Consider the following 72,089-nt stretch of genomic DNA (forward strand, 5'->3'; position numbering starts at 1 on the left):
TTTTATGTTCTTGGCCCTCTTAAAGGCAAACATTGGACGCTCAAGATTAAGCGGGCCAGCATGTACCACCGGCCAGTGTTTGAAAACACTTTTTTTGATGGAATTAGATGCCTGAGTGAATGTGGTAACACATACAAGCCTGTCTTGTGGTTTTTTGGATTTGAGTTCAAGGAGGGTTTCTCTGGGGCAGTACCATGCTCGTTTCAAAGACCTACGTACAAGTATGCATGGGTACCCTTTATTTCTGAGTTTTTTGCTCAGAAATTTTGCCTCTGTGAAGTAATCTTCCTTAAAATAACAGTTTCTCCTGATGAGTAGAAATTGTGAGAACGGGAGAGAGTCACGTAAATCGCGAGGGTGTTTCTCTCTGTGGGTTTACGGTGTAGATTTGTTAAAAGGGCCCCCTCAATGTGTTTTATTTCTAGGTCTAGGAATGGTAGTGAGTCTTTGCTGGTGGCTAGTGTGTATTTCAGTCCTGCACTGTTGTTATTGAGCCAGTGGTTAAACTGTGTTAGGCTGTCTGGGGGTCCTGACCACAGTAGAAATATGTCATCAATGTGTATCGTTTCCACATGGCTATGCCACTGTGGAAAGGGTTTGATACATCCAAGATGCAGGATGTCTCAAGATGGTCCATATACAGAATGGCCAGATTGGGAGCAAAAATCGCTCCCATTGACTTTCCCCGTACCTGGCCGTAGAACTGACCCTCAAACAGAAAGAAGTTTTTTGTTAGGCAGATCTCTAACAATTGGAGGATAAATACTGATGGGACATTATGTGGTCGGGGGCGTGTCTCAAGACCTTTTTCGATGACACGTAATGGTTCATACCGAGGAATGTTTCTATAGAGTGATTCCACATCCAGCGTACACATGGTGCTAGATGTGGGATCAGACGGGAGGTCCTCAATGATGTTGATCATGTCCATTGTGTCTTTTATGTAGCATGTGGTTGTGGCTACACATGGTTTTATAAAGAAATCGATGTAATGCCCAAGAGGTTCAAGTACCGAGCCACACCCTGAGACAATGGGGCGACCCGGGGGAGATTCAGAGTTTTTATTTATTTTGGGTAGACAATAAATTACCGGTATACGTGGTGACTTTGTGTTCAGAAAATCAAATTTCTTTTTGGATAGAAAACCAGAATCCAACGCTTCTGTAGTTACTTGTACTATTAGTTTCTGGATTTTAGTGGTGGGGTTGCATGGTAATTAGCAATAATGTTCAGTATTGCCTAGTTGTCATAGTATCTCGCTTTTGTAATGGTCAAGTTCCTGAATGACTATCCCTCCCCTTTTATCAGCTGGTTTTATAACTAGGGATTGGTTGTTCTAGAGGGAGGAAATGGCCTTTCTCTCCTCAATCGTGATATTGTAGGGGTGAAACTCCTCTTGTTTTCTAATGCTGTAAGGTAATTTAAGACCAGTTTTTCAAAGGTCGGGATTTCAGGTGGTATCATCCCAGCAGATCATCCCAGCAGTAGGGGAGAATTTGGACGGTGGCTTGAATGGGGTATTGTAATGCTTAGGTGGACTGGGGTTTAACAAGAAAAAGCTGTATAGCCTTATTTTCCTGAAGAATCTTAATAGTTCCATTTGGGCATCTAGGAAATTAGGGCGTATAGTGGGGACGAATGATAACCCTTTACTGAGGAGAGACATTTCATTATCTGATAAGCTATGTTTGGTGAGGTTAAAGATGGGCAGAAGGTCTGTCTCTAATTCTGCCACATTCCCTGTATTTGTCTCTTTGGGTGAAATCACCAACCGTAGTGTTGGCGGCGGGTAAACAGTTCGCCTGGAGGGTTCAAGGGTTGGGCCATCTCTGTGGTTGTTTGCCCTTTCCTGGGCCCTGGGCCTCTGATTGGCCCCGGCCTCGGCCTTAAAAATTCCTGTTGGAGAGCCCGGACTTTCACCTTGATCTGACTGTTCTGATGAGCCAGCTGAGCTGTCAGTGTAGCCGACAAAATTTTTTCTTTGGTTGTATCTACCCCAGGGTCTCTGGTTATGTGGTCCACTATAGGGGCGATTGGTATGGTAATCTTTCACGAGATAGGGATATGCTCGTCCCTGACTGAAACTTTTAATATCTTTTTGTACCTTTATAGTCTTTTTGTTAAGCTTGAATTTGTGGAAATCCTCAATTGTTTTATTTATTTGGTAAAGAAGTTTTTTAGCCTCGGTATTGGTATTTTTGTCGTTGATCTGGTTTTCCAGATCGCTTACTTCTATCTTGAGTTTTGACAGTTCTTCGTTAGCGATTTCAATGCAAAGCACCATCCAGTGCCTGGAACAGGTGGTACTTATGTAGCTAAATCCGTTCCAATATATGGGATTGGTGGTAAAGACCCCTGGGATATTACGCACTTGAAGGCCAAGGGGAATTACATTTAATTTAAGGTAGTCTGTTAACAGCTTGATCCTTAGTATCAGCCTGATTTCTTTTTTCTTGAGTTTTCCAACTCATCAGTTAATGATGAGCTCTGTACAGTGGGTATCTCTGCAGAATCAGAGAGAAGTGAATGACCTCTTAAGAATTTATTAATGTACTCAAGGTTGTAAAGAGGGGGGTGTGGGTCAGTCATGCCTAGCAGGAAAAGTACATGAAGAGAACACAGTCTAAGGGAAGGGATACAAGACACAGGTGTGTACAGGGAGGACCAACTTGCGGAAGGGGTGAGGATTAGCACAACCCTTGCAATCCAGCGATTGCGCAATATACTATTATACAAAACAAGGGAAACCCAGAAGGTATGCCATAGGGACCTTGGGCAGTAACATGTTTTAGAGAACAGTGGTCCCTATTTTGGAAGGAAAAATGGACAACCACAAACCCTGTAAACTCATCTATGTAGGTCAAACAAGCCAGAAGATCAAACTAAGGATTGGTCAACACCGGAGTCGAATACGCTGCAAGACAGCCAACGCCCCGCTTGTGGATCACTATACTGAAAAAGGACACAATGAGAGAGATCTTACGTGGACTGTCATAACCATGATAAAACCCCACCTAGCGGAGCTGATGTCTCAATGTTACTAAATAAGGAGGAACTGCACTGGATTCTGAGTGATACATGTGACTCAATGTGTTGTACATAATCATGCTAGTAATATGCATAATCTATGTCACTTGTGCCGTTTAAACACCACCAGTTCACCATTTTTTGTCACAGGCCCTGGCAGCACCTTAGTTATTATCACTGTTTCCCACACCTCTGACGTTCTAAGATGGCCGCCACCATCGAAGGCTACACGAGCACAACAATTTGCCATTCTAAGATGGCCACCACCCCTGGACCTCGCGGCTCTTAGTCCCTTGCCAATTTCCATCACCCACCATGTTTGGCTCCAAAGTCATAAAGTAACTTAGAGACTCTGCTTCACCTCACACGCTATCAAACACCAGCAGGAGCCCCCGTGCCCTGACTTTCTGCCATTATTAAAGTTAGTAACCAAAACTCTGGCAGACCGTGCTCGCATATATTGATATCAGGAATTAAACCATACAATGAAGGCCCATAGCCTATTGACGGTGAATGACTTTTCACTGCGCCGATTTGAGCACCCCCCGTTTTTAAAACCACATCTGAATGCCGGTTTTAATATAGACTGTTTGTCACCGCAGATTTAGCGGATGTCATCCCCCGTTACGGATCTACTGGGCCGTATTACAAGTGTGTCATTACCATTGAACCTTGTTCATCCTTCAAACGTAAGGAATGTTTTAACAACACTGTCTTTCTTTGGGCAATCTGTACCGAACCGCTAAATAAATAATGGTCAACACCAGCAACGTAATACTAATGCTTGCTTCGAGAAATTAAAGCCACAATTTAAATTCAACGGCACTATCGTTTTTTTTAAATTCAACGCACGTGCATTGCGTCACCCGCCACCACCCCTTGTGATTCACATCCTTTGAACAACTATGATACGCCGTTATCCCAATGGTTCCTCCCCATTTTTGTAGTTTCATCCATCGAAGTTTTTTTACCTTAATCCACCGTGCCTTCAACCTTCACTGACATTGCCGTTTTAACACCTTAAACCTCTGCGCCTTCAACCTTCACTGACATCTCGGGTACAAGCCGCATGAGTACTGTGGGACTAGACTCTAGTCCTGAAGCGGATGTCCTCTTCTTTGTGTCCCACATCAATTCACCCTCACAGAAGTCACCAATCAGATGCCTAGCAGTTTAGTTTTACTTATCTCTATTTTTTGTATTTTTCTCCCCCCTTTTATTCCCTTGTTAATGTTAATACAGTAATGTGATATAGGCAAAATTTGTGAATAAGCTTAGGACAATAATGAACTATCCCTTGTCCTGAAGATGATGCTTTATATTGTTGTGAATAGCATTGAAACGTCGTCAACACTAAAAGCACCATATGCAATATGATTTTATAATATTGTAATGATCAATGGTATGAAAATGGATATTTAAGTCTGTCATAGTGATTACAAACAAACAGACACATCTTATACCCTGCCTTTGTCCATTCTGTTTTTTGTTGGTTTGTCTTGTGTTCTGTGGGTCACGGCTGTGCACACTTGTCATTTAATATTTTGAATCACAATCACCTGAACTTATATAAAAATAAATTCTTGTTCGGCTGGACGAAAGACATACGATCTATTTAAGCGTAACATTATTGTGGTTGTCCATTTTTCCTTCCAAAATAGGGACCACTGTTCTCTAAAACATGTTACTGCCCAAGGTCCCTATGGCATACCTTCCGGGTTTCCCTTGTTTTGTATAATTGTAACACAGACACAGGCACACATGAACACTGGAGACACATCTTCTGGCCCTTTACGCATGCAACAGTGTAGTAAAAGCACTATGGGGCAGATTTACAAGCCGCTTGCGCCTCTTTTGCGCTGCAATTGCGTCAATTTTGTGCAGCACAAAAGATGCGCCATGGTGCTGGGTATTAACAATGTGACGCATCTGAGAGATGTGTCACATTGTAAAGCCCTGCGCCATCAGGAGGCGTTCCGGCGCAGGGGAGGGCGTTCCTGCGCAGGACCGCCTCCTAAAAGTAGCTAAGTGAAATCTACAAGATTTCACTCATCACTTTTAGGCCAATGCTGCGTCAAAACCCTGCGCCTGCTTGAAGCAGGTGCAAGGCTTGACGCAGCATTGGGGAGATAGGGCCCCCCCAGAGCATTACTGGAGCTGCGTCGCGCTTGCACAAAGGCAAGTATTAAGTTTGATATCATGCTTACCTCATCAATAATAAAAAGTTTAATTTTCTTCAAGACTCTTGAAACTTCTCAACAAGCTTCTCCAGATAGCTTGTGGTATTCCAATTTGTGTTCATGCTCTACTGGTTGCATTAATAAATGATGTAAAGTAATTCCTTTAGTATTGTGTGCTGCCAACCCAGTTGGAGCAGTGACAACGCAAGACATATGCGACTCAGTTGTTTTCTGTAGATAACTTGTAATTACTTTAATTAAAAAAATTTGTTCCTGTTCCAGCTTGTCCACTCACCTATATTCGGATAGGTTAAAATGATGAGCAAGAGCACTCTTTCTTATCATGAAGTAATCCATGGTCAATCTGTACTCTCACTTGGTGATATATTTGTTTCTGCTCAAAATTTAGTTGTTCTTCTAAATTTCCTAAGTTTGTTACATCTTCTTGCACTTGATACATTTCTGTTTCCACCTCATCCATGGCAGTTGCTGCTTCATTTTGAACAATTGGTTCTCCTAGTGGATCCTGAATCAACGGAGCAGAAGTTTGACTGTCTTGAGAACTGTCTCTAGCAATCTCAGCTGTAATTGTAGCTGCTTGCTCAATTTCGTCGTTGAACATTTTCACATAATTAGCAAAAACAGGACATTCTATAGTATCTTTAGTTGCGCTGAACAAATCTTCATAGCTCTCAAAATCTCCAAGTAATTCCATTTCTGAAAGCCACGGCTTGAAGAGTTGCAATAGAGCTAAATAGTAAAATTCTCATTTCTCAGGAGTTTCGCAACTCAGTTTACGGTGATTAATCAAATGTCCTTTTTCTTTGTTTCACCGAACATCCTTCAGAACCAATCACAGCATATATACCATTATTGATGTTTTCTGTAATATTCTGTTTAAAAATATAGTTTTGCAGCACTTCATAGAGACAAATGTTCTCAAGATGATGACCTCTATTTGGATAATATGTATCCAACATATTTGGTTTGGCAATATCTGTACTTTCTGGCTCTTTTTCAGCTAAATATTCAATTTCTTGTACAGATTTAAGTACTTGATTTCCTGTTGCAGCAAGACCTAGACTCACCCTAAAGATTCTTCTAGATTTGCAGTAATGACTTGCAGATGATAAGCGATCCGAGCATTCAAACGCTCCAATTTCTCGATGAGATAACATCTTCAAACTGTAACTATATAATTTCTTACTAACACTCTTCTCGTGGGAAATCTCTTCCCACATTTCCTTAAATTCCGTCTTTTCTGATTTTGTTATGTAGGATGTTACATATCGAGCAACAGCAATGGAATTGTCCGCAACGTATTGAATATCCATGTTAGCATTCAACATGGACCAAATGACTGGGTTGTAATAATTTATGTATTTTGACTCTTCATTTATTCTTAAGTTGTAGGTATTTTTTGGAGTCTTTCTTGTGATAGTATGTCGCAAAGATGACATAAAACTGTTCACTCTTCCTTTCGATATTGCAGGACGTGGAAAATCGAAAACGACATTTGGTGTAGAATTTGTCCATAGATTTGTACTTTCGATAATAGGATTTCCCACAACAATGGCTTTTTAATCATAAGACTTGTTGTCTTAAGTCCTTTTCTTGTGTGTTTTTGGGTGTAGCACATGTTGCATATTCTTCAATAAAAGACAACACAGTATCATCTAAATCTGTTCCAAATTTTGGGGGCATCTTTGATCCACATTAGCATATGTATGTGAGGAGCACCTCTCACTTGATACTCCTTTCTCCCAAAAAAATCCAGAACCTCTCCAAGAGGAGGTTTTTTTCTTTTTGGTGATAAAAGACATAATCGCTTCTGATGTATGATTGAAATACCTGCATACATAAACTGAATCCAAAGATCACAATTCTCCAGGTGTCTTGTATTCAATATTTACTATATTTGGATTTGCCTCTCGAAGAAATTGAAGTAAATCATCCCAAGCATATTTAGCACAGCTTAGAGTAAGGAACCATGTAGGAGTTCCGATGTTCCTTAGAATACATTTAGGTTCTCCATGACGAAGGTACCTGTACTCATTAGTACCATGCTGACATGCCATGAGATTAATCAGCTGAGATTCTAAAACATTATCTTTCTGATGTACTTTATCCATAAATTCATTTCCTGAAACATTTTGCAAATGTACACCTGTTTTCAATATATGGTATATATATATATATATATATATATTCACTGAAAAAACCATAGGTTTTAGGCCATATATAGTTAGGGATTAGCATTTACAAAAACCTTAATTTACTCGCACAAAACCATTGAAATTCGCATATATAGTTAGATGCAATAACTATATATCGCGCACCCGCAACCCACTGCTGATGATGTCACATATTACATCATTCATGACATGGTCAGTGACATCACTGATGACATCACTGATGACATCTCAAATGACATCACTGATGACATCTCAAATGACATCACTGATGACATCACTGATGACATCTCAAATGACATCACTGATAAAATCACTGATAACATCTCATTTGACATAACTGATCACATCACTGATGATATCATTCATGTGATAATACGATCAACCTCTTCAGACTCTAATATAACCTTAGATACAATCAGTGTAAGCAGACACTCACAGACTGTCACTCATCCATGGAGTTACTCACACACCTAGTCAGTCATGCAAAGAATCAATCACACCTCCATTTCCTCAACTATACAGTTATACACACCTTACTTAATCAAACATATACTAACACATATTTACTCTCTTATACAAGCACTGATACAAGTTCACAATGATCCATACAGCCACTCACACATTCACTGGCTCTTATGCACAGTTATTTCTATTGTATTTACATGTACTGTGTTTTACATATGTACTTACTTTGACATGTAGCACTGAGAAATCCAATCACTCACCAATACACTCATACAGCTGTTTCCACATGCACTTTTGAACCCATACATCTAGTGAATCAACTGCTCACACATCTATGCACAGAGTCACACACCTCCCAGCCACCCCCACACACACACACACTCTCCCATACAAATATTTGGGCAACCAATCAATAACCCATATAAATACTCATATAGCTACTGATCAACACATGCAGCAGTTTACAGAACTACAGAAATAATGATGCACACATTAAGACAGTTTAGTCACTAACCCATGCACTCAGTGAGACACATTTAATCATTCCCTCATACAATCAGTCATGCACCTACTAAATCCTTCATCCAAACACTTATACATCCACTCATTCTTCAATATGTAATACATATTTTAACTTTACAGAAACATACAGTCACTGGATGTTGTCTTCAGTGATGTCATCAGTGATGTCATTTGAGATGTCATCAATGATGTCATCAGTGATGTCATCAGTGATGTCATTTGAGATGTCATCAGTGATGTCATCAGTGATGTCATCAGTGATGTCATTTGAGATGTCATCAGTGATGTCATCAGTGATGTCATTTGAGATGTCATCAGTGATGTCATCAGTGATGTCATTTGAGATGTCATCAGTGATGTCATTTGAGATGTCATCAGTGATGTCACTGACCATGTCATGAATGATGTAATATGTGACATCATCAGCAGTGGGTTGCGGGTGCGCGATATATAGTTATTGCATCTAACTATATATGCGAATTTCAATGGTTTTGTGCGAGTAAATTAAGGTTTTGTAAATGCTAATCCCTAACTATATATGGCCTAAAAACTATGGTTTTTTCAGTGAATTTCAATGGTTTTTTAATAGCAAATATCTATAGCTGTAACATATATTCTTATTCTAATTCACAAATATATTTTATATATTTTTTTTTTAAGCAAAGGACCCAGATACGTTTACAGTTTATCACTAACAATGTTCCAGGCTAAGGTATTTTCACGGGAAATTAACAACTGTTCTGCAAGTAAAATATTCATATTTCGTGAAAAAGGGCGTTTCTTCATCCCATGAGGGAGCCATTGAGCAAAAGAGACTCGACCTGCTGTCTTAGTCGCTGATAGGCCTGATTATCGGATTTTTATTGATCACTTTATGTTGCAACAGTGGAAAACAAAACAGCCCTTGCCCATTTATTTTTACAGCATTCCTGCGTATTATACCCTACCCCCACACAGTATTTTGCCTGTTACCATAGTAGTAGTTTATGGAACACTTACGTCAGCACATAGGTTACAAATTTCACCACAATATGTTGCTAATGAGTGAGCTTCAGCATTATACTTCAAATTATAAATATAATTTCGATTGATGACTGCTACCCCCACAAAAAAACAGACGTATGTACTTTTTTAATTAACTTTTATTAAAACAATAACTTGAACTATAACTAAAATATAACACTACAATAAATAACTAGAACTATAAGTAACAAAACAATATAATAAACAACATATGATATAGAGTCCAAAATAAGTATTGTAGTTAATCTGCAAAACAAAAAGAAAATTAGTGTTTAAATTTAGATTGAAGTGACTAAATGAGATCAAACATCACAAGTCAAAGTAAAACTTGACAATATTTATATTTTTTAAATCTTTGCAGTGTGCCTGAAACACTTCCACTGGCATTGTACATGCAGACTTTGGTCCACCCTCTTTATCAATTTTTGCAGTTTGAGATATAACGTCCTACATGTGTTATTCATCTCCTACTTTCTCCTTTCAAATTCTCTTGTAAAGACCTTAACAACAAAAAAAGGGAAAATTTTCTGCATATTTTTAATAAAGCATATGACACAATGCATAGTAACACCGTATTTATTGAATGTTTTGAAATTCATTTTCACAAGTCTTAAAAAAGGTGAATGCAAGAAAAGTTACTTGTCGCATATGCAAGACTGCTTTCAAGAGGAGACCCCAATAAAAAGGACTTGTGTGGAACTGCAAGTATGCTGAAGCAGTTGCAGACTAAGAATCCGGTCAACTTTGCAAGGGAAGAGTTAAGGAGATTGAGAGCGGCTCCTTCTGCTTCATGAGAAGGCCCGAGTACCAGTGGAGCAACACCGTCAACCTCTAGAGCACAGCCTAATATTTGTCCCCAATTTGAAACCCTTTAAGAGAAAAAGTAAAAAGGTTGGGAGCTTTGTATGCCATCCTAATATCTAACTATCCATAGTTATACAGAGATCCGCCCTGTATCAGACTCATATGTACAAGTGTATATTGTAGATTATCTGCCACCGAAAACCTCTCAAGTACCTATATCCGTTATTTTTTAACTTCGTTGAGTAGTTATATTGTGAGTATTTACCTTAAAGTTGTTAATTTTTTATTGAGTATTGCTCTTTAAGATATTCCCTGTCTACAAACAGAGAAGAATAGGAATATTCTGTCTCCCTTTGCAGATAGTGAAGGATAGGTAATGCAGACTTTTGTCCCCCGTTGTCCCCCGTTGTAATCCATCATACCTGTTTTTCTCCCCACTGATTGATTGATTGGCTGGACATTTATTGTTCAAGGAATAGTTCTGTCGAGGTATTCTTTGTTTGTAAATAACGTGGAATAGAAATATTCTGTCTAGTCTTTGCAAGTAGTGAAGGGTGGGTAATGCGGACCTTTGTCCCCCGTTGTCCCCCGTTGTAATCTGTCATACCCATCTACTCCCCACTGATTGACAAACTAGTTCCACCCGTACCATTTATTAGAGGTACATCATCTGGCTCAACCTGAGAGTACCCCTAATAAAGAAGCGAATGTAAAAAATGAAGTAATCACTGAATCCTGTTAAACAGAAACTTTAGCATGAAATACACTTGAAAAGAAAGGGAAAGAAATCAAACAAAATCAGTAGGCCACTGATGAGTTTTTGACTTCGCTAGAAATAAGAAACATGAAAGTAGTGAAAGAAGCCAAGCTTGACGTTACGGCAGCCACGAGGTAGCTAGGCTCCGCCACCCCCCCACTGCTCCAAGCATGTCTGTCCCACCGCCCGCCACGCCCATTAACGGTAACATGAAATAGATACAAATCAGCAGATACCTACCCCCATTCCGGAAACTCCCGAAGTGCAACAGGGCCACGGTTACGCCCATCCGGAAGATGAGGCCTCGACACGTGCAGGGCGGGGCCCAGCTAACCGCCATCAGCCATGGCGTGGATGGGCCGAAATATACTGGTCTCCCGATTCCCTTCTTCTTCCGCCTTGCAGGCCACGGGGGGGATGTCTTGCCTCTGCCTCCGACCCCCCACCCCCCTTCTTATCGCCTGGTCCGGACATCACGGATATCAACGCCAGGTGTCGGCATGGGGTGCGCTGGGAGGGAGAGGCGGCGCGAACAAGCCTCTCCCACCCCCCTCAGCTGCACCCTCAACGCTCCACTCACCCATCAAAAGGGTCGTCGCGTAAGGTGCACCAGGAGAGGAGCCGAGGCCGACGGTATCTTCTTTTTTTTTCAATAATGGCTGGGACAACACTGGGGGGGATGTCTTGCACATGCCACCGACCCCCCCGGGCCAGAAGAGGAGCCGACACCGACGGGATCCCTCTTCTTTATTTAATGGCTGCGACAATACTGGGGGGGGGATGTCTTGCACATGCCGGCGCCGGCCTCAGTCTTGAAATGACCAAAATCCAGCAAGACTACCAACTTGATCAGTTCCGGTGGGACACCAGTATGACCCGGTAGGAGAGATTGTTGCCTCCCACCCCACTTTGACTGATGGTTCATGTCGGCAGTCCCCTCTGCTACCCTTCAATGAAAACTTTTGGACTGCAAGTCCCGGTCCAACCACGAGTTGGTAGAGACATTTTGACTATACTTGGACCTTCCTGACCTCACCCAAAATGGCGCCGGTACAAATGAAACTCTCAACTCCTTGTTGTGCCCCGATTGCTCAGCCTTAATATCATGAGATATGTATGCAGTTTTTAGCACATGAATTGATATGGGATAAGACTGATTACACGTTCGAACAATGAATTGATATTAAGTTCTAATGCATCATTGACTGTATTTATTATTGAAGGTTGGGATTGTCGACACTAATGGTACTTGCTCACAATGAATTATCGATATGATTTTGTTGCACTTGTCGCACTTTTTGCTATGAAATCAACGACCACTGACTCTGTTATGTTTTCCACAAATAAATACCCCCCCCCCCCCCCATTTACAGTTCCAGCCTGCTCCGTGGCTGGCCACGGGGTTGTAGGCCCGTATTTGGGTACCAACATTTTTATTAAAGGTTTTTGAAAAAGCAAACGTAGTTGTACCGCGTAGATTGGTAAGTTTCGAAGAAATGGCCACTGTTTCCGATTTTTTTTAATTTTTTTTTTAAAAAATCAAGTGAAATCAAGCAGCTCAATTAGTTAAGGGTTAAAAAGTATAGTACGCAGAAACATTGAAAATATGAATGGTCCAGGTTTGTTGTATGTGTTTTTCATTTTTGTACAGCATAAAGCAATCGATAAAGATCCTGGTATTTACCCTCTACTTTATATGCTACCTGTATCAAGGAAGTTGTTTTAAATGCCCCTAAGCCACCCCGAAGGAATGTCACCTGGCCCCCCTAGTTCGAACGAAAATGACCCCGTACCACTAAAGGTTATCTCTCTTCCTCAAAAATGACAAAAATTACTTTCTAGGACGTTTTGGACATTGATGATTTTCATATGATCTATTTATTAAAGTAATACTCATCTCTCCGCATGAAATTAATTTTCAACATGCTACACAAGTCAATCTCATCTTCCCAAAGTTCTTTTGCAGATTTGGGACCGTTTCCATTGCCTCTGACTCACTTATTGCTAAGTCATTGATGGATGTTTTTGCCGAAAGGGGATTATCCACCAAATCTCGAAGTTGTGCTTTAGAATAATTAAGAGGGTGCCACCTCTCCATGTGCCGATGCATGGTATGATTACCATAGCTATATTTTTTTCCGGTCCCTCTCGAGAGTTTTTTTTTTGCAGATGAGGCGGGTAATGAACCTGGCATTAACTTTCTTTTCATGAGAAGGAAAAGAAAAAAATTGCCAGATAAAATTCACTTTCACATGGGACGTTCTTGGCATTTCTTTCAGAAACTTTTACATCACTGTGTCATTTCTTTGTCTATCCTGGTTAAAGCAATGTCATATAAATAGTTGTTTAAAAAGTTTTTTTTTAACGTGTTTACTTTGTTGGAGCGTTGTATATATTTATAAGTTATTAAAGTGTTATAATCCTACTACTTTGTTGGAGTGCTATATATTTTTAATGTGACACATAATTGTGAAGACTTTGATGTACAAAAAGGCATCCCTGGAATCTTCCGCTTCAGGCTAGGTCCCACACACCCTTACAGTGAGAATCCCCTCCCCAATCACAATACAGGATCGTTATCAGATAGTAGGAACGCGTGTGGTGTGACGGATATCATGAGGTGGCGACCTTGATCTACTTTAACTCCTTTGAACAGGGGTGATTCTTTACAGTTGGGGCCATAAACTACATCTGCAGGGCTAGGTGATAGCCTGGGACCGGCCTGGACAATCAGACACAGAGGAAGAGGAGTGTCAGAGGGTGCGGTAGTGAATAGGGTGAAAGGGAGGTGTCGGGCTGGCACAGGGTGTGATACTCAGGGAAGAGCAGCGCAGATGGGGGGAAGTTTATGGCCCATGCATGAGAGAGAGAGCAGGGGTGACCAGTGCGTGGGGGAGATGCTTGCGAGGGTGGGGAGCCATGCTGAGGATCTGCGGCGTACAGAGAGTGGGTCTGGTCAAGGCATCTAAAATGGCTGCCGTGCACGAGAAAAGTGTGGCATTGGAAAAAAAGCAAGATGGCGCACACAATGTTTATCAATTATGATTAATTTATAACAATTATTTTTAACAATATGTTTACTAGCAGTGTCAAAATGGCGATCAACACTTACTAATTTCCTTCGAATCGAACGTTAACAGAAGTCAAGCGGCAAAAAAAAAAAAAAAAAAACGCTCACGCGCAACCGCTGGAAGACAAGTATCAACATATATGAGCCTCCTCAACCACCCTCAGAAAACATAGGGGGTCAGGATATGTCTCCCATACCCCCTTATACCCAATGCTCACATTGCTTTTCCTCCATCTAGTAATTTAATTAAATCGAAACACAAAATGGCGAATTCACGTTTCGCTACCAGTTTGCGACCCGGTTCACGAACCGAGAAGCGCTTCTACCGCAAAAAATCTAATTTTTTTTATTTGCCCCACGGGACCCTTTAATAACCCCAACATCATTCCTAGGGGGTCAAGAGGGGTCTACCTTGCCCCCTTTCATTAAATTCCCCCTTCATTTTTCTCCTCCTCTTGTCTCTCGATCCTACCGAGAGACAAGATGGCGGCCGCACCGGACTGTTTAGAATGTTGACAGACACCGGACAGCCAATCAGCTTCGCTTTGCAAAGCTCCGTTACGCGAAAAGTACGCGATCTGGAGCGCTATCTGGGACGCTGTCACCGATATATCTGTTTTTTAAAATGTTAATTTCTCAAAATCCACTGGAGCACATATATTGAGACCCAGAAAAGGCACATCGGGCTAACAGTCCTTAAAATTTTGCCAAGTTTCGTGCAAATCCATTCAGCCGTTCGAGCTAAAAGTGAGGCCAAACGCCCTATAGAAAAATGAATGGGAAAAATGCATTTTAGGACCCCCCTTTTTTCTCGGCCCCCCCTTGACGAACCCCCCCCCACATTTTCAGGGGCTGATCAGAAACAAAATGTGCCATTTTCCTGAAAATTTCAGCCGATTCCGTCCACAAACGCCAAAGTTATTAGACATAGAATTTTCAAAAGTTCCATAGAGAAAAAATCCTAACTATATATACCTACTGGCGACGGACAGTAGGTAATATATATATATATATATATATATATATATATATATATATATATATATATATATATATATATATATATATATATATATATACCTACTGGCGGTCGCCAGTAGGTAGTTATAGTTAGGACCTAGTTTCCATAGGAAATCCTCAACATTCTATTTGGAATAACTTTGGCCCTGGTTGAAGAATCTTAGCGAATTTCCCAAAGAAGATGGCTCGGTCCGCTGCGCTCCTTCCCTAAAAGGTTGGGGGGGATTGGTCAAGTGGGGGCTGAGATAAAAGGGGGGTCCCAAAACGTGTTTTCTCCATGTTATTTTCCATAGGACCTTTAGACTCGGCTACAGGTCGAACGGGTGAATGAATTTATAAGAAATTTGGCAAAACTGTACAGTCCGGCTCGCAGATTACGCTTTTTTTGGAATGGTGTAAATCCGTTCAGTAGTTGCTGAGGAAATTAAAGTTAAAGTCAATTATATATCTATACGCGCGCACATGTGCGCGCACCCAAACGGCTGCGCGCGCGAGCGGAATTTTGTTGCGTGACGTCTGTTAACGTTCGATTTGAAGGAAATCAGGAAGTGTTGACCGCCATTTTGTCATTGCGAGTAAATATATTGTTGATTTCAAAGCGTTGGAATATGGAAAGGGGAGAAGGTAGAGATTGTTTTGCTGCGTAGGTTTCTGCATATTTTTCACTCCAGTGAATATAACTGTGTCCTATTAGCCAGACCTTCATTTTCAAGGGATTTGTAGTCGTCCTCCGATCGGTTCTGGAAGTGGAATGGTAGTTAGAAGTTGAAATTCTAAATAAAGAAAAAGGAAGAGGCTGGGTGTGGTTTAAAAAATAAAAATGATTGGTTGATTGTAAGAAGTGGAGATTGAACAGTACGTTGCATGTTAATGTTTATGTTAAACGAAAAGTACTATTGGGTGTGAAAAAAAAGACATGTAACAGAGCTGTGGATTGGCAGGTGTTTCTGGAGGGAAAACAGTGTTGTTACTTTGCTGTAGAACGTTGAGATATGAACTTTTGACCTGTGCCTTCAGCCAGGTGCAGAATGAGGTGTTACCATGGAAACAGCCAGAGATGGCAGTGGGTGATGGGTGACTTTTATGTGACATTGAAAATATTGTGAGGGAGAACCAACTGAAATGTAATTGCTTACGTTACGCGCTCCGCATTGCTTCCGGGAAGCTGCGCTTCGCGCCTCGCTCACCGGAGCACTTCCGGGTGCGCTAACGCGGCGCGTCATATGACGGATTACGCAAGAACGCGATATGTCGTTGGGGCTCCACTGGAACTGATCGAATTGGTAGTCTACAGTGTTTCTGGATGTTTCAGACGGAAACTGGCGTCAGCATGAGAGCACGCCGTGGCTACGTCGTGGCCATTCCGCAAGCAATCATGGCAGTCGCTCCCCACCGGAAGTCTGCAGGAGTCGGGGGCCTCGGTGACTCTTGTAGAATCTTCAAGGCTGACGGGACGCTTTTGGGAATGGGCTCATGCCCTAGCAGTCAAGCGTCCGAGTTCCAGGGTTGCCCAGAGCCATCCTTGCAGGCCAGGCCCAAGTCTGTGGAGCCGACCGCCATTTCCTGAGCTCCGTGGCAGCCGCTTGTCGCTGTATCGGAAGAGTGGGTGCAATTCAGCCGGATGGCGGGTGAGACAGTGTAAATGTGATGGTTGGACCAGGGCACCGCAGGACGTGTCTTCAGGTCAAACGGATTGTGGGACAAGGTCCAGAATGGAAGAGGCATCAAAAGGCAAGAAGTTCCGCCTGACCCCGGGAGCCGGCCGCCTATGTCGTGGGCGATCTCAGGCCATACCAGGGGAACAAGACTTGGGGAGGGGGCAGGAGCCAAGCGCCCCCTCCGAGTCCGCGTTTCTTGGACCCTGAAGTATGGCACTCAACATGCAGAACTTATGACATTTGTGCCAGGCAGGGACATCGAAGCCTCTCAGGGACCAAGTATATCGAGAGTCCTTCCTACAGAAGGTGGTGTGGGTGGCGGCATTAGCAAGGCATCCCCCCACACAACTTGTCGGACCCTGAAGTATGGCTCTCAACATCCAGAACTTATGACATTTGTGCAAGGCAGGGACATCGAAGCCTCTCAGGGACCAAGGATATCCAGAGTCCTTCCTACAGAAGGTGGTGGGGGTGGCGGCATTAGCAAGGCATCCCCCCACACAACTTGTCGGACATGACCTCTGGATGTACTGGGTGTTCAATTTCAGAATTGAAACTACTAAGAAGCAATTAGAAGTGTTGTTTTCATGTTGCAGTAGGTTCCATGTAAATAGTTATTTAATAAAACGTTTTATCCTGTTACTTTGCTGGTGTGTTGTATATTTTTATAATATTTGCATAGTGTTTGTCGTTATTTTGGGCGGGGTGGGTGGCGGAGCCGAGCTGTCTTGCAGCCATCATGGCGTCGAGCTCGGTTCCTCTCTCTAGTTTCATGTTTTTTCTAACGATTTATATGTTATAGTTTGCTAGCACGATACAGCGGATAGTCCGCATTTTATATATATGTCCTTTTTATTAGGGGGGTCCTCCGGTGGAGTCGGACGATCTACCTCTAATAAACGGTCCGGGTTAAACCAACTACCAACAAACGAGGCAGAGATAGGCATGACGGGTTACAAAGGGGACAAAAGTGTGCACTACCTATCCTTCACTATCTGCAAAAACTTAATAGAGTATTGCGACTTTATGCTTATTTGTGAACAGAGAATGACCCAAAGAGAACCAATTTCGAACAATCATAGGCTATTGGCAGTGGGCAGAGAGGCCATGACACAGAAAATGGCTGTTACTTACGTGCATGATGGGGCCTAAAAGGGACTAGATGGCTTGGCCACTGTTTCGCGACTTTCACTTTACTTTTAACAATGGCTGTGGTGAACATAAATGAACGCCGCTTATGTATACCTAATTTTAGTCATTTTCCACAAAAAAGCTTTTGATATTCGCTATTAAAAAACCAAAGAAAATCACTGAAAAAACCATAGGTTATAGACCATATATAGTTAAATATCTGAAGTCCATCTCTGCACTCCATGGAGATACAGGTCGTCGATCAGAAGATGTGCTGGCCACCTCTAATGGTAATAGCGTGGCCAGGGCTCTTGTCGTTGCCTCTGCAAATTGCAGAGGGTGCACTTGTTTGACATGCCGCACCATGGTATGTATGGAAAAGAAATATTTTTTTGCTGGATTTCTTCTTGAGAGAACCAAGTCACATATCGTGCAGGTTACTTTTGGTGCATTCACTTTCTTTTGATCTTCAGGATAAGTGAAAAATTGCCAGATGAAAGATTTATTTTTTCTTATTAAAGGTAGTCGATCATTTTGGTCAGATTCGGAAGATGAATGAGATACGGTAGCCATTTCACCAAAGTCTTCCGAAAGATGTAGGAAGTTGTTGTCTCTTGAGAGTAGAAAAGATAGTGAGGGAAGTGGGTGGAGTGCTGCGTGTAAATTCCAGAATTGAAACTATTAAGAACCAATTGAAAGTGTTGTTTTCATGTTGCAGTAGGCTGCCATGTAAATAGTTATTTAATAAAACGTTTTACCCTGTTACTTTGCTGGTGTGTTGTGTATCTTTATAATATTTGTCGTTATTTTGGGTGGGGTGGGCGGCGGAGCAGAGCTGTCTTGCAGCTATCATGGCGTCGAGCTCGGTTTCTCTCACTAGTTTCATATTTCTCATGAGGGGTTGTTCCTAATTTTTCTATTTTTGCGAGGTCAAAAAAATCTCATCAGTGGCCTACTGATTTTGCTCGATTCCTTTTGTTTTTTCTAACGATTTATATGTTATAGTTTGCTAGCACGATACAGCGGCTAGTCCGCATTTTACATATATGTCTTTTTTATTAGGGGTGTCTTCCGGTGGAGTCGGACGATCTACCTCTAATAAACGGTCCGGGTTGAACCAACTACCATCCTGATTTTGTATATCTTCTGAGCTGGATTTAAGCACACAATTGTTAAAGTATGAAACGTTTTATATTTCTAAAAAAAATACCAAGGTGTGTACATCCGGTAACGCACGAAAGTTTAAAAAGACATTCGGCTCCATTTACTGAAAAGTTTCATAAGAATAAAAAAGAAGTCTAGGTACAGTCTCTTTGACGTACTATAAGTTCTTTGAGGGGTGTATGAAGAAATTCAATAAGTTCAAATCGCAAGGTTTTCACGAAATATATAGGCCTGTGCGCGCACTCGGTCGCGCACGAAAGCCTGGAAATGCGATATCCATTTTATTGACAACTGTTGCCGAGAGTGCGCACACTGGGTCGCGCACGAAAGTTTAGTAAGGCTATGTTTATTTACAGACAAATTTTAATGTGTTTAAAAAAAGGCAAGGTACAGACTTTCGAATTCTGTATTGCTTTACAAGGAGTCTCTATGCAACTTGAACAGTGAAGAAAACGGCTTGTTTTCAAAAAAAATATTGCCAGAACTTTTTCGCCAAAAGTATAGGTTGCATACACGACATTTTTCTGAATTAGCATTTTAAAAACCAATGAAATTCACAGAAAAAACAATAGGTTTTACACACGTTATAGTTAGGAAGTAGCATTTAAAAAACCTATGAAATTCACTGAAAAAATCATAGGTTTGACACATGTTATAGTTAGCTGGAAATTTTACTGACATAAAACCAATGAAATTCCACGTTATAGTTAGTTGGACTCACTATAACTTGCGCGTGCAATGCACTGCTGATGACGTCACATATTACATCACTCATGACATGGTCAGTGACATCACTGATGACACCATCCTTGTGACATAGTGACAGACCTCCTTTCACTGTAATGTAACCCTTGAAACACATATTCAAAAATAGAAACTGAAATTTAAAAAAAAATGCAGATACCCATATCAGTTACAACAAGTAATTCAGTAATTCCACCATCTATATACACATCCACTCATACATATACTCACTCATCATATGAAATGATACACCTATACATCCTGTTACACACCGACAATCATCGAAAAGTTACTCACAGACATACTCACACGTGCAAATAAACTATTGAACATCCATTTATTTGAATATAGAGTTATACACACACTTCCACCTTACTTCTATTGAAAATTACACATATTTATTCTCTTAAACAATCACTTATAGAAACACATACTTATTTAAACAGGAACTCTTTCAATCGCTTACTCTCACATATACTCACTTATATACATCAATATTCACATATACTAGATTAAAACATATATCGTTACTGATAAAGACACTAGTGAGACAGTCATTCACTCACTAACAAACACATATACACACTCATCCACCCATACAGTCCTGCACATATGCTGTCTTCAAAACACATACAAACAGAGAGTCAGTCACTCATGCATCTATGTGCTAAGTAATACCCCCACCAAACCATATAGACACTCATACTGATACTAAGAGAAACATCTAATAACCCATATACATACGCATGTAGCTACTTACCAACACATGTAGCCACTGATACACAAAGTGAAACACTAATATATATATTGAAATATTTAAACATTACTCACTAATATTTATTTTTCAGAAAGACACATATTCACTGGATGGTGTCATCAGTGATGTCATGAGTGATGTCACTGACCATGTCATGAGTGATGTAATATGTGACGTCATCAGCAGTGCAGTCCAACTAACTATAACGTGGAATTTCATTGGTTTTATGTCAGTAAAATTTCCAGCTAACTATAACATGTGTCAAACCTATGGTTTTTTCAGTGAATTTCATAGGTTTTTTAAATGCTACTTCCTAACTATAACGTGTGTAAAACCTATGGTTTTTTCTGTGAATATATATATATATATATATATTCAATGAAAAAATCATTGGTTATAGAACATATATAGTTAGGAATTTGCATTTACAAAACCTTATTTTACTCGCATAAAACCATTGAAATTCCATATATGGTTAGATGCGCTAACTATATATCGCGCACCCGCAATCCACTGCTGATGATGTCACATATTACATCATTCATGACATGGTTAGTGACATCACTGATGACATCTCAAATGACATTTTCTATTTTCGCAACTTTCCAAAAGAATACATTTAAGATTATTTTCACAATCCTGGACTACTAATATCTTACCCTTCTTTGTCACTCATGTTCTCCTTTTCCTATGACACTGATACTGCTTACTATGAAGCAGACTTACTTGCATCGGGTTTATATAGTTGGATTTTTAAATTGACATTATAATTAAAAGTTTTGGACCAATAATCTAGACAGCATTGCAGACTTACATTCCCTCTACTTGATGAACCTTTTGCAATTCTTCACAGGAAATCCCGAGATTCTTTCTTTAAAATGTTGGTTTTAAAAACACCAGGTAAGAATTTTTAAGGTCAAACGGCAATTTTTTTTTGAAAGTTACAACGGAATCATTGCAGAATGACCAGCCGTTTCGAGACTTTAAATAAGCTGTATAATGTCCTGATGTTGTTGAAGGACCATCGTGATAGATAATTGCTACAGTTACAAAAGTCCTTCCTGATATTGACAGCTGAGAAGCCACAAATTTTTTTATTAAAGTTGACAATTTCGATCCATCAGGCCTACATCGTTGGATCATTAAAATGACATACTGGCCATATCTACGTATAAATAATGTTGACATCATATCAGATTTACATTGGCTACACTCCATGTTGTGATCCGCTGCATTTACTAGCTTATTAAAGGACACTGATTTACTGTCTGGCAAAGTAAAATATATAAATCTTTCTGAGTCTACACTAGTAGTACTTGATAGCCTACAGTTCTCGCAGTCATGCTGCCATGGATAAGAAAGCCCAAACAGGTGATCTACATCTACACCCTCATCTTGCAATACATCAAGCATATACATTAAAAACTCCTGACAATCTTGCTGATTATTTTCAGAGAAGTCTGTTTGACCTGAACATTCATCTAACAGATAACGAACTTGAGACACACTTTCTACTTTTGTTCGATCAGTGCTACATTTCTCGAAAACAGAATTCAACAAACAGCATAAAATTTGTTCTGAATTCAACAGAATCTGTTCTTTTAAACTCTCTAGTGAAAAGAGAACATTAACCACTACATTTGCATAGCAGTTGACACCAGAACTGTTTTCAAATTGAAAACCAACAACATCTTCAACAGAATCCACTTTCTTTCTGCTAACAATTTTCGGTTCATCGACTTTTGGTCTTTTTGCTACAACCTCCCTACTATTACTGATATTTCTACGTTTCCGGCCTACCACACATTTCTCAAACAAAGGATATTGAGGCAAATGTGGCGCATACTCTCTTCTTAACCTATTGTATTCCTTAACACAATGTTTGTGACATCACAGTCAATCAAGTACAATCCCGATAAAGTTCTAACTCGTGACAATGCCACATATGCCATACCCTCCTTGAACACAGAACTGCCAATATTCACCAATGCACTGTCTACACTTAAACCTTGCGATTTATGGATTGTCACCGCATATGCCAAGCAAACAGGAAACTGTTTACGGCGAACATATAAGTCTTTAACAAGCAAAAACCTAGCAGAACAACGACCAATTAGCTGTACTTCCTCAATGCCATCAAATTTAATTTTTAAAAATTCTATTCCATCTCTATTTCTGTATTTCTCAAAATCAACAACATTACCCATTGATCCATTTACCAGACCTCTTTCAACATGTAAATTCCTTCTCAAAATGATTCGGCAATTTAAACACACATTCAAAGTCTTTTCAAAACCCGCTGTTTTAGATATAGTCTTCTCTAATGAATCCAATTTTGATTTCAAATTCTCTGACAAAATAATTGTTGATCCCATATGCTCTATTTTGTCAATAGCTTCAAGTTTCACAATCTCTTGCTTTTCTAAATTCAACATTTTGTTGTTGAAGATGGCACATTCTGCAAGAGTTGGCATCAAACATATTCCGGATTTCTTCTCAGTAATTTTCTGAAAAATATTCTCTGCCACAATCTCTTGTCCGGGATATAAATTTGAAAGTAATCATGCATTTAAAGCTTCTTTTCCATGCTCGGTCACTTTTCCAATTCTAATATCTTGTAGAATATTCTTGTAATCTTCATCTTTTGCCTGACGCATATTTTCATGCAATTCAGCATAATTGAAGTTTAACCATATATTGACGTTGCCAATGCTCCCTAGGCACTTCCTGGTATCTTCATGCGTGAGTATTTTGAACACAGGTTGTCCTTTTACTGGTGTCAGCTGCAGAAGATCTCCGAAAACAATGATGTGTTTGCCACCAAATAACACATCATATTCAGTTTTAAGTACTTCTTGCATTCTCAAATGCACAAAGGCAAGCATGACATTGGAAACCATGCTTACTTCGTCAATGATAAGTAGTTTCATTTTCCTCAAGACTCTTGAAACTTCACAGCAAGCATCCCCAGATAACTTGTGGTATTGTAATTTGTTGTCATGCTCCACCGGCAGCATCATTAGACGATGCAAAGTAATACCTTTAATGTTATGTGCTGCAAGTCCAGTAGGAGCGGTGACAACACAAGACAGCGATGACTCAGTCCTTTCCTGCAGATAGCATGAAATTGCTTTAATGAGGAAACTTTTTCCAGTTCCCGCTTCTCCACTCACATACAGTCGGACAGGCTTCAACGATGTACATGAGCACTCTTTCTTCTCATGACTTAATCCATGCTCAATTTGCTTGGTAACTTCATCATAAATTTTCCTCTGCTCAACGTTGAGTTGTTTTTCCAAGTCTTCTAAGTTAACTGAATCCTCCTGAGCATGTGCCATGGCTCTTTCCACTTCATTCATAGCAGTGGCAGCTTCATTTTCGATAATAGGTCCTCCAAGTGCATCTTGACTCAATGAAACAGAACTCTGACTGTCCTGAGAACTGTCTCTGGCAATCTCGGCTGCAATCGTTGCTTCCTGCTCAATTTCCAAAGTTAGCATTTCTTGATATTTGGGAAAAGCAGGACATTCTATGGTCTCCTTAGCAGCAGTGAAAGAGTCTTCGTAACAGAGGAAATCTCCAAGCAGTTCCTCTTCTGCACGCCAAGGCTTGAAAAGTTGCAAAAGTGCTAAATAGAAAAACTCCTTTTTTTCTGGAGATTCGCCACTCAATTTTCGATGGTTTACTAATTGGCATTTTCTTTGCTTGACCAGGCATCCCTCACTTCCAATTACAGCATACACTCCTTTCTCAATATCTTCTTTGATGTTCCTCTTGAATATATAATTTTGTAGAACCTCATATAGACAAACATTCTCAAGGTGACTGCTTCGATTTGGATAATATGTATCCAACATGTTGGTCTTCAAAATGTCAGTACTGTTTGGTTCCTTTTCTGCCAAATATTCAATTTCCCGGACAGGTTTTAGAACTCGATTTCGCGTTGCAGCAAGACCAAGACTCGCCCAAACAATACTCCTGGATTTGGCATAGAGACTTGCTGAAGACAACCGGTCAGAACATTCGTAAGCTCCGATTTCTCGATGCGACAACATCTTCAGACTGAAACTGTACAACTTCTTGCTGAGGCTCTTTTCATGGGAAATGTCCTCCCACATATCTTTCAGTTCTGTCTTTTCTTTTTTGGTGATGTAAGATGTCACATACCGAGCCACAGCCATACAGTTGTCACCCACAAACTGTAAATCCATGTTAGCATTCCACATGGACAAAATCACTGGATTGTAGTCGTTGATGTACTTGGACTCTTCGTTCCTTTTCAAATTGTATGTATTTTTGGGTGATTTCCTCGTCACATTATGTCGCAGTGAAGACATCAAACTGTTCACTCTTCCTTTAGAAATCACCGGTCGTGGAAAGTTGAAACGACATTTGGTGTAGAACTTGTCCTTGTTTCTGAATTTACGATGACAGTACTTTCCACAACGATGGCTTTGGAAACGTAGAACTTGTTCTCTTAGGCTTTTCTTCTCCGTTGCATTTGGAACAGCACACGTAGAATACTGTTCTATGAAATTCATCACTAAGTCATCCGGATCTGTTCCAAATTTAGGTGCATCCTTGATCCACAACAACATATGTATATGAGGAGCACCTCTTGCTTGGTACTCCTTTCTCCAGAAGAAATCCAACACCTCTCCAAGAGGTGGATTCTTCTTATTTGTGATGAAAGACATCATAGCTTCAAATCTATGATTGAAGTACCTGCATACATTCACAGGATCCAAAGAACACAGTTCTCCAGGTGTCTTGAATTCAATGTTTTCAATATTTCCATTTGCCTCTCGTAGAAATTCAAGTAAGTCTTCCCAGCCATACTCGGCACAGCTCAGAGTGAGGAACCATGTCGGAGTTCCTAAGTTCCTCAGCATACATTTTAAATCACCATGACGACGGTACCAGTACTCATTAGTACCACGCTGACACGCCATGAGATTAATTAAGTGAGAATCCAAAATACTGTCTTGGACATTGACTTTATGCATAAAATCACTTGCCGAGATGTTTCGCATCTGTATACCACTTTTTAAGATGTGGTTCACTGCATATGACAGTCCAGACAGATCGCTTTCAAACAGAAGATGAAACAAATAGGGAATGCATTGACGAAACCTAGGATCTTCTGCATACAATCGTAAAGTCCGGTATTCAGATGCAGGAATTTGATGAGGTCGCTCATCATATCTTCCTCCTCGACCTGTGGGAAATAGCTGTGGGAAACACCGAGCTTCCAAACTTTCCTCCCAAACACTAATGGGACTCCCTTTGGCTTGTTTCATTTGAAACAACTCAATAGCATTCCCCATGACTTCCTTGGAATGCAAAGGATGAACACTATAATGTTCATATATTTCTTCACTTTTAGAGGCCTCTACTTTCTCAATTTGGCCAGCACACAAATCGCTATCCTCTTCATCACTTACTTCCTCTTCTGCAACATATACATTCTTATAGTACTTATTATTTTTCTTCAAATACAATGTTGCCTTTTTGACTTTCCTAACATCCACTAAATCTTGCCATATTTTCTTATTCTTTGTCGGAACCCCATTAACCAAGATAACCAGAGGTTCCTCTTCCACTTTTTCTACTCCAATTGTGTTAATGTTTTTGTTCAAATCTAGAGGCAAATAAACAACTCTTCCCTTTAATCCTCTCTGTAAATCTGCTGGAGGCAACTTCCCTGTCTTTGGCTCCATTCTTACAATAGCCTGAAAGGGATGGATACTTTGAATCAAAATAGATTCATAAGTATTTAAATCCTTCAATTCAGAAGGAATCTTAACCAATTCCAGATTATTATGAACTGCCCTAGCAGGCATCTGGTTTTGGTTTAATTTATTACAACAATAAGTACACACACTTTGATCTGATCCCAAATCAAAATAATTTTCTACCATCAAGTATGTGGCAAAATCCTTCCATTCACTATTATTTTCCCTTTCACTTTTTGCATATAAATCCACTAACTTAGTCTGATTCTTATAATAAGTGCGTCGACAACATACACAAGTGAAATTAGGCCTCTCACTTGATTTCATCTGAAACGTGGCAATTTCCTTCTGAAAATTATCTGTACTGGAAACCTGTACATTATCTTCAACATTACCCTCTACTTCTGGGTCAATTTGAACATTCTGATCTTTACTACCAAAGTAACAAAACTCAATTTCTTCACAAATATTCTTCACATCTATTTCAGAACCATGCAAAAGAGCAGCACTTAATTGTTTAAGCATAATTGCTGGACTCTTAGCATAATACAACATTCTCACTAATTTTCTCACTTTATTATGATGCACTGCTAGCATCCTAAAATGATGAAAAATACTCTGACATACTCTCCTGGAAAGACAAGCCAGCGAATGACCACGCAAACCTGTCATTTGTCTCACTCTGCAAGGATCTAAATCTTGCAACAACTTCATTTTCTGCTTCAAACTTTTCTTATTAAATGTCCGTATAAAATCACAAAGCAAATTGATGGAAACCTGTCGCACACTGCAAATAGAACTACACTTCCAAATGTACACAGGACCCTTAGGACGTCTTCCTAAAACCTCATCACTTAGCGCCTCTTCTGTCTCTGTTGTCACAAGTTTTTCTTTTTCAACTGGACAACCATCCTTCACTTCATAAGCTCGACCACTGGTGTCAACTGCAAACACCAAATCATTATCCTGAAAATAACTCTCCTCATTAAAAAATGCCTCACAACTTGAACTATGCATCCATTCTCCGGAAAAAACTTCACAAAAGTTGCTACGATTTACTACTCTCTACCATCTACTTTTTGTTTTGAAATCAGAAATTACCTTGATTAGTTTCCTAATTCTATTGATTACCAAAATAAACAACTTTCGCTTAATTTCAAAAGCATGATCAATAATTTTCTCTACATTTTTCTTCTTCTTATAAAATGCCACTTTCTGTTGGCCTTTCTTAATATTTTTTAATAAATTAACTATTATCCTGTTACGGAACATTCGTTTTCGAATGTCCCTAAACTGTTGTTTCCTTCTACTATCATGCACAGAGTTATCTCTTCCTCTACCAGTAACATTTTTGATGGGTCTTTCCTTTCCATTTAAATTGCTTTTCTTTTTCTGAACTGAAACATTTTTGGGATAAATACTGTTTTTACTAAAAATATTTCTTAAGAATGATTTTGTGCTCTTACCCGGAGCTTTCTTGGTGTTTTGAAAAGTATTTGGGGAAGAGGACTGCTGCAATAAAAGATCATCCTGCTATCTTTGATGTTTTCTAGCCTTTCTAATTCGATTTTTCGTTGGCATTTTTCAAATTAAGAAAAGATCTGCAGTTGAATCTGTGGAAAAATATAATAAAAAATGTTATTAACCACTATTACCAAACAGTAAATGAATAACAGTCATCAAAAACTTAATGCCCTACTTATTATTTAATAACATAGCAAATCTTTTGCACCAGCACTGCATCACAAAAATGACACACAGTGGTACAAAACAGGCATACAACAATCATAAATCTCTCCCTAATATTTTAAATGATTAATTCAGGATGACGATAAGGTGTGGCCTATCTAAAGGTTTGTTTAGGCCCAGATCTTTGGACTCGGGTGAATGTGTGTCATTGATCCACATTCGGTCCATCACCTGTTTTGTTTGTTTGAGGTGAGGCCAACACATGTTTGCAGATAAGATTTTCACTGAAGAAAACAAAGGAGATAATACATGTGAAGGCCTACCAATGAAGTAAGTCATTATTTGAAATCAATTACATTTCTGGATATGTCCTGCTAGAGCTTCATAGGTTGTTTTGGGTCATATTTATAAGGCATTTGAGTGTCTATTATGTTATTTTACCCTTTTCAAATGGAAAGCGTACCTCATGGGGCAAGTTTCTTGTAAATACGCTCCCACTTGCGCTTGGCAAATTTAGATTTTGTTTATGGTAGTTACATAGCCATGTTAATAATGTCCAAACAATGGTGCTAGGGCATTCCAAAAAACGCTTTCATGTGTCTCAAGGACATTTTCAGTCATTTCCTCTTGAATGCAGGTATACAATTGATTTATATGCTGTGTTTAAAAACGATTTTTTGAAATCAATTACATTTCTGGATATGTACTGCTAGAGCTTCATAGGTTGTTTTGGGTCATATTTATAAGGCATATGAGTGTCTGTGATGTTATTTTTCCTTTTTAAATGGAAAGCGTTCCTCATGGGGCAAGTGTCTTGTAAATACGCTCCCACCTGTGCTTGGCAAATTTAGATTTTGATTATGGGAGTTACATAGCCATGTTAATAATGTCCAAAAAATGGTGCTAGGGCATTCCAGAAAACGCTTTCATGTGTCTCAAGGACATTTTCAGTCATTTCCTCTTGAATGCAGATATACAATTGATTTATATGCTGTGTTTAAAAACGATTTTTTGAAATCAATTACATTTCTGGATATGTACTGCTAAAACTTTATAGGTTGTTTTGGGTCATATTTATAAGGCATATGAGTGTCTATGATGTTATTTTTCCTTTTTAAATGGAAAGCGTACTTCATGGGGCAAGTTTCTTGTAAATACGCTCCCACCTGCGGTTGGCAAATTTAGATTTTGATTATGCCCTTACACCATTTTTGGGACATTATTAACATGCCTATGTAACTCCCATAATCAAAATCTAAATTTGCCAACCGCAAGTGGGAGCGTATTTACAAGAAACTTGCCCCATGAGGTACGCTTTCCATTTGAAAAGGGTAAAATAACATAATAGACACTCAAATGCCTTATAAATATGACCCAAAACAACCTATGAAGCTCTAGCAGGACATATCCAGAAATGTAATTGATTTCAAAAAATCGTTTTTAAACACAGCATATAAATCAATTGTATACCTGCATTCAAGAGGAAATGACTGAAAATGTCCTTGAGACACATGAAAGCGTTTTTTTAGAATGCCCTAACACCATTTTTTTTAGATTATTAACATGGCTATGTAACTCCCATAATCAAAATCTAAATTTGCCAACCGCAAGTGGGAGCGTATTTACAAGAAACTTGCACCATGAAGAACGCTTTCCATTTAAAAAGGAAAAATAACATCATAGACACTCATATGCCTTATAAATATGACCCAAAACAACCTATGAAGCTCTAGCAGTACATATCCAGAAATGTAAGTGATTTCAAAAATCGTTTTTAAAAACAACATATCTGTTTCAGCTTACATAAGAGACCATGGAATGGGCTCCATGTACAACAATAACTTGTGTTACTGCATGCCAGAATGCTACACAGAATATGCAATTACAATTTCTCAAAGAAACAAAATCTATTTGTATATCACTAGAGACAAAGCCACATTTTAAAAACACAGCTTTCTTCATCATTTTCTCCTTAAATCATACTATTCTCTATCTAAATTAAATAAATCTTTTCTCACCTTAGCAAATACTTTTTGAGTTTTGAAAACAGTCTCAGAAATACACCAAATTGTCTTCAGCAGAAGAAAAAGGATGCACTCCAGAGGCTGCAGCTATTGAAAGCACAGAAATACAGATATTCATTTCACACATCTCTCATATTAGCCAATCATAACTCTTCCCTCACTTTTTTCAAATCAAAACCCTTCCCCCCTCTGCCCTCTCTGCCTTTTTTCCATAGCAACCACCTCCTGGAAGACCTCTCATGTTTGCAAATTCACACAACAATGTTTCAATTGAACTCTGAACTCTCAGTGCACCTGCGTATCCAGTGCAATCTTTCATTAAATGTTTCTTCCTTGACCATTCAAATTACATCTTTCAAAGAACACATCCATGCACCCTAACTTTCTGTTTTCAGAAATGGAAATGCACCAATCACTGCTAATGAATCATTAGCATTGGAAATCCTCAGTTTTTTTTCTTTACAAACTCCTACTGTTTCAACTGCCCTTTTATTACCACACTTCATCTGACTGCAGCACAACCTTCTCCAACCATGTTTAAGGTCTGGATTGTTGGACATAGTTACATCCACTGGGCTCAAAGGTATGCTGAGAACAGAAATTTACCTAACCTCAATTTACAAGATGTGGAAATTAAGTGGTTGGGCCAAAGAGGATTAAAATGTCACCAATTGATACCATTGGTGAAAACCTTTATGCATTTGCCAAAACCTGACCTGTTAATTGTGCACTGTGGAGGTAATGATTTGGGCACTTTGACAGGGGTAGGTCTGGAAATGCTTTTAAAGGACACCTTTGAGCAATTAATGGCACTTTTTCCTCAAACTGCCTTGGTATATTCCAATATATGCCAAAGACAGAAATGGAGGTGGTCCAACCAATTTTCTCCACAAATTGAGAAAGCGAGGAAGCATGTAAACAAATCTGTTTCAGCTTTCATGAGAGACCATGGAATGGGCTCCCTGTACAACAATAACTTGCGTTACTACATGCAAGATATCTACAGAGGAGATGGAGTTCACTTCTCAGATGAGGGCAACAGAATTTTCATTCTGAATTTAAGACTGTGCATTGGTACCTACTTATAAGTACCTAAATGTACCATAAACCCAAAAGCTCTTCTCAGAGCTACCCTACATCTGATCACTCACAATTATTATTTTTCTCTAACTTTTTTCACTAATTTTCCACAAAATACGCTCCCCGGGGCGCTACCCGGTTCGCTAACCGAAAGCTAACCTCGCGGAATTTTTTTTAAAAATGTTTTTTTTCCGCAAATATAAGCCTCCTCAGCCACCCTCAGAAAACCTAGGGGGTCAAGATAAGTCTACCATGACCCCTTCTACCCATTCTAAACATTATTTGCCCTCCATCTTGTGTCTTAATGCGACCGAAACACAAAATGGTGGACTCCCGTGACGCTTAAGGTTCGCTAACCGGGCCGCTTTCCGGAAAGCGGTCCTAAAAAAAGGTGGGAAAGTAATTTACAGAAAAACGACTAGAGACACTCTCACCAAATATAGATTAGCTCATACTACATAACAATCCCTTTCATTCTCACAAATTTGATTGAAATTTCATTTAGCCATTTAGCCTGTAGACCTCTCTAAGTACCGTGAGGTAAATTACTTCACAAAACACATCTGAAGTGTTGAAATTGACAACCAATGAAAATGTTACTTTCATTTTCAACTTTTATTACCTGACATTTGATTGGTTATATACCTGAATATATATAAAGGAAGAGAAGGAAACACAGCCATTTTGACTGCTACTTCGTGAAGTGCACAACAAAAAAACAACTGATAACTTCAACTTATATTTAAAAGGTAAGATATTATTTATAAAACTTAAGTATGTTCTGTACTGAAACCTAATTAGAAAAACATTTTCTGAGAATTATATTCTATCACTCTGTAATACTTATAGAAAAAAATAGACTACTCTGTTTTAGTTATGGCAGAGCCATTCCAAGAATTTGCAAGACCATAGGTTAAAAAGGAACGTGCGCGAAGCCCCCTCCAATTTACATAAGTGACCCCTTGCAAGGAGACCATTCACAGGCACTGAGGGGGCTCCATTGTCCAGCATTTTGACGCCCCCACAGTTTTAACTTTAAATCCACATGCATATCTCACACCTTCATAGGTGTGAGAATTGATTGTGGTCTAACAGTTAAAACTGTAGGTGCGCAAAAATGCTGGACAATGGGCCCCCTCAGTGCCTGTGAATGGTCTCCTTGCAATTGAGGGAGCATCTCCTTCTCCCTCCCCTATACCTCCTGACACCATCCATGGGAGGCCCAAGGAGGGGGCCCCCTGCAATAGACCTTAATTGCAGGCGACACCTTTCTTTGTGAAAAAAACACTATATAAATAACCAAACTGCCAATCTGTACTGAAACCCAACAATGCCCTTTCTGTACTGATATATTTTTTAAAAATTCATTTTTCAGAATTGAAAATGGAAGAACAACAAAACAACATGAAAACTGAAACAGAAGAAAAAATTGAGACACAAGATGACATGGATTTCTACGACGACACAATAAATAATGAACTTATGCAATGCGTAGATGCAGTAGATTTTCTACTAAAAAATGAAGAAAAAAATGATCACGATTTTTTAGATTTTCTTTTAAATTTTGAAAAACAAAATGAAAAATAAATTTTAATTTCTTAATTCAAAAATTGTTTGACACATTATTTATTTTTATATGTTTATTAAATGTTAAAAGTTTAATGAATTATGACACACAATCAAAATAAAAAAAAAAATTAAAATAAAGAAAACAAAAAAAACAACAAAAACAACAAATAATTAACATACAGTATTAGAAAAGTCTATCATTCTTTTATCCTTATAGTACGCTGCCCAGAACGCTTTCCGGTTCGCGAACTTGGCGCTTACCACGCAAAAAAAAAAAAAATTTTTTTTTTTGACCCTCCTGGGCCCTTTTAAAATCTCCACATAAAACCTAGGGGGTCAACGAGGATCTACTACGCCCCCTTATGGTAATTTCCCCCTTTGTTTTGGCCTCCTCTTGTCTCTCGATCCTACCGAGAGACAAGATGGCGGCCGCTCCGGACTGTTTAGAATGTTGACAGACACCGGAAAGCCAATCAGCTTCGCATCGCAAAGTTCCGATACGCGAAAAGTTCGCGAACCGGAGCGCAGCCCGGAGCGCTGTTACAGATATATATCTTGTTTTAAACGTTAATTTCTCAAAATCCACTGAAGCACATATATTGAGACCTAGCAAAGGCACATCAGGCTAACAGTCCCTACAATTTTGCCAAGTTTGGTGGAAATCCATTCAGCCGTTCGGGCTAAAAGTGAGGCCTACCGCCCTATGGAAATTAACATGGGAAAAACGCGTTTTGGGACCCCCCTTTTTTCTTGGCCCCCCCTTGACGAACACCCCCCAAATTTCCAGGAGCTGCTCAGAAACAAAATGTGCCATTTTCCTGAATATTTCAGCCAATTCCGTCCACAAACGCCAAAGTTATTAGACATAGAATTTTCAGAAATCCCATAGGGAAAAAATCCAAACTATATATACCTACTGGCGACCGCCAGTAGGTAATATATATATATATATATATATATATATATATATATATATATATATATATATATAAAATCCAAAGAGCACCTCTGTGGGGTATCCCTCGTCTCGTGGGGGTGGCGCGCTGCCGGTGAGGTAACCGGTAACCATATGACTCCAAAACGGCGTGCCAGGCGCGCACTCAGGTACTAAAAATCCACACCAAACAGCAGGTTAGTCAACTTGAGTAGGGTTTATTCACACCATAAGCCCAACGGGAAGACCAAACCAACGGAACCGGCAATGAAGAACTTGATGACGAGGATGAATATACAAGCACTTCTCTGACGGAGAACTCAGACTCTGTGGATAGTACCTCCAGCTCACGCAGCGGAATGGCGGCAGAAGGTACAACAACGAAGTCAAATCCCAATTTTTTAGAAATGTATCGGCTCATGAATCAGAGCCGACAAGTAACCAGGGCATCTGCACGTCTTCAGGCGAAAAACCAACAAACTCCGTCGCCCACAAGAGGAAGACTAAGAGGTACCGGGACAAGAAGAGGAAGAAATTCAAACAGAGGAGGAAACAGAGCAAGAGGCCAAGTGGGAAACAAAAAGGGCCAAAACAAGAAGTATTGAATATGGATGAAGACCAGGTAAACCGCACTATTATTAATCTTTCTTCTAGAGACATTAGTATGAAAGATAAACGTACCCTCTGTCTAGGTCTCTCATTCTGTCCCGCAGTGCCGATGAATTATGTGAACAGTAAAATTGACTTATTTAAGTTCTGTCGCAAATTGAAGCTTAAAAAATGGCATGTACTGAAGCCATCTAGAAGCAGGAACATTGGTACTAATGACACTAGAGAAATACAAGAAAACTTGATCATTGGGGATATTGACAATTTGTTGGCTTTGGAAGAAATTAATGAAGGAATGGATGATCATGACATTAGTCTGGAAGCTAAACGTATCCTAGAAGCTCTCGAGATACAACATGACAATAGCACCAGAACTAATTTCAAACCCCGCTCTACATTTACTCCCAAACTATATCATGATAATATAGATACCTTTCAAGATATGGTTGGGAAGGAACTCCTGAAATATAGAAGCCAGAATTGGCATAAGAAAATGAAAACTTTCGCACACAATCTGACATCGGCAGAAAAATCAGCCATGACAGAGTTAGCTGAAGATGACAGTACTATCATCCGTCCAGCGGATAAAGGAGGCAATATTGTTATCCTACCCAAAGAAATGTATATAGGGGAAGCGTCGAGACAACTCAGGGACGCAAAAACATACAGAATAAGCAATAGAGCAGAGTACAATGCCAGTATCACTACAATCTGGGACAAATTGTCTGACTGGAAAGACAAAGGCTGGATTGAATGGGAGGAATACTGCTACTTAAAACGTGACTATCCAATCCTTCCTATTTTATACCTACTGCCAAAAGTACACAAGTGCAAAGATAATCCCCCGGGCAGACCCATCATTTCATCAAGAGGGAGCGTACTTGAGAACATCTCCAGGTACGTGGACTATTTCCTACAGGAATATGTCAGAAACCTTCCGACCTATGTGCGTGACACCAAAGATTTCCTTGACAAAATCAAAGACATAACATGGGGTAGGGATCTTCTGTTAATAACACTTGATGTCAGTGCACTATATACCTCTATCGAACACAATCAGGGTACAGAGGCATGTGCCAGATTCCTGAAAACACGCAACATCAAATTTCTGGGACACACGACCATGATTTTAGACATGATGAGATACTGTCTAGTCAACAACTATTTTTTGTTCCATGACGACATCTATGTCCAACTGCATGGCACGGCGATGGGCACTTGTTTTGCCCCAAGCTTTGCCAATCTATTCATGGGGGCATGGGAAGATGACATCAGAAGCAGACCGGATTTACAAGAAGATTTTCGTAATGTCACTATGTGGCGAAGATACATAGACAACATTTTTGTGATCTGGAAGGGCAGCAAAAACTCAGCCATTGATTTCATCTCCAAATTAAAAATGAACAATAACAATATCATACTCACAAGCAACATCAGTGACAAGGAAATTGAATACTTGGACATTAAGGTGAAAGTCCAAGATAACAAACTCACTACAGTACTATTTCGGAAGGAAACAGCAGGAAACACCTTACTGCATGCCTTGAGTAGCCATCCAGAACCCCTAAAATGGAGCATCCCCTATGGGGAGCTACTCAGGGCCAAACGTAACTGCAGCACTATCGCAGACTATGCCAATGAAGAAAAAATTATGGTCCAACGGTTCACCGACAGGGGTTACCCTAAATGGGTTATCAAAAGAGCTATTGAGAAAGTCAAGCTAGTAGAACGAGTGAATTTAATAACTACTGAAAGAAAAGATGAAATGATGCAAGATGAAAACAAGGTCACCCGCATCATCCTTGACTACAATGGCAGTCAAAAACAAATAAAGAAAAGCATCATAAAAAATTGGGACATCCTCAAAAATGATCCTATCATAGGAAAAACCATACCAAAAAGACCTAGCATAACTTACCGCAGGGGACGCAGTCTCAGTGACCTACTAGTACACAATGTTATCAGCGACATTGTACCACGTGGGGTGGATCTCCCTGGCTTCTTTCCATGTGGCCATTGCAAAGCATGTGCAAATAGCCACATGGTAAAGGAATATTGGAATCCAAGTACCAACAAAATGGAAACCATAAAACAATTCCTAACATGCACTACCACTTTTGTGGTATATGTATTAGTATGCCCGTGCGGATTAAAGTATGTGGGTAGTACGACGAAAATGGCAAAACTTCGCATACTGGAACATACCAGAGCCATTACCAACAGAGACAAACAGTACCCTATTGCTAGGCACTTTGAAAGCCATCATTTCTCCAATGCCAAACTTCTTAAGTACTATGTTATCGAACAGGTAATGCTTTCCACCAGGGGAGGCAACCGTGCTTTAAGACTGAGACAGCGAGAGTCGAGACATATCATCGGTCTCTGTACACGTTTTCCGAATGGACATAATCTTGATGAGGAATACAGTGTGCATTTACAGCAAGAATGATTAAGAATGTATTGTATGTATATCTTTCATGTTGTATGACATTTCATTTATGCTTACTCTCAGCCTAATTGAAGCCCCTTTACTCTGATCCCTGCAGGTTGAAACAGTAGGACTGTATCACAGGCTTGTGATTACAGCAACTAAGTACTTTTCAACTCTGGCCTTCTCCTTCCTCCAGACGAAGTATGTCTCTTATATTTTTCATTTGGTGCACTTTATTTATGGATTGTGGAATGGGGTTGTTCCGTGGTTGACCCTTCACTTATTGCTCACCTTGAGACCGTGCATAGATTACAAGACTTTGTTTACTGGACTTTCGTTTTGTCACTGTGAATTCCTCCACTAACCAGGGGATATGCAATTATTATATTATTTTGTTAATTAAATTATTGTGTATGCTATGCACCCACCCACTAACCAGGGGGTAGCGACCTCATATACACCGATATGTGTATACACGCAGGAATGACATAGCTCAATACGTCTCCATAGTAACCTTCAGGATATGATCACGTGCCTAGTGCCCTGCTTCGGATTGGAAGACGGCGCTAATGTATCTTATGTATTTTAGTACTGTGGCACGTTGTCAGATAGGACTATTTGGGACATATACTCAGTAATTATGAGTTTAATATATCCAACTCCTGAGTTTCTTTCATTTTTTCATTTGTGACATTAACTCGATCACGTAATTTACTGAATTTATTTTCCGACATTTTCGGATGTAATTGTCCAGTATTTCATATGGGGCCGCCCGGTATTCAGGGCTTTTGGATGAAATGTTCACTAGGTATATAACATCGTATCCGATATGTTGTACATTGTAAACCTATTACAAGATGGCGCCCACAAATTATCACATGTGAGTCCTCTGTCTATGTTAACTGTTAACACACGGTAAATACGAAAAACTTTCTGAGCACTTTGTGTGAACAAGCACTCATGGAGTGCGAAACGCGTCAAAACGTAGGGCTTATGGCGTGAATAAACCCTACTCAAGTTGACTAACCTGCTGTTTGGTGTGGATTTTTAGTACCTGAGTGCGCGCCTGGCACGCCGTTTTGGAGTCATATATATATATATATATATATATATATATATATATATATATATATATATATATATATATATATATATATATATATATATATGCAGCTCAGCCTCAGATTTGTAATCTCCAAAGAACTGCACTCGTGGAAACCAAAGGGTTGCAGTGCTCACACCAGTTTAATCACACTCGTAAACAGACAAACGCGTTTCAGCAGTACGCCTTCCTCAGTGTCAGTTACACAGCGAGGACCTGCCGGGGATATAGCGTCCATGCCAACAACGACATGGTAGATGGACTACATCATTCTAACGGGCGCGCCATCTTGGAACATGCAAATACAGTTCACAATAGGGTGTATTTTGCCACACAGGGGAAACAGAGTAAATCAAGCCGTTTACTCTGTTTCCCCTGTGTGGCAAAATACACCCTATTGTGAACTGTATTTGCATGTTCCAAGATGGCGCGCCCGTTAGAATGATGTAGTCCATCTACCATGTCGTTGTTGGCATGGACGCTATATCCCCGGCAGGTCCTCGCTGTGTAACTGACACTGAGGAAGGCGTACTGCTGAAACGCGTTTGTCTGTTTACGAGTGTGATTAAACTGGTGTGAGCACTGCAACCCTTTGGTTTCCACGAGTGCAGTTCTTTGGAGATTACAAATCTGAGGCTGAGCTGCATACTTTGCGGGTACCCATTACCGCAAACTGCACCCGCCCGCGAGTGCCCCGACTACATAGTGGGACAAGGAGCGCCATTTACGGACGGGCACCGCTGCAACCTGAAACGCGTAACAGGGGAATAACGCAAACCGGAGGATTGAAGCGGACCGCGAGAGAACGGGAGGACGACGCGGGACACGCAGAATCACGGTGAGAGCGCGAGCCCGGATCTATACGGGCATCAGAGGCAGCAGCAGGGCGTCAGTGGCTTAACCAAACCAGTGCTCACACCCCTCACACTGTTTACAGTACAATCCATGAGAGGACATGTACTGTGAGGACACGCGCAGAGATGCTGCGAGAGGGATGTTCAAGAAGCAAGAGACACTAACAGCAAGCTCCAGTGTGGGTGCAGCCCCCCAGCCACCTAAAACTAAACTTAATGAATTGCTGTCAAAACTTGAGAGACTACACGAGAGGGAAATTCGGAAGTGGTGGGAGGCCACCGGCCTCCAGAGCTACATAGATGACAAAAGGGTACCGAGGGGCTTAAGAGTGTATACGATCCCGTCCTATGAGAACCCGGACCCTCAGCTCCTAACAGATTGGGCAGAACATACCGCACATTATTGCGAAGGGACCCTGGCAATACTTGTGAAGTACGCGTGGAGTGACCGCGAGAAAACTCTGGCGGAGATTGAAGCGCTAGAACAAGAACTGCTGAAAGAAGAGAAACCCGAGAAATTAGCAACGTTCAAAGATCAACTTAAAATTCGTCTGAATAAATACGAAGAAAAGATAAAGACTCGTAAACAAGAAAAATACGTAAGAGACGAAAACGACTACCTATCGGGGAGGATCCTAACCTTTGCTAAAAAGTACGACGCCCCAAGGAAAGAGGTTGATCGCAAAAGAGCCCAAGGTACACTATCTCAACTGGACACGTCGGAGTCAGAAGTGACCGACAGTGAGGCTGTGGAGGAACAAAGGAAGAGAACGACAACTGGGAGACAAAGAGGAGGTCAAACACCACTCCCTCCTCCTTTTCACAACGAGTGCACGGTAATCCGCCAGTCATGGTTACGGGGCGGCAAGAACAAACCGCCAGAAACCGCGGCAGGAGAAGAACAAGAAGAGCCGGAGGCGGGAGGAAGAGGAAGGGCACAAAGATGGAGGAACAAGCGAAAACCGAACAAAAAGTGAACATGAATCACGCAGACGACCTCACTGTGGTTAACCTAACAGACAGAAGGTTAACTGAAGTAGAACATAACCTACTAAGCAGAGGCTTAAGCTTTTGTCCTACCAACAAGAGTGAATATACGCAGATGAGGATCGATCTACATGCTTTCGTGAGAAAACTCAAGTTACATAAATACCATAAAATCAGAATTAGTACAAAGGGACCGAAACTTGTACAGAAAAGACTAACAGCCACTGATATCCTATCCTGCGAAGATTTGAGAGGGATAGAGACTCTTGAAAATCTAAGACTGGAAAGAGAAACACAACCATCACAGGAGGACACCATGATTAACAGAGCTCTCGCAAATGAAATAGATCAGGAGAGAGAGGAAAGCAACATGAAGCCAATGTCCACGTTCTGCCCGATAATGCCCTGGGACGCGATAGACGCTTTTTCAGAGACAGTTTTAAAAGATCTAATAACCCTAAGAGGTAAACGGGAGACGTCGACCAGGAGAGATAACATCACCCCACAAGAAAGGGAGGCTTTACATACCCTGGAGAAAGAGGAGAACATAATAATTAAGCCCTCGGATAAGGGGGGAAATGTTGTGCTTCTAAAACGTGAATATTACCAGAAGGAGGCACTACGACAACTATCAGATGTGCAATACTATCGGCAAACAGACGACAAACACTACAAAGAGGGCATTAGGAGGTATGATGATCTAGTTAACAAATGGTACAAAAAATCCATGCTGGGAAGTGACGAAAACCTGTATCTAAGAAGCAACAATCCCACGATCCCAACCTTCTATCATTTACCTAAGCTTCATAAAAACGCAAAGGAGCCCCCGGGAAGGCCGATAGTATCATCCATAAATGGACTAACTGAAAATATGTCAAAATTCATTGACAACTACCTATTCCCCTTGGTAACTAAACTCAAATCTCACGTTAAGGACACTAAAGACTTCCTCACGAAAATCTCTGAAATAACATGGGATCCAACATACCTGATGATTGTGCTTGACATAACTAGCCTATATACCAACATCAGACATGATTTAGGCTTAACAGCAGTGGAACACTTCCTGAACAAGAGACCTGCCAGATTCGCTCTGCACAATCGTATGTTGCTGGAATTCATTGAATTCTGTTTAACTAGCAACATCTTCCTGTTCAACGATCAGCTATACACACAGGTCTCTGGGACCGCGATGGGCACCTGCTTCGCTCCCAGCTACGCGAACCTGTTCGTCGGCTGGTGGGAGGAGCGGGTGCCCATGGTCCTTCAGACTGAAGGACAAGGAACAGAGAAAGTAATACAGTGGTTTAGGTACATCGATGACCTCTTCATCGTGTGGCAAGGGACGATGGAGGGGGCACAGCAATATATAAGAATGCTGAACGACAACAACTGCAATCTACACTTCTCAGGATCCATCAGTACAACAACAGCTGAATACTTGGACCTGAGAGTGGAAATTGAAAATAACCAGCTACATACATCACTGTATCGCAAAGCGACGGCAGGCAACTCCATCCTGCGGGCCGACAGCAACCATCCGAAGAGGCTGATACAAAGTATCCCGTACGGGGAACTTCTCAGGATGAGAAGAAACAGCAGCAGAGAGAAGGACTTTGAAACAGCAGCGGCAGGTTGCATAGAAAGGTTCACAAGGAGAGGATACGATCCGGACTCTTTGAATAGAACCCTGAAGAAAGTAAGAAAAATAAAAAGGGAAGATCTCCTAAAACCAAAAGTACCAAATGAACAAACCAAAGACGAGGGCAAATTTCGTTTGATCACACCATATACCAGTGATTCTATGGGACTGAGAAGAATTATGCAAAAAAACTGGCACATTCTAGAGACAGACCCGATCCTGAAAGATGAAATTCCAACAAAACCCTTGATCACATATCGCAAAGCAAGATCATTAAGAGACTCCCTTGTGAGAAGCCACTTCAAGAATGTGACCCCAAGAACAGGTAAAATTGCAGAGATGGGTGGATTTTTTCCTTGCGGAAAATGCAAGGCCTGCGCGGGATGCAAGAGAGTGCGAAACTATGACATCCCGGGAGCAAACATCACGAAATCCATCAAGAAATTCCTGACCTGTAGCACTAATTATGCGGTCTATTGCCTCATCTGCCCATGCGGATTGAGATATATTGGGAGTACGATCCACCAATTGAAAATCAGGGTACTCGAGCACCAAAGGGCAATAGACAAGGCAGATCCGGCATATCCAGTCGCAAGACATTTTGACTTGGTTCACCAAAGGGACAGGACCAAACTGCGGTACTTTGGCATAGATTTTGTAGCTGAAAACCCAAGGGAAGGAGACAGGCAAAAAACTCTGAGACGCCTGGAATCAAGGTACATAATCGACCTCATGACCAAAAGTCCAGGCGGGCTGAACCATGGGGAAGAACTGGCAGTTCATCTAGGGAAATAAGCAATATGAGGTTTTCCTGAAATTTCTTCATGAACTGATGCACAGCAATATGAACATTAATAGCAATGTAACTTACGGATGCATTAATTGCTCATTATAGTTTAATAAGCTTATTGGTGGGTTAAGGACATATGGGGACACTGTACATATGAATCACTGGAGCACCTGCCAATTCATGGCAAGATGGACTGGGGAATTACTTAGAGGGTTCTTATATTAAAGTACCCCACATCACCCCGGATGTGGATACACGGGGTTCTATGCCGATCCACGGCTTGATTTACTCTGTTTCCCCTGTGTGGCAAAATACACCCTATTGTGAACTGTATTTGCATGTTCCAAGATGGCGCGCCCGTTAGAATGATGTAGTCCATCTACCATGTCGTTGTTGGCATGGACGCTATATCCCCGGCAGGTCCTCGCTGTGTAACTGACACTGAGGAAGGCGTACTGCTGAAACGCGTTTGTCTGTTTACGAGTGTGATTAAACTGGTGTGAGCACTGCAACCCTTTGGTTTCCACGAGTGCAGTTCTTTGGAGATTACAAATCTGAGGCTGAGCTGCATACTTTGCGGGTACCCATTACCGCAAACTGCACCCGCCCGCGAGTGCCCCGACTACATAGTGGGACAAGGAGCGCCATATATATATATATATATATATATATATATATATATATATATATATATATATATATATATACTGCATAAGAAAGTCCAAACAAGTCACTCTCAAACAAAATATTAAACAAATATGGAATACATTGTCGAAATCTTGGATCTTCTGCATACAATGTTGATGTCCAGTATACAGATGTAGGAATCTGCACAGTTCGTTCATCATATTGTCCTCTTTTTCCTGTTGGAAACAACTGAGGGAAACAATGAGCTTCCAAGCTTTCTTCCCATACACTAATGGGTCTTCCCTTTGCTTCTTTCATTTGAAATAAGTCAATAGTATTCCCCATCACTTCTTTGGAATGAAGTGGATGAACACTGTAATGTTCGTAGATTTCTTCAGTTCAGGACACATCCACTTTTTCAATTTGTCCAGTTGACGAGTCACTATCTTCTTCTACAGTTATTTTTCTTTTATAGTATTGATTATTTTTTACCAGATACAACGTTGCCTTTTTCACTTTCCTAACATCCACTAATTCTTGCCAGATTTTCTTACTCTTAGTAGGAATGCCATTAACAAGAATAACTAGAGGTTCATCTTCTACATTTTCCATACCAATTGTTTCAATATTTTTCTTTAAATCTAAAGGCAAATATAAAACTCTTCCCTTTAATCCTCTCTGTAAACCTGAAGGAGGCAATTTTCCTGTCTTAGTCTCCATACAAACAATAGCCTGAAATGGATGCACACATTGACTAAAAATAGACTCATACGTATTTAAATCTATCAGTTCAGAACGAATATTTGCCAATTCAAGATAATTATGCTCAGTTCTATCAGGCATTTCGTTCTCGTCTAATTTTGTATAACAATATTTACAAATACGCTGATCCGAACCCAAATCAAAACAATTCTCTAAGAACAAATAAGTTGCAAATTCCTTCCACTCATTATTATTTTCCATTTCACTTTTTAAATAAAGATTAACAGTCCTGGTCTGATTTTTATAATGAGTTCATCGACAACAAATACAAGAATAATTTGGCCTTTCACCTGAAATCACCTTAAACTTCGCAATTTCTTGCTCAAAATTTTCTGTACTACAATGTTGTGCATTCTCTTCCACATTTCCTTCTATTAATGTATTAGTTTCTGCAGTGTCTTCCTCAGGAACAAAGTAACTAACCTGAATTTCTTCACAAATGTTCATTACATCTGATACAGATCCACGCAAAAGAGTACTATTCAACTTTTTTAACATTAGTGCTGGACTTTTTGCATAATACAATGTTTTGACTAATTTCCTCATTTGAGTATGATGTACTGCTAACATCCTGAAATGTGAAAAACACTTTGACATACTTTGTTAGAAAGACAAGTAAGAGAATGACCTTGCAAAGCTGGTATCAACATCCTACCCTTAGGCTTCTTTTATCGCAACACCACTCAATTAGCAAGAAGCGGGACAGACCTGTCTGGCAGGGCACAAGGCAAGGGACCACATGAGTTTATTATCCCAACGCAAAATAAATTTCAGTCACTTGCCAACCTCGAGGAGATAGATTGACTGGGTCCCCCAGTACCAGCAGATATCAACACGCCGAGTGGGATAGTTGTAAAAAAGGAGCTCTCTGTATTTAGTGTGCCAATAATAACTAACCATGTAGGAACAAGGTTACTTAGCTGGAACATCGCTGGGCTAAGTAACAAGACCGAAAACATCAACTGGAGGGCCTGCCTCACAGAGTGCGACATTATTGGGCTACAGGAGACCTGGGACACTGAAAATATTGTTTGTCTGGACGGTAACACAGCATTTTGGTCACCAGCATTTGCCTCCTCAATGGGGAGGGCCAAGGGAGGGTTGTTGACCTTGATCTCTCTCAAAATTGAGGGCACCTACACTAAAGTGGAGACCGGCACACCTTATTGTTTGGCTGTTCAAATCTTAACCAAGGATGCTGGCACTTGGCTTATTGTTAATTTTTATAATTCTTTTGACAAAGCTTTTTATAATGAACATTTAGTTAGTCTATATGATTTCTTGGAAATATATAGTAAAAAAACTGTAAATTCCTATTCGTTTTTTGTGTTGGGTGATTTTAATGTTCACTGTTGTAAAGGAAACTGTTATGTTTGGGATAGTTTAGGGCCAACTGACCAAGAAAACATACACTTTGACCACTCACCGCAGGGATCTTATCTGGAGAAATTGGTGGCAGAAAATTATCTGACAATGCCAAAGTATACTGAAGAGGATATTCCCACCTTTAAGGGCAAAGGCCCCAGGTCAACTATAGATTATATCTTTGTGAGTACAGTAATGAGTGACAGGGTAAGTGGGTATAGTGTCTCCTGGTCCAACTTTAGTGACCATAACCCCATTACCTTAACCATGGTAGACCATCTAAAGAAAAAGGAGAAACCCAAAAGGACAGTGGGCAATCTAGACATACGGCACACAGACCAAGCTTGTCAATTAAAATGGTGTCGGGTGGTCGCTCATGAGTTTCCTGACAACCTAGTAGCCAATGTTGGTCGTGAAATGTCTATCTGTCTGACAGAGGGAAAGTTTGATGAGGAGGTCCTGGAGGCTTATTCTAAAATCTTCACCCAAGTTGACAGAGATCTCAAACTTTCACGAAAAGGCCATGAAGGGGTTGGGGAGAGATGGTTCGACCACAACTGTTCTGTAGCCCATCAGAAGTTTTTAATAGCATTGAAACCCCCCCCCCCGGTAAATCGGTTATAGCCAGTCTAAGGAAAATATACAAAGTTGCCTTAATGAACCAGAAGAAGGAAATAAGGGAGGAGGCCGGAATGAGCTTTTATTTATTGACATCATTAAAAATAGCGCTAAATTCTGGGAGGTGGTCAATAGGCCCTTTTTCCAGGACTCATATAATAGTGAGCTTGACAGTGGTATTCAGGAACAGGTGTGGTACAATCATTTTAAACAAGTCTATGATGGGGAAGTTTAATGTGCTAACCCGGCCCTCAATACTGAAGAATATACCTTATCCTTTACTGAGGCAGGGGTAGCCAAGGCAATAATGTTAATGACGAGCAACAAGGCCCCTGGACCGGACAGAGTGCCGGCAGACCTTTTTAAGTCTGACATTAAGACATGGTCAAAGATACTGTATAATGTCTTTGTCAATGCCTGCAATTTGGGTCAGCCTAACTTATGGGCATAATTCGTCATAGTTCCCATCTTTAAAAAAGGTAATAGAGGGGATCCTAGTTGCTGCCGTCTAAAATCTGTTATCAACTTCTCAGTTAAGGTATTAGGAAGGGTGGTGTTTAGCCAATTAACTGGCTGAGTGGAGGAGACAGGAACACTCTCAGTCCTGCAGTATGGCTTTAGAAAGGGCATGGGCACAATAGACCAATGTTTAAACCTGCAGTTATTGATTGGGAAATACACAGTTGCTAAGAAGGGAGCCCTTTTCCTAGTTTTCATGGACCTGTCATTTACGTTTGTCCAAGTGAACAGGTCCAAACTGTGGACCACGCTCCTGGCATCAGGAGTTAATAAAAACATTGTCCACTTCCTAGCAGATTTACACAGGGCTCTATCTGCCACTGTGAGGTACGACCAGATGGGTAATTCCTGCCTTTGCTTTTTACACTTTATATTAATAATTTGGATTCCACTCTAGGTGCCTCATGTAAAGACATTCCCTGTGCTGGCAAACAAATAATCCCGGCACTCCTTTACGCGGGTGATGCCGCTCTTCTAGCCAGAACCGCGGTAGGACTTCAATTACTTCTAAACTCCTTTGCGGCTTATATGAGATCACTGGAACATAGTGTAAATTTCTCCAAATCTCATGTAATGGCTAAGGTTACGTGGTTTTCGACTTCGCTTCGTATCTAGCCACCATTTTGTATTAACCGCCATTTTGTGTTGCCTCACTCAGGCAGCACGGCGGACGTGGTGAACGCAATGTTTTTGCTTTTTCAGCTGGTACGTGTCCTTCCCGTTAAAGAGTAACTTCTGCCCATGTTTATGAAACCGATGTCAGGGTCTCCCGAGTTTTGTAAATCCATGTCTAGACTGAATAATAGGACCTAAACATGGTTTAGGTCCTATTACTTTTAATGAAACATGGATTCGATACACTAAAAAAGATGGTGTTTTACTGTGGCCACAAAATGGTACCTTTGAGCCTGCTATATTAGACAATTTGGAAACGATTTTATTTAAGAGGAAAATACCGGCCGGCAATGTTTGACTCTTTCCGCCTCTGGCGTAAAGAATCCAAACATCCATGTCTTACTCCACTGTTTGGGCCCCACCATTCTTCTGAACTTTATCTTGTTTAACTGACCTTCGCTATTCTCTTCGTGTGTTCTCCTGTTACATAGATTGTCCTTTGAAGCATTCAACATGTTCTACCACCTGCAAATTGAATTACGGGCACTAGTGTTGATTAACCTGGAGGGAGGAGAGCACACAGGGTCTGAAAGGAGGGTGTGTTTTAGACATTCAATAGCTTGTTTTCAAACTATTCCTATTTGTCAGTTTTGTATGTTTTGGGAGTTGGCATTGTAAACCTGTGTACTATAATAGATTTTGTGCCCGAGGGTCGTGAGGAGCTTCGCAAGAAAATTCCGGAGGATTTCGCGAGCCACATGAGCGACCCCTGTATGTCGAAGTGGACCGAAGGTCTTTTGAGGTACCGCTACTCCTTCCCGACGGCTGCTGACGACTGCTGCCCTGACTGTTGCTCTGCTTTGGCCCCTGGTGATGACTAGTATCACGAGACGTTAGACGGACATCTGTTGGCGTGAGAAAACATTTAGTTAAGTATTCGTGGGTAGCGCCCACCTTTTTGTTTTTGTTTTTTGTTATTCGATTAGTGCACTAACCGAAGCCAAGGGGTAAGTACATTTGTGCTGTGACTATATTGTCTAAAATCCCTTGAGGTTTGTAAGTAGTTCAGTTTGTTACGGAATGCCTGGATTTAGTAAGTTTAAGAAATGTTGTTGTTTTCGTTGTACTAGGGATTCCCGGCTAGAGGATTCCTGTCCGATTCCTCCGGTTGGAACTCCCACTTATGAGCTCTATTCAAAACATGGTTTAGGTCCTATTATTTTTAATGAAACATGGATTCGATACACTTTTACTGTGGCCACAAAATGTTACCTTTGAGCCTGCTATATTAGACAATTTGGAAACGATTTTATTTAAGAGGAAAATACCGGCCGGCAATGTTTGACTCTTTCCGCCTCTGGCGTAAAGAATCCAAACAGAAAGAAATTAAGCAAATGAAGAAAGATAAGAAAGAGCAGAATATGACCATTTTGCAGGCTGCCCAACAGTTTAAAAATGACGAAGATGGTTCAGGTTTCGGAAAGACAGCATGGCAATAGACAGATGTTATCCTGTGTTACCTTCTGCCTCAAAGAGTAAGGGTTCTGACGAAGATCCATTGTGTCCCATCTCTTGACGTTACCTCCACCTTATGTGTTAGGTGCTAATGCACCTCCATTACAACCTGTTGTTAATCCAGCTGTTCTGGTTCCTGCACAGTTGCCTCTTCCTGTGATTCCACCTCCACCCCCTTTGCCACCGACTTCTGTACCCCAAACTCCTGTGCCTCAGTTTCCTTTACTTTCCGTTGCTACTGGTTTTTCTCCTGTTTTACAGAATACGTTGTCTCCTGTTTTATTGTCAGATTCCCCGACAGCTCAACATCATTTAGTTGAAACTGTTTCTGGTCTTTTGTCACCTTTTCTTGGATCTCTTTTCTTTTCTCCTGCTTCATCTCGAAGACAATCTCGTACTCAGATCCCAGATTTGGAAGAACGGACTAAGTTAGATTCTCTTGCTCGTAATTGGATTAAGAGTAGTTTACAGTATAGTGTGCGTGGTATTTTAGTCACCTTTCTACAATGGAATGCACCTACACAGAGGTATGTCTTTAATACTATGTTCAACACTCTTATCAAAGGGTGGGAAGATATGGATTTGGATTCACCTCCTCAGGGTTTATTTGAAATATGGGATCAATTTGATAAGGGATTTATTGTGGGTTCTGATGTAGAGTTTGCTGTTCAGAAGCTTGTTACTTTCCGATCTTCCTTCTTTTCTCAAACTTCTCTTGAGCCTGATCCTGCGGTTCGTCGTAAAATGGCACAATATCCCATGCCAGAAGTTCCTCCAATATGGAGAGAGGCAGACCCAAACGCTCATCCGCCTGTTCTTGCTCATTTTCAGCGTATATGGGTACATGATCCTTGGAAAAGATCAGATGTGTTGCCACTTAAGCAGTCCTTACCGGACCCTCCTAAGAATTGTGCTGGGTATTATAAAGAATTGTCTCAGACTGTTAATGCATGTGTTATGAATTTGGCAGATATTGATTTACTTATGGGAAATGTAGTCCCACAAGCTTTATGGGCTAAAATTCGTAGACAAGACCATGATCAAGCTTTAGGTGGTAATTGGGCTGCTATTGCGGCCGCAGATGCAGCGCATGTAGGTGGTGCCAAACCTGATGATCTGATTATGGAGTTGCCCGGTAGAATAATAGCTCTTATGAAAACGATGATGCCTGCTGTATGCGTTAACTGGGATAAGTTGGCAGCATGCAACAAAAGATTGATGAAAGTGTTTCCGTTTTCTTTACTTGTTTTGAAGAGACTTTCTTTGAGCATAGTGGTCAAGATATGAGTATTGAAGGTGGACAGCGATTATTTGTAGATAAATTCGTTTTTAATTTACTTCCAGAACTTTCGCATAAATTGAAACAATCTGGGAGTGCATGGGCTGTTTCTTCAACTGCTCAGATATTAGCTACTGCTCAATATTATGAGAATAGGGATAAGGAAGTTAAGGAAAAAGCGGAGAAGAAAACTAAAGAATTAAAAACGAAGGTTCTTCTGCAACAGGCTTATCCTCCTCGTTCTGCTCGGCCCCAATTTTAACAGCCCCCACAGTTTCAGAAGCTGTTGAAAAAACCTGAATCTTCAGCTTCGCGATTTCCGTTGGGTCCTAATCAATGTGCCTACTGTAAAGAGGAAGGTCATTTTCAGATTAGCTGTCCGATTCTGTTGCAGCGTTATGGAGGATCACAGCAACAAGGTCGTGGAGATTCTCGGTCAGTGTCAGTCAGAGATCAGTGAGATTCTCGGTCGTTTCAAGAACGTTATTTTGACCCGCAAAATTCTCAGTCTGCACAATATTGCAATGATGAATATTGCGCAGATGGTGAGAATGCTGATTTCCTCACTTGCTAGGACAGCCATAGACAGAGTAAGGGAGTCATATCAGTTCCAGTGGATCAGGATGGACCTTATGTTAATGTTGTAGCATTGGGTGTTATGGAACCATTTATTTTGGATACTGGTGCAATGAGAAGTTCTAGTATGCATTCTAAACTCCCTGGGGCACCTTTGTCTGGCTTAACAAATGTTTCTGTGGTCATTCTCTGGCGCCCCAGTTCGCAACACTGTTTCTTGTCCTTTGCCTATTTCCATTGGTCCGTACGATTAAGAAGCTCCACTTCTTTTGACGACGGGTTGCGGAGAGAATTTATTGGGTTTGGATTTATTGAAACGTCTGCATGCCACATTGTATTGCTCACCATCTGGTGTACATCTTACTTTAGGTGCTAAGTTGACTTCTCCGATGTACGTATCGAAAGACCATCTGCCACTCGAACTGTGTTCGCTTCCTGCTATGCTTTGGGCTAAGGGCCCGAATGATGTTGGTTTGCTTCAAATTCCACGTTATGTGATTAGTGTGAAGCCTGATGTTAAGTTACCACGCATTCCACAATACAAAATCTCTAACGATGGTGAGAGAGCTCTGTTGGCTATTGTCCATGACTTGGTTCAGAAGGGAGAGGAGACCAGAGGGAATGTTTGTAACAGTCCCGTTCTGCCTGTTTTAAAGCGTACTGATCCTTCTCAGCCACCTTTGTATCGTTTTGTGATAGACCTCCGCAAGATCAACAAAATTGTTGTTCCTCAGTTTCCTGTGGTTCCAGATATTACTGCTTTGCTTACTATGATTCCTGCTTCGGCAGCTTGGTTTTCGGTTATTGATCTCAAAAATGCTTTCTTTAGCATTCCCATTGCTGAGGAGAGTAGGGATCTCTTTGGTTTCTCTCTTGGAGGCCGAAGTTTTCGATTTAAGTGTGCACCTCAAGGCTATTGTGAGAGTCCCTCCATCTATAGTCAAGCTTTGAAGTCTCAGCTTGACACTTTTTCTTTGCCATCAGGTGCTACTCCTATCCAATATGTGGATGATTTGTTAGTGGCTGCCGATTCGGAAGATGTCTGTAAGAATGCGACTGTGTCACTTCTGCGACATTTGTCTGATCTACACCACAAAGTGTCGCTTTCTAAGTTACAGTATTGCCGACAAGAGGTTACCTATTTAGGTCATCTCTTGTCGAAGGAGGGAAGGCGATTGACCCCAGAACGTATTCAAGCAATTGTGCAAATGTCTGTACCATCCACACAGAGAGAGGTGCGTGCTTTCTTAGGCATTACCTCTTATTGTAGACAGTGGATTCCGAACTTTTCTTTACTAGCTAAACCCTTGTTGGCACTCACTCTGAAAGATACGCCCCAACGTTTTTCTTGGACTGATGAATGTGAAAAGAGTTTTTCTGATTTACGTACTGCTTTGTGTTCGGCTCCTGTGTTGGCTACTCCAGATTACAGTAAACCTTTTAAACTTTATGTTCATGAAAGAGAAGGTTGTGCGTTATCAGCCCTGACACAACAATTTGGAGGGAAACAAAGGCCATGAGCCTATTTCTCGGCTACATTAGATCCAGTTGCTAAAGCATTACCCAGTTGTCTTAGAGCAACAGTGGCAACAGCGATTTCTATTCGTCAATCTGCTGGATTGGTGTTGGATCATACTCTTAATGTTATGGTGCCACACGCAGTAGATACTCTCTTGAACAGGATGAAAACCCAGCACTTAACAAGTGCTCGTTTGTCTGGATATGAGTTGATGCTTTTAGCTAGTCACATACATATCAGGAGCTGTAATGTTCTGAATCCAGCAACATTGTTGCCTATTTTGGATGAGAAAAATGTACAAGATCAGGATGATTGTTTTGTTTGTACGGGAGAAGAAACTAAAGGTCGAGTTGATTTGAAAGATACACCACTTACGGATCCGGACAGGATCCTGTGGGTAGATGGGTCTTGCTTCAAGCTTCCTAATGGCGAGACGACAGCAGCTTATGCTGTTACAACTCTCCATACAATAGTAGAAACTGCACGCATTTCACAGAATTCAGCGCAAGCTGCATAGTTGATTGCATTGACGAGAGCATGTGTGTTGGCGAAAGGAAAGAGAGTGACTGTTTACACAGATAGTCAATACGCGTTTGGCATTGCCAACAGCTTCGGCCATTTGTGGAGAGAAAGAGGATTCTTTACCTCCCACAGTACTAAAATACAGCATGGTCAGTTGGTGACTGACCTTCTTGAATCACTTGCTTTGCCTACTCAAATAGCGATTGTGAAGTGTAGTGCGCATAAAAAGATTACTGATGGCGTGGGTTGAAGAAATGCATTTGCGTATGAAATAGCGAGGGAAACGGCACAGAATGTTGAGAGTCGAATGTACTTTGCAGGACCGGCAATTTGGGTCCCAGATGCTGGTATGTGTGAAGACACAGTAGAAAGTGAGAAAATGATTCAGAAGGAGGCAACTGAGAAAGAATTGAGTAATTGGAAAGAAAGTACGGGAATGTTGGATACAATGGAATGTTTGACGGAATTGTCAGAGCATAAGCGATGGTTGTTACATATGCGTATGTATTACCTGTGGTTACTACATATTAATGCAAGGGGTATATGTAAACTCCTAGCTAAGCGTGAGCGCAAAATCCATTTCACTCGCGGATTTAGCGGATTTTCGGTAAATCCGCAATCCGCGAACTCCCGCGAATTTACCGAAAATCCACGAATCCGCGAGCGGCGGATTTGGGGGGCAAAAGTTCAAGCCTTCAAGCTTGAAGTTGTTGTAACTATTTTAGGAAGGCGCTGGCAAGCTGCCAGTGCCATCCTAAAATAGTTACTAAGTTAGCTTCAACAGGAAGCACTAATAGATAAAATAAAGCAGGTGCTTGAGCACCTGCTTTATTTTATCTATTAGTGCTTCCTGATGAAGCTAATTTAGTAACTATTTTAGGATGGCGCTGACAGCTTGCCGGTGCCATCCTAAAATAGTTACAGGATGATGGATGGACAGCTCATTCAAGGGACCCCTGCGCACATCGGTGTGCATAGTAACACACACATGGCTGCTGGAACTAGTTGAAGCTCAAAATCAGTGACTCATTCATCAGCCCAAAAACAATCGTGAGCGTCGTTGAGTCGTCGTCCTTTTAAGATCCTTTCTTATCTTCTACCTCTTCTATCCCTTCTTGGCTAGCCCACAAACTCATTCTCCCAAAATGATGCCTCATATAACCTTTTCTAGACTCTTCCCTCCTTTATTCTTTCTTGACTTACCCCAAATCCCGTTTCACTACTATGATCTCCAAAATACTACTTCCTAGACTCTTCCCTCCTGTATCTCTCCTATGCTTCAGCCCGAGCCCCATTTTAATACTATGATCTCCCTTATAACCATTTCTCGACTCTTCTCTCCTCTATCCCTCCTTTGAATCATCCCACACCTAATCTAACTAATATGAACTCCCAAATAACACTACTTAGACTCTTCCCTCCTCTAGCTCTCCTTTATTCTATTCAGTCAAACTAACAAAGGCACATGTCCACCACTCGAATTACCAATTTATATTTCCCTATACTAATCCGCCACTAATCCTTTGGTTTCTGCAGCAGTGTGCTACTTGCCGAAAAGCACTTCAGCACCTTGTCAGGGCAAGTAAGTGCTATATGGATACAATCACAATTACACACATATTTGTGATATTTCTCAGTAGCCCATTAAGTGGAAGGGTGTGCCTAATGTTGATGTGGCTTTCTAGTAGAGCTGGTGGATTATTGGTCAAATGTACATGTTGGTGTTGGAGGTTGACTTAAAGGATGGTTAGTTTGTGACGTTCCATTGAAATTGGACAGACAGAGTAGTCAGTGTACAAAATCTAAATGTGTGACATCACTGCGTGTAGAGGTTCATTCTTAATTGTCCAATGTTTGGTGTAGTCCCTTTCTCACTGTCAGTAGTCAGGTTTGTGGGACAGATTTCGAAATGGTATTTGCTTTCAGCAACATTGATTTGTATGACTGGAATGCTGTATGATTTCAGCTGGAAATATGTAGCTTGCTCGATTAAATTCTTACTTTCTATCACAAAATGTTTTTGCCAAAACATTTACTAAATGTTAGTAACATTTGGTTATTAAATGCTGGTTCAAAATGAAGGGTATGGGGACAACTGTAAGAAGAATAATTTTACACTGTATATAATCTTTACTATAGAGTACTATTTTCAGGTACTATATTAGGAAAAGGAGGCTAGATCAATGTTGCTCTGAGATAAATTTGAGGAAGGAGGGGGGTGAATACAAGTAATGAAATTACATAGAAGAACTAGAGGGACTGTTATACTATGAATTCGGATTTGTGTAAGAAGTCCACAAATGTATTTTTATTTGTCCTTGTTATATTATACCTACGAACGGATTTGAAAAATATACAGATGTTAGTTTATAGGCATTATTCCTAAACCATTACAAAAAATGAAGTGATAATAGTTTCAGAAAAAGTGTGTTATGTGCATTTGAATTGCAGTAAAAGATCTACTGTACTAAAGCTGTGGTTTGAAGCACAAGCCTTGGTTCCATTTTTCAGCTCTTAGCTCAGGGCCTTTTCTATCAGACTGCTAAGACTGAGGATAACAATAAATACCTTGTCCTTGGCTTTACACATATACACCCATGACAGTCAATTATCTACCAATAGAAAACGAATCTCTAGGTACCATTATTAATGCAGCCAGGGCAGAGGTAGGTGTCAGATCCTATTGCATAAAATAATCATTTTATTTTCTTACAGGTGTCATATTTAGTTTACAGTTTGACATTAATGCTCTCTAGCAGGCAAGCTGAATAAGCTATTTTAGACACTCTAAAACACAACTGCCTTCACAATTCGAATGATTTATAAGTTTTTCGTTTCACATTTCCAAAAGTATTTAAAATTTCAAACTTTAAGCTGACTACAAAATAGCCTTTTTCACTGTACGGAAATCATGAGAGATAATCAATTGAATGTGACATTTGATGTATTCCCATTCATGTTAAGACTCTGCAAGAAAGAAAGAGCATGATGTACAGAAATTCCCTTTGGAAAAAGTGGTTACACATTACCCACTGACTTTTTGTTAATGTAATCTGATTTTGCAACCCAACAATAGGTTGGCTTACAAAAACCAAAACCCACTGGTGTCATTGACTGACCTGACTCATTAACATTAATTGGGCTGGTCGCCATGTTTAACCTATAATTGGATAAAATCACTAGGATAGTGGCTTGCAAGGGACAACAGACCACCGTTCTTGTAATTGCATTCCAAAAAGGAAGATGTGTTTAAGGATCCCATGATGTTCCGTGAAGCAACTCAGCTGATTCAAAGGAACTTTAAGTGCTTTAAAAAATAGCTTTCAGTTTTGGAAAAACTTTAGTGCGAGCAGGCAGTGGTCCCCAGGACCTTGCATACTCATTTCCAAGCTGTCTAACCGATTTCGAAAAGGGAAGGGGACCCGTTCCTCTTTGCAAACCACTTGCCACCTCAACCTGGCAGTTTGTACCAGGTCAATGGTTTACCGCTAGAATGCCGGTTGCAAACAAAACCTTACTGACTCACAATTTGGAGGGAACCCTCTTAGCACACGTCTTTGAGACTGCAATTCAGCATGAATTTCTAAACCCAATTTGCGATTCGGAAAAAATAATTTGACTTAAGAAATAGGGTTAGTGCATCATGGTTTGTAATCACTAAACCTCTTTGTAGCTCAGGCCCAAAACGCTTCATCTAAATTTATGATGGAATTGCTTCTTAATTTTCACTGCCTAAATTATTTATTTTTTGCACAACTATGTTATGAATTCATTACAAAAAAAAAAAAGCATACCGAACAAAGGCATTTATTTTGCAGCTGAATTAGACTTCAGCTTTAAGAAAATGTCACCCTCAGAACAGTTACCCCTTCAGTTATTGAAGGCCTGATGTTAAAATGTCAGACATGCAACTAAAACTATCAGCCCTTAGTTCTATTTGTTATATGACGAGTGGAGGACCCAGTATATCATCTTTACCAAGAACAAACCAAAAGTCAATTGGGGCTCCCTCCGAGCATACTTGGTTGGCAGAGGGATTAGCTTGTGAGGGATCCTCTAAACTCCAAGATGCTAACCTGGGAAATGCCCGATAACATACGAGACTGTTTCTTAGGATTGTGAATAATGTTTAATATCTTCATGCACAGCTGCTGAGCTTAACAGAGCAACACCTAGGACTCTGTGTTTCATTGATGTTGTTTCACACCTGTGAAAATACTTGAAAATGAAAGTTTTTTTGAATAAAAGGTTTTGTTTAAAAAAAGAAAGTAGAATTCGACAGTCATTCCTTACTTTGGACCGGTGGTTGATCTGCATTCAATTTTGGGGACTGACTGAGGACTAACTCGTCAGACTTTGACCCGGAGCAAGAGAGAGAAAGTCAGAAAATACGTGAAGATGGAGGAAGAGAAAAATAGGAAAACTGTAACAAGGTTAGAGAGAGGGAATGGCAAAGACAATGACAGAGTGAAATAATGCCAAATAAAGGGTAGAGGAGCTGAGGAAAGTGACAGAGGCCAGAATCAAGACTAGGCAGCCTTGGTGTTTGGTGATGCTGTCCTTTGGCAGTAGCAGTGGCGGACTCGGCGTAGTTTGCGTAGCCGCACTCCGCGAAGCTACGCAAAGCCGCTCTCGCACTACGCGAGCTTCGCGAGCTTGCGTAGTAGCTTGCTGGTCCCGTTTGCGAGCCGTTTTTCCTGCTCGGAAGAGCGTAGTGCGTGTTCGGGGCGCTGTCTGCGTGTTTGGGGGATTGTAGCGTGTGACCTTACCCATGTGGTGGGCTATGGGCGCGGACATCTTGTTTTTTCAATTGCCCCGCCCGCCCGCATCCCCTACTTCCTCTTCCGGGTCGGGAATAACGCGTTCGCTCGGTGCACGTCTTGTTTGGGAACACAACTACTTGTTCACTTGTTCGCGCGTCCGAATGACGTTATTGCGTTCTCACAGTCGGGTTGGATTGTGTGGCCGGATTCCAAACATCGTAGCGAACGCGACCGGGAGAGAAAAGCGATAAAGCGAACACAGAACCACCGTAAGTCATTACCGCGCACGCGAGAATGCTATTGAGCGCGCGAGGAAGAAAAACTACTACGGTACGCTGTAGGTTGCGAAGTAGGCGACAGCTTTGCGCTCTCCGCGAAGTGCGAAGTTGCCGAAACTTTGCAAACTCCACGAACGGAGCGTAGTTCTCCGCCCAGGCTTACTATAAATATTTTGGGTTCCGGTCCTTTTTTTCTTTTTATGGATTAAGCATGTCTGTGGGTCTGGTTTGCCTCCCTTTTACCTTTGTCAAGAAAGATCGAGCAACATGAGCACATGGCATGGACTGTCAGGTCAAGCGAGTAGTGGAATTGCGGGGTCATCTTCCCAGATAACTAGCAACTGCTCAGCCAGAGAACAGGGGCCATACTAATTGCAAATCCACACTGCACTGCGATGTGTGACAGGGAACAAGCAGGAATAAACTATATTTAAAAAAGTATATGGTGTGTTCCTACCTTTGTACTTGCGCTGATGCCATTGTAGCTGTCAACGCAGGCACCCTTGCACTGTAGCGCAAAGGTGCCTGCATTGTAAGGAGGGTTGCTTTTCTGCAGGAAGAGGCACCTTTCTGCACAAAACCAATCCTGAGGAATTTTCCTCTTTCTATGTGTGCTGTAGAAGCAATGAGGAGAAATAAAGATTTTTCTCCACGCTACGTTTCACCTGGGAAGGCATAGCATTTTGGTGCATTTACAGGTCTACCACTTTTGGTAAATTTAGGAACGCATCGAAATTCCAGGATATTGCGTGGGAACACCCACGCAACACCCATGTAACTCCTTACCAGGGCAGAGTAACGCAATGCAGCGATTTGCACTGTGCTGCGTTACTGTGGATTGATGAAGCCACGCAGGGCCACGCAAGGTGACCTTGCAACGGCTTCATAAATCACATTTTGGCATTGCGTTGTGCATGCCCTGCTTTGCATGGTGCAAGCACGATGCAAACCTGCTGCATGTTAAACAGAAGACTACAAACCTTGCAGCTGCCCCTAATAAAAGCCTGTATCATCCCAGTAAATTATGTGGGGGCTTTGGAGCTCTAAAATCGCCTTTGTTTATGTTACTTTCATTTACATGCACTGATAAAAATGTTTTCTTTTCTTTTTCTCTCTTTCCCCTGCTCTCCCTTTTAATCTTGTGTTCCCATTTCCATTTTCTAGTCTCCTTCTCTTTTTTTCCCTTTTTATCGCTCATTCTTTCCCTCTCTCATTCTCTTGCTTCATCACTTCTCTACCCCTTTGATTTTTTTCCACTACATCGCTTTCACTCTTGCCTCTCTCATTCTCTGTCACTAACTCTTTCTTCTTCTATCTTTCTCTCTCCAGTCCAATACCCACTTTCTTTGTCCTTCTCCCTTCCTCTCTTTCTCCAACACCAGCTGTTGACATAGTAAGGGGCAAATTTACAAGGGCCCTGCACCTCTTGAGTGTCATTTTTTATTATGCTCCGGTGGCGCACAATGCAGAGCTACATTTACAAGGCCTCGCAAAGCCACCCTATGTTGCTTTTCATGGCCTTGTAAATATGGCCAATCTACTTGAAAGGAGCATTCAATGAGAGTTGATGTGGGTGTTCCCAAACAACACAGATGGATTCTGATGTATTCCCACATTTACAAGGTTTTTTAAACCTGGGAAAGTGTCAGATTCTAATGCCTCTCCAGGGGAGGTGCTAAAAAAGTGGTGCAACAAGGAGAAATACCTGTATTTCTCCTCTTATTTTGCTCTTTCTATACGTTAATTATTCTGCAGCAAACATAGAAGTGAGAGAACACCATCAATTATTGTTTTTGTGCAGGGAGGTGTCCCTTCCTGCACAAAAACTATCATCCCTGCAATACAGGCACCCATGCGCCATGGTTCAAGGGCGCCTGTATTGGTGCTAGGCAGCTAATTGTGCGCCAGGGAAGACGAAAGCACAGCAATGCGTCGTATTGCTATAAATACTTTGCATCCCTGCAATTTCCTAATGTCACAGCTCAGTGCAGCAAGAAGGCTTGCAGCGCCGTGCTGTGTCATTTTCTAGTAAATATGCCACTAAGTATCTTTGCAAGCTATACAGTCATCTAATGAACTTTGTGATCCTCTACCTGGATTTTGAGTGCTGCCCTAATTTTGACCGATAAGATCTCAATGCCTCTTGGTATTCTTCAACTATTCCTGGGATGCTTTACCTCTCTGCTCTGTATTGTTTACTCATTAAAAAGCACTGGCATGATCCTTATTTTCTTCTCCTAATATTTAGCTTTTTTAAACAACTCTTATTGAGGACACCTAAGGTCAAATATACTAAGTATTTTTACAGTTGCAAACACCCCAATTAGCCCTTTAAAATGCTTTTTCAAATGTATGAATCCCATTTTAGGAGCTGTTGAAGTTTCACGTTCTTCTAAAATAGGATTACAACCCCCATATCGATTTGGTGTGAGCATGCTGTAGATGTCCCTTTCAAATCCTAACTCGGTCTGAGGGGTATTATTGTCTTAAGACTGAAAAACTGTCTCTAAATATTGAAAAATTATTGACTTCATAGTTGGTTTTAGTAAGCCATTTGCAAAAGGGAAGGGATCCATTGGGACTTGTTGCCCTTCACATATGTAAAAAAAGAGATTGTTGGAGAGTAGCCAGTGACTAACTCTCAAACAAACTTTAAAAAGCAAGGCTTTTTTGAAAATGCAGCACCATTTCCTTTAAGGAAAAAGGGCTGCATTAAAATAAACAGCTTACTTTATTTATATATGATCACAAACATGATTGACTGCTGACCCTAGCTTGCCACCATTGCTTTGATGACCACCAAACAAAGTAAGTCTAGGTTTACAGCCTACCTCATTAAAATTCATGAGGGAGGTCAGATTATGACCCACTCTGAATCATAATTTTTCTACAAGTTTATCGGTAAGTTCCCAAAATTCTATATTGGTCGTAAATTGCACCCGTTTTTTTGCAGCAGTTTTTCTTTTCGATAAACAGATTTAATTGAATTGTGCAATAAATGTGAAAAGAAAGCATGATACTGTACCCTAGAAAATAAGGGAGTAAAAGGTCCTATGTATGTAAACTCAATCCCTGTCCCTATACCAACCCTACCCCAACCCCCATAGTTCAATCACCAATAGGAGACACATCATCCAATTTAGCAGGTAATCCACAATATGCCCACCATTTAGCCCGAATCTTCTGAGAATTTTTGAGTGATATAATTGGGTGTAAAAGATCCGCTGCTTCTGTCTGGCACACCAATCCATGCCAATGCAGCACTGTCTCAACTTCCGGGAGTCAGGGTGTTTCCAGGATTGTGCAATGTCCCTTTTCGCCACTGAGGTCGCTAAGCCCACCAGGGCTGTGTGTCCCTGGCAGCCCCCAAGATCCTCCATCATGCCCAATAGTGCCAGTTCGGGAGTCAGTTGGATTGGAACATCCAGAAAGGCCAATAGGGTGTGACCAATTCTAGACCAATACTTGGATATTATCGGGCACTGCCACACCATATGGACGACATCAGCAGTGGGAGAATTGCAGCAGGTACCATTCAGGTCTGAGAAGATACCTGCCACATAAGGTGGGATCACTGACAGAACATCGACAGTCAAAATATCGAAAGGACACAATATCGAGTTAAAAATATCGACTGCAAGAATATCAACTTCCTATCTTCAAACAAGTAAGTACAAAAATATCGACTCCAAAATATCGAGTGTAAAAAGTAGAGACTGTCAAAATATTAATTTTTTTAAATGTCTTAAAAGTAAATTATAAGTAATGTAATAATAAATTAAATTAATTTAAACATATTTCAAACACTTAAATAAACGTAAAATTGAAAAATAATGAACGTAACTTAAAAAAAAAATATTTAATACATATATATATATATATATATATATACATGTATACATATTATTTACAAAACATATACAATATTTTTACCGTAGGATAGCGAAAGGGTTACATTTACTGTAACGACTCCCGTGAGTGCAACAGTAGGGAAAGCATTGGATAGCGTAGGGGTACAAATTACTATTCCGAACTCCAGCGAGTGCAACAGTAGGGAAATTGTTGGATAGCATAGGGGTAAAAAATACTATTCCCACTCCAGAGAGTGCAACAGTAGGGAAAACGTTGGATAGCGTAGGGGTAAAAATGACTATTCCCACTCCAGAGAGTGCAACAGTAGGTAAAGTGTTGGATAGTGTAGTTGTAAAAATTACTATTCACACTCCAGAGAGTGCATCAGTAGGGAAACGTTGGATAGAGTAGAGATAAAAATTGCTATTCCCACTCCAGTGAGTGCAGCAGTAGGGAAAGCGTTGGATAGCGTAGGGGTTACATTTACTATTCCAACTCCAGTGAGTGCAACAGTAGGGAAAGCGTTGGATAGCGTAGGAGTAAAAATTACTATTCCAACTTTAGAGAGCGCAACAGTAGGGAAAGCGTTGGATAGCATAAGGGTAAAAATTACTATTCTCACTCCAGAGAGTGCAGAGAATTTACTTCCCCATGGTCTAACACCTCGGACGAAAAACCATCAGGTACCTGGGCTTCGGACCTTGCTGATTTCTTTACGAGCAAGATCCAACGCATACAGGATTCTTTCCCTTCGCCTGGGCCCATGGGCCAGACTGAACCTGAGACCACCGTATCTCCGCAGACTTGGCCAGGTGTGACGCTGAGTGTGTTTCCATCGATTTCTGCCCCTGACTCCTTAGCTCTAATGGGCAATCTGAAATCGGGTTCGCCCCTCGACCCATGCCCTGCTAAATTTCTAGCGAAAGTTGCGGACGTGATCAATCCACTGGTTAATCCGCTGTTGAATCTCTCGCTGAGTCAGGGAGTGGTCCCACAAGCCTGGAAGCAGGCGACGGTGATTCCTTTGCTCAAAAAACCAGGTCTAGATCCGAAGGCCCTGGTTAATTATAGGCCCATCTCTCTGCTGCCGGCTCTCACGAAGATTGTGGAAAAACACGTTCAGGGTGTGCTTTCCAATTTTCTTGAGACCAACGAGATCTTGCATGCCACCCAATCGGGTTTTCGTCCCCATCTAAGCACAGAGACTGCGCTCCTTGAGGTCGCAGAAACCATTAAAGGGGTTCTGGACTCTGGGGGCAAAGCCATGCTGGTGATGTTGGACTTGTCGGCGGCGTTCGACACCGTCCCCCATGATGGCCTTCTCGCAAGACTCTCTGAGATAGGTCTACGGGGGACGGTGTTCGACTGGTTTTCCTCCTTTCTAGCCGGCCGCCGGCAAACGGTCTGGGCTCCGCCTGATTCCGCCGTGATGCCGCCTTGGGAGTCGGGGTCCCACAGGGCTCTATTTTGAGCCTGACCCTATTTAACATCATCATGACCCCGTTGGTGGCGTTGGTGGAGTCGTATGGCACCCAGATCGTATCCTACGCTGACGACACCCAGCTCCTCTTCTCATGTAAGAGAGGAGGTGACTTTGAGGAGGAGAGTATCCGGGATTGCCTTGGGGCTGTTTTCCAATGGTTCCAACTGAACAGCCTCAAGTGCAATTCCGATAAGTCCGAGGTACTCTTCTTTGGGTGTGACACAGAGCCAGACTGGCAGGCCTGGTGGCCGATTAATATGTTCCCTCCGTCTTGTTCTTCCCAGGTTGCCAAGAATCTGGGGGTCAAGATGGATAATGGGCTAACATTGAAATCCCAGATCCTCGAGGTGTCGGGCACCTGCTTCGGCATCCTTAGGATGTTGCGGAGGTTTCTTCCCCTGCTGTCCGAGGAGCACAGGAAACTGACAGTGCAGGCTCTGATTGGGTCCAGGTTGGATTATTCCAACATTCTCTACCTGGGCCTTCCAGAGTACTTGCTGCAGCGGCTGCAAGTGGTGCAGAACGCCGCTGCGAGAGCAATCTATGGATTAAATGCATCGGGCCTGTTGAAAACCTTGCATTGGCTTCTTATCCGGAAACGGATCGCCTTCAAGGCTCTGACTCTGGCCTATAAAGCTCTCCACGCGGGGGGAGCAAAGTACCTTCAAAAGAGACTGGTCTTTTATCAACCGACCAGGTCTTTGAGGTCGGAATCCCTGTACTTGGCAGTTGTTCCGCGTGTAAAGAGAGCGCGCCTTGGAGGCCGCTCTTTTGGATTGCTGGCGCCACAGTTGTGGAACTCTCTGCCGCTTGCTCTGCGGGGAGCTACTAGCCTGCTGGCCTTTAGAAAAGGCCTTAAAACCTGGTTGTTTACTCAGTAGCCTGTTTTTCTTGTATGTACTTGTTTGGCACTCTGTTCTTTCTTTTATCGGTGTTATGTTATTATATTGCAGCCTTCCTTTTCCAATAAAGCGCCGGGACACTCTTTTTGAGTAGCCGTGCTCTATACAAAAGAATAAATAACATAACATAAATAACATAACATAACAACAGTAGGGAAAGCGTTGGATAGCGTAGAGGTAAAAATTACTATTCACACTCCAGCGAGTGCAAAAGTAGGGAAAGCGTTGGATAGTGTAGTGGTAAAAATTACTAGTCCTACTCCAGCGAGTGCAACAGTAGGGAAAACATTGGATAGCGTAGAGGTAAAAATTACAATTATCACTCCAGAGAGTTCAACAGTAGGGAAAGTGTTGGATAGCGTAGAGGTAAAAATTACTATTCCCACTCCAGTGAGTGCAACAGTAGGGAAAGTGTTGGATAGAGGAGGGATTTAAATTACTATTCCAACTCCAGTGAGTGTAACAGTAGGGTAAGCGTTGGATAGTGTAGGGGTAAAAATAACTATTCCAACTACAAAGAGTGCAAGAGTAGGGAAAACATTGGATAGCGTACGGGTAAAAATGACAAATCCCACTCCAGAGAGTGCAACAGTAGGGAAAACGTTGGATAGTGTAGGGGTAAAAAATACTATTCCCACTCCAGAGAGTTCAACAGTAGGGAAAGCGTTGAATAGCGTAGGGGTAAAAATTACTATTCCCACTCCCGAGAGTGCAACAGTAGGTAACGTGTTGGATAGTGTAGCTGTAAAAATTACTATTCACACTCCAGAGAGTGCAACAGTGGGGAAAGCGTTGGATAGAGTAGGGGTAAACATTACTATTCATACTCCGAAGAGTGCAACAGTAGGGAAAGCGTTGGATAGAGTAGAGATAACAATTTCTATTCCCACTCCAGTGAGTGCAGCAGTAGGGAAAGCGTTGGATAGCGTAGGGGTTACATTTACTATTCCAACTCCAGTGAGTGCAACAGTAGGGAAAGCGTTGGATAGCATAGGAGTAAAAATTACTATTCCAACTTCAGAGAGTGCAACAGGATGCAGGAATCTGCACAGGTCAGTCATCCTATCGTTCACCTTTTCCTGTGGGAAACAACTGAGGAAAGCAACAAGCTTCCAAGCTTTTTTCCCATACACTAATGGGACTTCCCTTTGCTTCTTTCATTTGGAACAATTCTATAGTATCCCCCATCACTTCTTTAGAATGACGTTGATGAACACTATAATGTTCGTAGATTTCTTCTGTACTGGACACATCCACGTTTTCAATTTGTCCAGATGGCAAGTCACTGTCTTCTTCTACAGTTATTTATTCTTCTCTCAGAAACACATTTTCATAATATTGATTGTTTCTTATCAGATACAACATTGCCTTTTTAACTTTCCTAACATCCACTAATTCCTGCCAGATTTTCTAACTCTTAGTAGAAACACCATTAACTAAAATACCTAAAGGTTCATCTTCTACATTTTCTACACCAATTGTTTCAATATGTTTCTTTAAATCTAGAGGCAAATATACAACTCTTCCCTTTAACCCTCTCTGTAAACCTGAAGGAGGCAATTTCCCCATCTTAGGCTCCATACGAACAATAGCTTGAAATGGATGAACACATTGAACAAGAATAGACTCATAGGCATTTAAATCCATCAATATTTACCAACTCAAGATTATTATGCACAGCTCTAGCGGGCATTTTATTCTCATTTAATTTATTATAACAATATTTACAAATACGCTGATCAGAACTCAAAGCAAAATAATTCTCTACCAACAAATAAGTTGCAAAATCCTTCCACTCATTATTATTTTTCTTTTCACTTTTTAAAAACAGATCAACAGTGCTGGTCTGATTTTTATAATGAGTGCGTTGACAACAGATAAAAGAATAATTTGGCCAATCACCTCAAACTTTGTAATTTATTGCTTAAAATTCTCTTCTACATTTCTTTCTATTAATGTATGAATTTCTACACTGTCTTTCTCAGGACCAAAGTAACTAACCTGAATTTCATCACAAACCTTTACTACATCTGATACAGATCCATGCAAAAGAGCACTGTTCAACTTTTTTAACATTTGTGCTGAACTTTTAGCATAATGCATCCTTCTCACTAATTTCCGCATTTGAGTAGGATGAACTGCTAACATCCTGAAATGGTGAAAAAATACTTCTACATACTTTTTTAGTAAGACAAGCCAAAGAATGTCCTTGCAAACCAGTATTTTCCCTAACTCTAAAAGGGTCTAATCCTTGCAACATCTTAATCTTTTGTTTAACACTTTTTTTAGTATAATTACATAAGAAATTGCTTAAAAAATGAATAGATTCCTGCCGTACACTACAAATACTACTGCAATTCCAAGTGTACACTGGAGCTTTGGGACGTCTCCCTAAAACTTCATCAGCTAACAAGTGTTCCTCATTTCTAGGAACAATTTTCTCTTTCTCAATAGGAAAACCATTTTTAACCTCATAATCACAACCGGTTGTGTCAACTGCATGCAACAATCCATTACTCTGAAAATAACTCTCCTCATTAAAAAAAGGCTCAGAACTCGAACTATGTTTCCATTCACCCAAAAAAACTCTGAAAAATTACTTTTGTTAAATACTCTTTTCCACTTACTTTTGGCCTTCATTAAATGGATTTTCTTATCTAATGATCGAATTCTATTGATTTTTGAAACAAAAAGTTTATTTTTCAATTCAAAAGCTTTCTCAATAAATTGTTCAATATATCTCTTTTTTTGTAAAATGCTCTTTTTCGTTTACAATTCTTTACAATCTTAGTCAAATTCTAAACTACTCGACTATAGTACATCTTCTTCCATATCTCCTTTTATTGTTTTTTTCTCCTTGTACTATACTCATTTTTTTCAGAACATAATACTACACAGTTCTTATCTTTTCTCTTGCTTGCAGAAACACTGCACAATACTCTTACTGTTTACCAATCTTCGTAGAAAACTTTTAGTTTTCTTACCAGGACATTTTTGCGTCTTCTTAAAACATTTTTTCTTGTGGTAAATCTTGTTGATGACTTCTATTTAAATAACCTGCTTTCTTTGGTTGTTTCGTTTTCTTAGCCTTACTGGGCATGAGGACTTTCTTTCAGTATTGACCAAAAAAATCTATTAAAAAATAATATATCACTTTTGAAAAATAAATATATAAAACACACTTTTATATTACTCTTAAAAACAGAGCAGCGATTACACTAAGGAGGCAGTTTGAAAAGAAGCAGAACACAGCCCATGTATATGAGCACTAGATTACACTCCATAAACCTGACTCATTTTCAAAATACATTTCCGATTTGCAGCATTACTTTTTTGCCAGCATTACATCCAAACATGAGACAGAATACAACAATAAAGAGGCCCAAGGTGCTTCTAAATCTGCCCAAGAGTGTATGCAGCACTGTTAGACCTGTCAGCCCTAGGGTAGTCTTTCCCTATTTTTTTCACCCTTGCCTCATTTTTCCCACCTTCTTTTTTGTTGGCCTTAGGTCTCCGAGCACCTTCCCATTGCTAAACAGTGCTAAGGTGCAGGTGCTCTCTACTTCAAACATGGTTGCCACAAACCCCTGCGACTGCAGCGTGATCTTTTTAGTCGCACTCTAGTTGAGTCCTGGAGCCTTCTAGAATAGGGGCGGACCCTATTTTTGCTGCCTTAGAGGGTGGTCAGCTGACCTGGGCATATATAAAGAAAGGAAGGAAAGTTTTCAGTCAGTTGGGGCGTCACTAACCTGGAGGATCCTACGCAGGAGACTTAGGCAGTAGGGCCTAGTCAGAAACCTTTACCACTGGGGGTGACAGGGCTTAGGTGCTGCCCACCAAGCTGTGTGAGGAACACTGAACTAACCCATTGATCTGGCCCGGTGGGAGGGGAACCAGGGACCACCTGCAGTGGCCTGCTGAGGAATCCTATCAGCAGCCTTCAACTCAACCCCCCTCTCAAGAAACCAGGAAATGGCTTCCACAGAAGGGCACCAGAATCACCAAGCGCCAAGAAGAAACCTAACTGCCACAGGACTACTGGGGATCAACCAGGTACAGGGCTGTGCCATCTTTCACCCCCCTGGGTCGCCCCCTGTGCCCATGCGCTGTGCTGCCTTATTCCCCCTTACTGTCCTGCCTGTCCTATCTACTCAATGCTCTCCTACTGTGCCCCTGAGTAGCGCTGTGGACTCCTGACTGTCAAGCGCTGCAATCGGCCAGAACTGCTGTGTGTGCCCGCACATCGCGTTCCACCCAAGTGCTGTGTCACCTGAGAAGCGCTACGCCGCTGAGACCCTCAGTGGGCCCAGAGATTGCTGCCCAAGGCGCTGCTGTGATTGCCCCCAAAGCGCCGCGAGGACCGAGCAATTCAACTGCAAAGCACTTCCCGGCAAGGCCCCTGTTGCGCTTTACCAACGAGCGTGCTGCAAAACTCACCGCCTCAGCCCGGGAGCCCCCAAATCTCTCCTTTGTCGTCCCGGCCCGGCGCTCTCTCTGTGAGGCCGGCACCACCTTCCTCGCCCCCCTCGGCGGCCCCCGGAGCCAGGAGAGTGCCGCCGTGAATTCATGTCAGGCCGCAGTCTGCCTCGCTAGGCCCAAAACCTGGATCTGGGATCACAAGACGGGGGCGTTAGCAGAGACTCCACCCCCCCCCACCATGTGCTCATTGGATCCCTACGCCGCACCCTGCAAGCAGCGCTGACATTGGTGGCTGTGGGGCGCCCTTGCTCCTTATTGGTTCAAGGGCACTGCAGACATAGAGGGAGGCCCAGGACTGGCATAGACACCCACGCGGAGGCTCGGGAAGAGCACAGGAGCCCCCGCCCGCCACCAACATCACCAGAGGGCTCAGGAGGAGCCCGAGAGCCCCTCAGTAGCCCAAGTTCGCCCCTCCCTGGGGGAAGACTGTAGTTGGGCCCCGTTGGCCCCCTAATTGTTCTGGAAGGGTGACTGCAGGCCTGCCAGGTTCCTTAACTTGCCAGAGCATTGCAAAGGCCCTAGTAACTTTTAAGGCAGAGGAGTAAACCCCTGCTGGGAGAATGGTATTGGCTAATGTGGCCTGTTTATATGAAATGTTTATCTCTGCCTAATGCACTGGATAATCTGGCCTAATGAACTGTTACCCTTACCTAATGAGATGCTTTCTCTCTTATAAGGAGATGTTGCCTGATTGTTATTGAAATGGTTATGCTTAATTAATGTGGGTAATGCACTGCTTATTCCTGCCCAAGGAAATGCTGACTAAATGCTTTACATGAGGAGACGTTATTCATGCTAAATGAAATGTTACTCGAATGTCTCTTTAATGAATTCCTTGCAGGAGCTGGTTTCATGAAGTGTTTATGGAGATATGCTTTGTTGATTAGGGAATTAAACCCTTTACTCCTGCAATAAAATGGTTATTGAAATGTGCTGCATTGTTGAATTGCTCCATTTGCTCTACTCTATTGAAATGTACAGATGAAATGTTTGAAGGAGATTTTGATGCCTTTACTACCAAAGTTACCTTGAATGATTTGCCAAATCTGAATTCTTGATCTAGATAAAAGCTACTTGATTTGAATCATGCTTACTGGTGTGGTCTACGTCATTGCGTGCATTTATTGTCTCAGTGGATGTGTGTGTTGTGTAGTCACTTAACACCTGAGCTTTCGGGTGCCTACCTGCTCGTGTCAGGCTACCCCAGGGAACTGGTGACCCCAGTTCCTACATTGGTGGCAGCGGTGAGTTGGAGCTGCCCCTATATAGGGAAGGGGAGTACACAGGCCTGACCCTGGATTCACTTGGGGATAGAGAGATGGTCCCAGTGACGCCCTTACCATCTCACACTGCTAAGTACCAGCAGAGGGTGAAGGTCAATGGGGAGGAAGTGGATGCTCTGAGGGACACAGGTGCCAGCATGACCTCCATAGTGAGGCAGCTAGTTTCACCTGAGCAGGTGATACCTGACGTATTCCATCCAGCCGTGTTGGCTGACTGCAGTCTGAGCTACTATCCCGTGGCTCAGGTTCCCTTTGAGTGGGGAGGAGTGAAAGGGCCATTGAAAGTTACGATAAGCCCTGCCTTGCCTGTGGACTGTCTGCTAGGCAACTTTACTACCAAAGTTACCTTGAATGATTTGCCAAATCTGAATTCTTGATCTAGATAAAAGCTACTTGATTTGAATCAAGCTTACTGGTGTGGTCTCCATAATTGCGTGCATTTATTGTCTCAGTGGATGTGTGTGTTGTGTAGTCACTTAACACCTGAGCTTTCAGGTGCCTTCCTGCTCGTGCCAGTCTACCCACGGGGAACTGGTGACCCCAGTTCCTACAAGCACTCTATCTATATTGACTGGGGCATTGTTAAGAGGAGGTATGGTAAAACAGAGAGGATTAGGAGGGCAGAAGAGGGAGTATAAAAAGAAGGGGGAACATTAGGGGACAGGAAAGATAATGACAATAGATGGAGACTAGAAAAACAGTAGGCAGTTTGAAAAGAAGCAGCACTATCAAGAAAGACAAGTGAAAATATGGAAAGACTGGAAATATCAGAAGAGAGAGGACTGTATAAGCAGAGAGAGGTAGACAGTGAGGAGAGACAGGTGAGATTATAGAAAAAGGTGCAAATATAATTATTTAATTTACACAGAGACTCAGTGTGATTCTGGACAGAAATTTTAAAACCATACATTTTACCAAAACACATTTACCTCAGTAAAAGGTTTAAGTGACAGAACACAGCCCATGTATATGAGCACTACATTACAGTGCAAAAACCTGACTCATTTTCAAAATACATTTCCAATTTGCAGCCTTACTTTTTTGCAACATTTCATCCAAACATGAGACTCAATACAAGAAGAAAGAGACCCAAAAAGCTTCTAAATCTATCCAAGAGTGTATGCAGCACTCTATCTATATTGACTGGGGCATTGTTAAGAGGAGGTTTGATAAACAGAGCGGATTAAGAGGTCAGAAGAGGCAGTATAAAAAGAAGGGAGAACATTAGGGGACAGGAAAGACAATGACAATAGAGGGAGACTAGAAAAACAGTAGGCAGTTTGAAAAGAAGCAGCACTATCAAGAAAGACAAGTGAAAATATGGAAAGACTGGAAATATCAGAAGAGAGAGGACTGTATAAGCAGAGAGAGGTAGACAGTGAGGAGAGACAGGTGAGATTATAGAAAAAGGTGCAAATATAATTCTTTAATTTACACAGACACTCACTGTGATTCTGGACAGAAATTTAAAAACCATACATTTTACCAAAACCCATTTACCTCAGTAAAAGGTTTAAGTGACAGAACACAGCCCATGTATATGAGCACTACATTACAGTGCACAAACCTGACTCGTTTTCCAAATACATTTCCAATTTTCAGCATTACTTTTTTGCCAGCATTATATCCAAACATGAGACTCAATACAAGAAGAAAGAGACCCAAAAAGCTTCTAAATCTATCCAAGAGTGTAAGCAGCAGTCTATCTATAATAACTGCCTGCAGCATTGTATAACTGACTGGACATATTCTAAATTTTTTAGTACTGCACTTTATTCAACAAAGCTGACTAACTAAATATATTAACTTACCAAATGATTTACCACAAAAGTTATCCAAAACCAAACAAACTGCAACATGATTCAGCAAACTTCTTTAAATTAAACATGTTACTTTAAAAAAAATGCACCATATACATTCCCTTACAACTTTTCAACTCACCTCTCAAACAGATTAGTAGATTAAGAAGAATGCCACTCACACAGCAGATAACCTTATACAGAATCTCTCTGCTCCAGTGCTTGCAGCAGAACCAAAGAAATGGCACATTTTTCCTCTCAATTTACACATATATAAACATTACTAACAAATCAAATTCCTTGACACAATAATTGAAAACCAAACACACATTTCTATTGGTTCAATATTTCAAACCTTTCCAACTGACATATCTTTCCACCCTACCCCCAACACATCATGTAAAAGTCTACTGTAAACAGAGGTCAAAAGTTCAGCACACTGTAAAACACTAGTCCTCATCAAGTTTAGACTATGCATAAGTACTTTCTTATAAGTACCAATAAACAGAAAAGCTCTAATTACAACCAACCAACACATAAACACATAAACTTGAAAGACATATGTAAAATATACTTTTTTAAATGATTTTTTCCATGCTATGGTGCGCTTCCGGGACGACTTACGAAATTTGCACCGTAGGCGTACGGTGCATCTATCTAAAAAATTAAATAGCGTCTATTATAAATTTTTCATAAGCCCAGGGGGCCCCATCCCCCGGGGCTAAAAAAAAAACCATTGGGGACAGTGGGGGAGCCCCAATGCCCCCACTGTCCCAGCCGGCTCCCCACGTCCTTTGGGAGCCGGCATTGCTTTTCATCATAGAGAGCAGCTAACATGCCGCTCTCTCTGACGAAAAGCAGTTTCCTGTGGTAGGGTGGGAGCCATGAGGCTCTGCCCTACCACTGCAACAGCAATGTCTTGGGGTAGGCATCCCGGGACACTGCAGGAGCCGACCCTGGGAAGGTGGTGGTCCCCAGGGCCATCAGTGGCTCCAGGTGGGGGGGCATGCGACCCCCCTCCCAACATAGAAAAGCCCCGGGGTGGTGGTCCCCTGGGTAGTATTACTGCCCCAGGGAGGTGGTGGTCCCAGGGGCGAGTGGGGGCAAAGAGCCCCCCACACACATTTTTTTAAAAAATAATATTTTTTAAAGGAAGCCCCAGGGGGTGGCGGTCCCCGGGGCTACAGAGGGGCAGAGAGCCCCCCCCCCCCCTGCAAACAAATAACTTAAGCCACAAGGGAAAAGGGTCCCCGGGGTTTATAAAAAATGAGTAATAGAAACTATTTTTTTTTTACAATAAATGCACCGTATGCGTACCGGAAATATTTTACATATATCTTTCAAGTTTATGTGTTTATATGTTGATTGGT

This window comes from Lissotriton vulgaris, chromosome 3_1 (genome assembly GCF_964263255.1).
Source record: "Lissotriton vulgaris chromosome 3_1, aLisVul1.2, whole genome shotgun sequence".
Lineage (NCBI taxonomy): Eukaryota > Metazoa > Chordata > Amphibia > Caudata > Salamandridae > Lissotriton > Lissotriton vulgaris.